Source organism: Polypterus senegalus, chromosome 17, assembly GCF_016835505.1.
Source record: "Polypterus senegalus isolate Bchr_013 chromosome 17, ASM1683550v1, whole genome shotgun sequence".
Lineage (NCBI taxonomy): Eukaryota > Metazoa > Chordata > Cladistia > Polypteriformes > Polypteridae > Polypterus > Polypterus senegalus.
Genome location: NC_053170.1, coordinates 17,368,820 through 17,437,503, shown reverse-complemented (window position 1 = coordinate 17,437,503; position 68,684 = coordinate 17,368,820). Strand labels below are relative to the sequence as shown.

At 40.7% G+C, this 68,684-nt stretch overlaps 3 protein-coding genes across 3 annotated transcripts; all 3 read left to right on the top strand.

Moving 5' to 3' along the window:
* Positions 1-19,700: 19,700 nt before the first annotated feature.
* On the top strand, positions 19,701-31,424 carry LOC120518027 (keratin, type I cytoskeletal 50 kDa-like). The gene is made up of 4 exons (XM_039740579.1): positions 19,701-20,042; positions 25,238-25,320; positions 25,456-25,612; positions 31,352-31,424. The coding sequence occupies exons 1-4, from the start codon at positions 19,701-19,703 to the stop codon at positions 31,415-31,417; spliced, it is 648 nt and encodes a 215-aa protein (XP_039596513.1). The 3' UTR covers positions 31,418-31,424.
* Positions 31,425-36,465: 5,041 nt separating this feature from the next.
* On the top strand, positions 36,466-47,758 carry LOC120518026 (CAP-Gly domain-containing linker protein 1-like). The gene is made up of 6 exons (XM_039740578.1): positions 36,466-36,477; positions 38,483-38,647; positions 38,724-38,855; positions 38,971-39,191; positions 39,277-39,323; positions 46,223-47,758. The coding sequence occupies exons 1-6, from the start codon at positions 36,466-36,468 to the stop codon at positions 47,215-47,217; spliced, it is 1,572 nt and encodes a 523-aa protein (XP_039596512.1). The 3' UTR covers positions 47,218-47,758.
* A 10,807-nt stretch (positions 47,759-58,565) lies between these two features.
* On the top strand, positions 58,566-62,990 carry LOC120517580 (keratin, type I cytoskeletal 19-like). The gene is made up of 8 exons (XM_039739985.1): positions 58,566-59,135; positions 59,472-59,554; positions 60,268-60,424; positions 60,524-60,685; positions 60,771-60,896; positions 61,295-61,515; positions 61,916-62,184; positions 62,742-62,990. The coding sequence occupies exons 1-8, from the start codon at positions 58,635-58,637 to the stop codon at positions 62,840-62,842; spliced, it is 1,620 nt and encodes a 539-aa protein (XP_039595919.1). The 5' UTR covers positions 58,566-58,634; the 3' UTR covers positions 62,843-62,990.
* The last annotated feature ends 5,694 nt before the right edge of the window (positions 62,991-68,684 follow it).

Here is a 68,684-nt window from a genome sequence, read left to right as displayed (position 1 = left end):
TGTGTTCAGGTTACTTTGCCACTAGACTGCAGCATAGAACACCACACTGGCTACTATGAACTGGCAGAACAGCTTGCTGCTCACATCAAAACACCACAGTCTCCTAGCAAGTCCAGTGTGCTCTGGTCCTCATTACACAGTGCCATTCTATCATCAGACCAGGTACTTGTAGTTCTGCACCACCTTCTCCTGAACGGTGACTGGTCCAAGAGGCTCCTTGGCACACCAGGGGCCTACTTGGTGTGACTGATCCAAAGCCTCACTGAGACCTGGGGCCTCATGTATAAACGGTGCGTAAACACAGAAATGTTGCGCAAGAACTTTTCCACGTTCAAATCGCGATGTATAAAACCTACACTTGGCGTAAAGCCACGCACTTTTCCAAGGTACCTCATGCCTTGTCGTACGCAAGTTCTCCGCTCGGTTTTGCAGACTGGCGGCACCCAGCGTCAAAGCAGTGCTACTGTTCCTGTGTGATTACACCTTATTTTCCTGACGCGGCTTTATAAATACACTGAAACTAACCGCATATTGTTTATTAGTGTAACGCATCTGATTGTAATGAACTTGTACCAATATAATGGTCCAGGGAACAGCCAAACTATTCCAAATACCATAACTGCTTTAGCGTCGTTACCCTCACTGCACCTTCTTCTTCTTTCAGCTCCTCCCGTTAGGAGTTGCCACAGCGGATCATCTTTTTCCATATTACTCTCACTGCACCACTCGGAGTATTTACTGTATATGAGTGTGAATCACAGCAGCAGCTGATCGGAAAGAGAATTATCAGTATACAGCTTCAAGGACACGCTGTCTTAGCCACTGCACAACGTTTTAAAGCCTTTCCTGACCTCGCGGTTCAGAAACAGTTTCATCCCAAGAACTATAAACGCACTCAATCAACTGCTCCTTGTAGAACTGTTTGTACTTATAAGTACAATCACCCCACTGTAAACTTGCACTACAGTTATAATATCGCACAACCTGAGCCACTTTATAAAGCGCGTATTTACATATGATGACGATATCATTTTTAAGGTGAAATGCAGCAAAATATGTTTATTATATTATACAGATAAAACTTTAACTTCATTTAAATAATCTATATTCTTCACTGGGAGTGTCGTGAAGGATAGAATAATTAAACATGTACTACGAAGATAATTCAATGTTTCTTAAACGTTTTGAAGAATCGGCGCTAAGCTTACAGATGGCTTAACATCTATTACAGAGCTGATTGTGTGGCGATTGGGTATTTGGGGAAAGAAAAGCAAGGACTGCAGTGGCGGCCACGCCAATATATATTGAATATAAAACAGAAAGAGAAAATAACAACACAGCTAAAAACGCAGCGACAAATTTCGACAAAAGTTAAATGCTTGTGTCATGAGCATGAGGCGGCTATGCAGTGTCTGCAACGGACGTGGCCATCCACCGTGCATAAGCTACCTTACTGACATTGGCGGGCGAAGGAGCCACCGATTCTTCCTCTGCCCAGTGCCACCACAAGTCTAGAGCCACCCCTGAGTACTGCTGCAATAAATTATTTCATCGATGGTCGCACACAATCACTGCGCCGTGAAATTCATGTTTAATAACGTGCTTTAACTCCTATCATCATAAAAATGATATCACGTATACATCTCAGTATTTTAGTTATTCAGAGAGCTGTAATATCACGAATGTAATGGACTCTGTGTCCAGTTGGAGGAAGAGAGCCGGTTTAAGAAGCAAGTAGTGATTCACACACATAGAGCACATAGAAGATCAAATACAAAACAAAGCATTTAACGTGCTACTTTAATTACGATGTGATTTGAGAAACTGGTTAATTAAACGATTTTAAGATGAAGTTTATGATGTTCTACTTTAATGACAAAATAAACTACGTGATTAAAGTGGAAATGTCGAGATTGAAGTTGACATTTCATGCTTTTTCCCCCACTGTGTGCCTTTTTTTCTCTGTACCCTAATAAGCTTTCATATGACACTCAGACAGTGGGCTACAACTCGACTTTTCACGGCGACTTTGATATGTGACTTCTTTTTTATTTCCGGCACTGTGTGATTTTGTGAACGTGAGCTTTCAAGTTTCTCCAACACGCTATGTCACTCGATCAACTTCCTTTTGTTGATTATACCACGGTTTATTTGAACAAATAGTATGTTTTTCCTTTGCCTCCACTTGGTATTCGCTGAAATTCTTATATTTTCCCCTGTGCTTTTCCCATTGTCTTTTCACAGAAGGCTGAGCTTAAGGGCGATTTATATTCATTTGCATATTCAAAGAGGCGTAATTCTGGGAGGAGTTGGGGCGTAACATAAAGCGCGTACACGAACGTTACTTTTCACGCTGATCGGGATTTACATAGCGGAAGAACGTGGAAGTTGGAGTACGCACAGATTCCGGCTTTTGTGCTTACGCCATGTTATAGTGTGAGTTCTACGCACGGCGTTATACATGAGACCCCAGAAGTCCACCAACAACTCTTTTGTCTTGTTAATGCCGAGTTGCAGTTTCTTTTCCCTGCACCACAGGACATTATTAGAAATCATCGAAGAGTCAAATGATGGAAAACTCTGCCATCCATATAATAAAGGATACAAAGAGTTTGCCTGACCAGTGAGGATTTACCAGAATTTACAAGAGGATTCTAGATGCAGCCTGCAATACCTACAACGCCGGCCAGTGAAGCCCACGTCAGTAATGGAACGCTTTTTCAGTCCGATAAACCTCAGACTACCCTGGTCTCAATCGTAGTGAAAGTGGGCAGTCGATGACAATTTAATGACTGACCTCATGACACCCTTCACGTCACTCACAAAGCAGATGTGTTCTGGATAGCGGACCACCATCTGTGTCTGTACAGTTGGTGGAAGCTCCCAAACTTTTTCTGTTATCTTTTTTTTTTTGGCATATGCAAGCAGGACCCTAGGGTGGGCACCAAAGTCACCCCGACTGCATTTGCTTTTGGTTCATTCTTTAAGTGTGAGATGAAGTGGCCCTGGGCTACCAAGATCAACATAGATTTAAACAGCGATTTGGGGATGCCAGGACACCACCCACCCTGCTAAACCATGAAGGTGCCAGAGTGGTTCTTCAGAGTGATGCCACAGGGGAACCATTTCTGGTACCTAAAAGACCCCCATCCGCATTAAGGTTCCAGAAAAACCCTTTGTTTATTTAGGTCCATAACAGGCTCCATATGGTAAATTAGCAGGAAAAGATGGTTGCATATATGAGAAATACCAACAGGTCCTGATTTTAAAAAAACTCTCGGTACATACATGAAGTAACTCAGGCCAAGTTCAAGTTTCCTTAACCTGTTAGAGTTCTTCTGCCAAACATTCAACCTTTTTTCTCTTTCTACATTATTAGAAAGTTTTTACAAAGCACTAAAAGCTAACTTTATATGCAGAGAACCCCAGAATGAAATGGTGCTGGTCAAGCAATGAGGAAGAACACAACCCAGAAAAGAAACAAAGTGCCATTAAAGAACCTGCCACACACAACGCCCACACAAAGTCACATCACAGGATCCAAAATTAAGGGAAACTCCTATTGTCCTCTTAAAACTCATATTTTTGCAATTTTATTCAATGAAAGACCCTGGTCTTGTTATCCTTTTATTTTAACATGTACACCTATACTGTTTGAGAAACGAGGCTGTAGAAATCCGAGGGTCTTCTGCATGACATTTTAAGGGTCTTCGACAGTGGTGTAGCTCGAGTTTGTGCCGCTCGGGGCGGGGCTTCAATTTACCGCCCTCCAACATATCTGAATCCATCCATCATCTAACCCGCTATATCCTAACTACAGGGTTAGGATGGATCCCAGCCAACACAGGGCACAAGGCAGGAAATAAACCCCGGGCAGGGCGCACACACACACACACAATCACCAAGCACATACTAGGGACAATTTAGAATCGCCAATGTACCTAATCTGCATGTCTTTGGACTGTGGGAGGAAACCGGAGTGCACGGAGGAAACCCACGCAGACACGGGGAGAACATGCAAACTCCACACAGGTGAACCCGGGTCTCCTAACTGCATGGCAGCAGCGCTACCCACTGCGCCGCCCCACATATCCGAATATGTTAACCTATTTAAACAGAAAATTAAAATGACGTAAAGAGAAAAATGAAGATAAATTTTGCAAAGATTTATTCATAAATTGAGAAACTGCAATAATTTTTAACATATAATTATTTATGAGCATCAACTAGACAAGAATATAGTATAGACGCACAGATAAGCCGTGTTCTAATTATTAGTTTAATATAATTACGCTACCAGAACCAGTGTGGTGTTCAAGTGATAGAGCAGAGCAAGAACGAATTCGGATTGATAGCGAAACGAAATTATAAATTGTAAATTTGTTGTTTATCTTCTTAGAAATTATTATCGGTGTAATGTTTATGTCATAAATTTCAACTGCTGTGTCTGATGCCGTCACAGAAAGACAGAATGAAAATTATTTTTGAAGCATTTGTGGATAAAAATCAGATAATTTTACTTTTTTTTCAGGAGTGATATTTTTCCGAAGCCCTGCTGCTAAAACACGAATTGTACTGAGCCTTTCAGCCAATAATGCCGCCCCCCAAAAAGTACCAGCGGGGCGCCACTGGTATTTGATGGACTAAAAGACAAAATAGGATTTGTAAAACTCACTTTAGACATCGACCGTATAGAAGAAAAAAAAAATTCAAATTTGGACTGATGTGCATTTTAGTTTTTTTTTTTTTTTAACAAGTTGACAATACATTGGTGTAAGTTATGCATTATTCTGAAAAGCATTTAAATATAATTATGTTCAAAAAATTAACGGCTGTCACGAATTTTACAAGTATTCTGTATGTTATGTTGTGTTATTCATTTTGTACAGTAGATGGCACTGTGCAAAACAAATATATATATATATATATATATATATATATATATATATATATATATATATATATATATATCCCCATCCATTTTCTAACCCGCTATAACTGGGAGAGGGACGGGAGAAAAGTTCCTATAGAGAGGGTGAGATGGAGATTTTGCTTAATAAAGAAGGCATTCGGAAACTACAACTTGGAGATTTCTTTATGTACTGATCGATGCAACACTACAGTATACATTGGTGCTGATTTTATGAATATTTTGCATCCATTTTGTACTGATTTCGGACTTTGCGTTTTGGGAGCTATTTTTGATATTTTAAATAAATAAATAAATAAATAGGGACAGCTCTGAAAAAAGAAATGCTTGTAAACAAATTGTTAGAAAAATTATCATTTTTTCTTAGTTGGTTTTTCGTTTCGGAAATATGGAGTCCCAAGCCTGGATAAATGGGGAGGGTTACGTCAGGTAGGGCATCCGGTGTAAAATTTTGCCAAATCCATATGCGGATAGATGATCCGCTGTGGCAACCCCTAACGGGAGCAGCCGGAGGAAGAAATAGACGAAGAAAGTCTAAATGTCAATCGCATGTCGACAGTCAAGTTAACTTTACCACGTAGTATTTATTTTGTCTTCTTAAAGGCTTCCCCAAGATACATTTGTCGTCATTCGCCATTTAGTTGTATGCGTGTTGCCATTAAAATGTTGATTTTTGAAATCTTGTATGCGAAAATGAACACGACAACGGCCGTACCCGATTCACAGCACATACTGCCATTGCTGCACGATTAAATTTTATAGCAACATCAGCAACTCGGCCCGTGAGACTCCACTGCTCACTCACAAAGACAACCAAATGAAACTTATGACAAAAAGACTTCCAGTCGATCGAGACCCCAATAGAAACATGAAATCGGGCATCGCAAACCACCGCATACTGCGCGTGAAACGACGTCCCATGAAAGTGAAATTCGCGTCGACTGAGAAAACCAGTCGGCGACTATAAATCGCGTCAAACCCGCACAATAAGCGTTTGCACAAAACGAGTCCAGTTCAACAAGTGTAGTTAACGATGAATGATTTGAAATGCCACGTTTGTAAAGAAGTAAACTTTGTCCTACCTTATAACGTAAATGTCTGATGATGCCCTGTAGTGGAAAGTAGTGTGCTCCATGGGACGCGGAGATTTCTCGAACAAACCAGAAGATGAACAAAGCGAACATAAATCCAAGATGAACTGCTACCCTTGTTGAAAACTGTGATCTAGAAATAAATGAAAACATCTGTTTGAGGAGGAGGAATGAGAGAGAGGAAAACGAAAAAAAAAAGCATCCTTCGCTCCAAGCCGGCGTCCATTTTAAAACGCGCGCCATGCCATCCATTAGTTAGTCAGGTGGCGCGGCGAAAACGTGGAATGCTGGGAATTGAAGTCCCTGCCTGGGCTATGTGTGCATAAGAGCTGGCAGTCAGTAAGTGCTCATCGGGATGTACCATCTGGACCTATCTGGCCTGTTGGCACTCAAGGTGGTAATCATGAATCAAGTATCCAGTAAGGTTTGGATACTTGATTCATGTCAACTGCCAGCTTGAATATCATGGCCTCTGTGATGTCACAAGTCATATGGCACATGCATCACATGCCTAGCAACCACTCAGCATCATAGTAACCAAACATTTAAATGTATTCACTTAGCAGCCCTATCCAAAGCGACTTACAAAAGAGGTCAACACCAGTCAGTGGGGAGTGTTTGGGAACAAGTGTGACAGGACAAAGACAAGGTTTGATCATCACAAGAGAAGAGCACTGAACACAATACAAGAACCTAACAGCTCCATTAGGGACAAATTCACCAAACGAGGGTCTTCAAACACTTCTAAAACACATCAGACGTTTAAATGAAGCTACAAGCTACACATAAAAAGAGCCTGGACTGAGAATTGACGCCACGCAGAGGCGACATCACCAGACCCCATTCATCAGCAGACCGAGTGGTCGAGAAGGAGCAGAGGACCTCAACAGTGTCTCCATATACTCAGGTGCTGACCCATTGACTACTCAGTAGGCAAACATCAAAAATCTGAACTTAATTTGTGCTGCTACAGGGGGCCAATGTAGTGATCTGAAAAGAAGGGTTACGTGTGCCCACCTCGGTTGGTTGAAACACAGATGTGCTGCTGTATTTTGAATCATTTGAAGGTAGCCATGCCAGCAGAGAGTCCTGATGTGAGAAGACCAAAGCCTAGACCAGGAATTGTGCTGCATACTCCATAGAGATGTCATCTGATTTTAATTATGTTGTACAGAGTGAATCCTGCAAGATTGAGTGACCACCACAACATGATCAATGAAGGACAGTTGGGCATTGATCACCAACCCAAAGTTGTATACTGACTTGATGGGCGTTAGCAGGGCCATCTTAACAACATTATAGGTCCCTGGGCAAAGCTGTGCACTGGGGCCCCTACCTACACAACCACTTAGCAAGTCGCAACATACATAGATTAGCAACTGCCCAGCGTGCCCATGTGTTAAAATGGCCCTTGGCGTTACTGATAATGAGCCAACCTGAAGAGAGATGGGGTGTTGAATAGTTATAAAAATACAAAAAGGCACAGAGAGAAGCAACTGCAATAACCCATTGAAGACAGCGTGCACTACCATGGATTGGTGTCACTTTCAGAAATTGTTCCTGCTTTGTACCTAAAACTCATGGGAACTTGCAAACAAACAAAAATGAATGTGTATTCTTCCGCACTTTTGTTCTGAATGCATGCACCACAGCACACAGCAGGTGGCAGCAGAGAGCAGAGGAAAAAAAAAAAAGAATCAGAAAGGAGCAACGCTAACCTGAGACAAAAACCCAAAGGGGTGACAGCGGGGAAGCCTGACAGGGGGCTCTCTCGGCCTGACTGTGCTTGGTCACCTTTTGTCTTGTATAAAAATCTAATTGAGTCTGATAGCAGTGCATACCAGCCATTGGGCGCTGTTACTTAGATAGAGTCGATGTTGTATGCCTCATTCTTATCAGATGCTAGAAGGAACCAGAATGTTGGAAGAAAGTGCACTTTCCAAATCCACTCCAACATCCCACAGGCACCATTAATAATAACCATCATGTGGCACGAATCCCCCAAAATCTAAAGTGAGCAGTATTGTGCAAATTCACACCTCACAGGAACTCGTTCAAAGTTCAGTTCGCACAGATTGAAATGAAGAAATTCACGTTCATAGTTCACCATTTCAATTTTGAACTCCTTCATGCTCAGTTCTTTTTGTATTTTTTAAGGAGTGAGAACAAATGACCCATGGGTTTACTTTTTTCAATTTTGCACGCCTTATTACAGTGTTCTTGAATAAAATAGTACAGTAATTATGGAGACTTTTTTTTATCTAGATACACTTTTTTGAGTTATACCCAGCAACAAACACATATAACCATATATGCTAATATCTTCCCAGCCAAAAAGAAATCAAAGAGACGTAAGTCTACATATAAATTACCGCTCTGTTTCCAACCATGTGACACAAATGGTGACTGTGGACCAGCATGTGGGTGAACTAACTTGTTCGCTGCCAGTCACAATTCGCATCACATATTGCATGTCCAACGGGGAAAAATATAAAGTGGCCTCGCGAAGTCCAATGTTTTCCTAAAAGTGAAAGCGGAGCTTCATGGCGTGCTTGTGTCAGCGGGGTGCAGCTTAAGCACAAGCAGGCAGACACAGACGGCGCCATTTGATTCAAGAGTATCCTCCACCTGCGTCCTTGACCCGATACCAACAAGGTTTTTCAAAGAAGTATCAGGCGTGCTAATTGATAATGTTCTGGACATAGTAAATTTGTCATTAGATACGGGGGTCTTCCCAGACTGTCTTAAGACTGCTGTAGTTAAACCCCTTCTTAAAAAACATAATCTTGACCCCTCAGCTCTTGAAAATTTTAGACCCATCTCTAACCTGCCTTTCTTAAGTAAAGTTCTGGAGAAGGCAGTCATTATGCAGTTAAATGACCACCTCAATAAACATGCTATTCTTGATAAATTTCAGTCGGGTTTTAGAACAAATCACAGCACAGAAACTGCACTCGTTAAAGTAGTAAATGACTTGCGGGTAAATGCAGACAGAGGCCATTTATCTGTTCTCATCCTCTTAGATCTGAGTGCTGCATTTGACACCATTGATCATAATATTCTTAGAAATCGCCTTAGTCAATGGGTGGGCCTCTCTGGCAGGGTCTTAAATTGGTTTGAATCCTACCTGGCAGGGAGAAAAATTTTTGTTAGTTGTGGTAATCACATCTCAAAGACACTTGATATCCAATATGGTGGTCCACAAGGCTCTATCCTGGGTCTGCTGCTCTTCTCAATCTACATGCTTCCGTTAGGTCAGATTATCTCAGGTTACAACGTGAGCTACCACAGCTATGCTGATGACACACAGCTGTACTTATCAATAGCACCTGATGACCCGATTCTATTGATTCACTAACACAATGTCTGACTTGTATCTCAGAATGGATGAATAGTAACTTTCTCAAGTTAAATAAAGAGAAAACTGAAATCTTAGTGATTAGCAATAATGGATACAATGAGGCTATTAGAAATAAACTGGATACATTAGGATTAAAAGTCAAGATGGAGGTAAACAGCTTAGGGGTGATTGTTGACTGTAATCTGAATTTTAAATCACATATTAATCAGATCATTAGGACAGCATTTTTTCACCTAAGAAACATAAGTAAAGTTAGACCTCTTATATCACTGAAAGATGCTGAGAAATTAGTTCACGCGTTTGTTTTCAGTCGACTAGATTACTGTAACGCACTCCTCTCAGGACTACCCAAAAAGACATAAATCATTTCAACGAGTGCAGAATGCAGCTGCTAGAATCCTAACTAGGAAAAGAAAATCTGAGCACATCTCTCCAGTTTTGATGTCACTACACTGGTTACCTGTGTCATTCAGGATTGACTTTAAAATTCTGCTTATGGTTTATAAAGCCTTAAATAATCTCGCCCCATCTTATATATCAGAATGTCTGACACCTTATATTCCAAATCGTAACCTCAGATCCTCAAATGAGTGTCTCCTTAGAATTCCAAGAACAAAACTTAAAAGAAGTGGTGAGGCGGCCTTCTGCTGCTATGCACCTAAAATCTGGAATAGCCTGCCAATAGGAATTCGCCAGGCTGATACAGTAGAGCACTTTAAAACACTGCTGAAAACACATTATTTTAACATGGCCTTTATATAACTTCAATTTAACTTAATTTAACTTAATCCTGATACTCTGTATGTTCAATTCATCATAATAACTATTCATGGTGGCTCTAAAATCTGTACTGACCCCTACTCTCTTTTCTGTTTCTTTGTGGTGGTGGCCTGCGCCACCTCCACCTACTCAAAGCTTCATGATGCACCAACAATGATGGATGGATTAAAAGGCAGAACTCTACGTGACCATCTTCATCAAGCCCTTCCATGAGAACCCTAAATCCAAAGAGGACTGTTTCATTTATGTTAGGTAGAATGCCCAGAGGGGTCTGGAATTCCTACAGATTTTATTTTTTCTCCAGCCGTCTGGAGTTTTTTTTTGTTTTTTCTGTCCCCCCTGGCCATTGAACCTTACTCTTATTCGATGTTAATTAATGTTGATTTATTTTGTTTTCTTATTGTGTCTTTTATTTTTCTATTCTTTATTATGTAAAGCACTTTGAGCTACTGTTTGTATGACAATGTGCTATATAAATAAATGTTGTTGTTGTTGTTATTGTCATTTCATCCATATACAGTAGTACAGCATACAGTGAAATGAAACAAAGTTCCTCCAGGACCATGGTGCTACATAGAACACAGGACAACGAAGAATCTATGACACCTAACATAAAGACACATAATATATAACAAGGTGCATATGAGTCAAATGTGCAAACATGTGCAACCACGTGCAACATTGCAGAGCAGAACACATATATCAGATATCAGATCGGTCCATGAGTGTTCAGGAATCTGACTGCTTGGGGGAAAAAACTGTTACACATTCTGGTGGTGAATGCCTGAATGCTTCCGTACCTTTTTCCCAATGGCAGAAGTGTAAACAGTGAGTGTGAAGGGTGTGTTGGGTCATTCACAATGTTGGTGGCTTTGCGGATGCAGCGTGTGGTGTAAATATCCATGATGGAAGGAAGAGAGACACCAATGATCTTCTCGGCTGTCTTCACTGTCTGTTGTAGGGCTTTACGATCCCTGACCGTGCATTTTCCAAACCAGACAGTGATGCGGTTGCTCAGGATGCTCTCTATGGTTCCTCTGTAGAATGTTGTTAGAATAGCTGGAGGAAGATGGGCTTTTCTCAGCCTACACAGGAAGTATAGGCACTGCTGGGCTTTCGTGGCTGAAGAGCTGGTGTTGTAGGACCAGGTGAGGTTCTCTGCCAGGTGGACACCCAGGAATTTGGTGCTATTGACGACGTCCACAGTTAAGCTGTCAATGTTCGTTGGCAGATAGTCACTCTTTGACGTTAATTTTTCTGAATACAAATAAACGGCAAAAAATTCGTTCAAAATAAATATTTGTAAAATTCCACTATTTGTGCTTATCCTAATACCGTATTCAGATTTGGGTCCACCCCTACATTACAGGGTAAGGCAAAATGTTTCATCTGGACCTAAACCAGATTCAGACTGTCACCTAAAACTGAACAAGCTCAAGTTCAAGTACTTCACTTGCAAATCCGTTACGTTAAGTTCACCGTTCTTAGAAAAATAAGCTTGTTCAATGAAGGCAAGGCGCTCTTTTGAACAAGTTCATGCACAACACTGAAAGTGAGACATGTCAGGGAGAGAAAGATAAAGGAATGGACTTTATAATGTTGGGGAGTCTGACCATGGGGCTCATCATGGTAGCTCGCGCCTCACCATAAGGAGCTTTGGAATGTCTTCACTAAGTCAGGGGCATCAGTCCATTCTCTTCTGTGTAGTGTTACAGGAATCCTGGCAGTAAAAGGTGTAGTGGCCCAGTGACTAAGGAGCAGGAGCGTAATTTGGTGTCATCTGCCAGGACTTACATTAAAATTAAAGGAGTTAAAGTGTCACTAAATGTAATAAGAAATGAAACACAAGAGGAGGCAAGCATTTTGAACTCCTGAAGCTGCCATTTTCACTGTTGATGTTTTACTCCTTGCTGTATTCCAATTAAAACTGGATCACAAAAATAGAATGCTTCTGTCATCCTGGACTCATACACATCCTGTCCCTAAAATATTATTATTTCATATGCATGCTGTCACACATGTGCACGTGGCAGGCAGCTAAACGGCTCGAATGAGTGAAAATCTGGGCAAGAGGTTGCGTTAACCTTCTCTCTTCTTCTCCTGCAGACCATTCTAAGGAAATTCCACCTGGCCCTGATGACGCCATTTCTGGTCTCAAACCTGATGACATTACTTTTGGTTCTGGCCCAGAAGACATCACTTCCACTTCTAACCCCCAATGATGTCATTTCCTTTGCCTCTCCACCTGGTATCCCGAAGGTTGCTGGTTCAAATCCCCATCACTGCCAAAAGAGATGCTACTCTGCTGGGCCCTTGAGCAAGGCCATTAACCTTTAATTGCTCCAGGGGCTCTGTACAATGGCTGACCCTGCGCTCTGACCCCAAGGGGTATGCGAAAAACCAAGTAATTTCCTTCGGGATTAATAAAGTATAATAAAATAAAAAAAATAAAAAAATAAAAATTATGAACTCCATGTAACCAGTTGCTTTACTGTGTTGCAACCAATTACAATATACGGGGCAGCTACCCCAAACTTCTTTGTGGGTCCAACATATTCTTGTTGTGACAATACATACATACAGATAGATAGATAGATAGATAGATAGATAGATAGATAGATAGATAGATAGATAGATAGATAGATAGATAGATAGATAGATAGATAGAAATTTCATTGCAGCAACTCCAAATCATTCTCAGTAGTTTGTATGGGCCCCATATGCTTGTATACATGCCTGCCAATCTCTCGCATGCTCTTAATGAGATGACAGATGGTGTCCTGGGGGATCTCCTCTCGGATCTGGACAAGAGCATCACTGAGCTTTTGGACAGTCTGGGTTGCAACCTGGTGGTGTCGGATGGACTGAAACATAATGTCACACCCAGAGGTGTTCTATTGGATTGAGGTCAGGTGAGTAAGCATGGGGGCCAGTCAATGGTATCAATTCCTTCATCCTTCAGGAATTGCCTGCATACTCTCACCACCTGAGGCCAGGCATTGTCATGCACCAGGAGGAACCCAGGACCCACTGCACCAGCATAGGGTCTGACAATGGGTCCAAGGGTTTCACCTAATGACAAAGGTGCCTTTGTCTAGCCTGTAGAGGTCTGTGTGTCCCTCCATGGATATGCCTCCCCAGACCATCACTGACCTACCACCAAACCAGTCATGCTGAATGATGTTACAGGCAGCATAACGTTCTCCACAGCTTCTCGAGACCCTTTTACGTCTGTCACATGTACTCAGGGTGAACCTGCCCTCATCTGTGAAAAGCACTGGGCACCAGTGTTGTACCTGCCAATTCTGGAATTCTATGGCAAATGCCAATCGAGCTCCACGGTGCCAGGCAGGCAGTGAGCACAGGGCCCACTAGAGGACATCAGGTGCTCCGGCCACCCTCATGAAGTCTGCTTCTGATTGTTTGGTCAGAGACATTCACACCAGTGGCCTGCTGGAGGTCATTTTGTAGGCTCTGCCAGTACTCATTCAGTTCCTCCTCGCCCAAAGGAGCAGATACTGGTTGGTCCTGCTGATGGGTTAAGGACTTTCCACTGCCCTGTCCAGCTCTCCTAGAGTAACTGCCTGTCTCCTGGAATCTCCTCCATGCCCTTGAGACTGTATGGGAGACACAGCAAACCTTCTGGCAATGGGAGGCACGTATTGATGTGCCTGCCATCCTGGAGAAGTTGGACTACCTGTACCAGCTCTGTAGGGTCCAGGTATCACCTCATGGTACCAGTAGTGACCGGAGCCAAATGCCAAATGAGTGAAAAAACAGATGAGAAGGGAAAAATGTCAGCGGCCTCCACCTGTTCAACCATTCATTCCTGTTTTGGGGGTCGTCTCATTGTTGCCCCTCTAGTGCACCAAAGCAGCTGAAACTGATTAACAAGCCCCTCTGCTACTTAACTGACCAGATCAATAGCCCAGAGGTTTCATTGACTTGATGCTATACTCGGATTAAAAAGTGGTCCTTTCATTTTTTTGAGCAGTACATATCCTGTATATCTTTCCAAGTACCAAGAAGATCTAACCAACATTGAATTGGCCAGAAAGTTTCCAAGTTGAAGCTGCATGCTCTCATGCTGAGCTGGTAGAAACCCCCTTGACATCTTAGCTGCCCCGGCACTGTATTCATGTATTTGCCACCACGTGCCGTGGCCTCTAGATGAGGGACACTCCCGGCATTGACCATATGCGTGTCTAATGATAAGGCAGCAGTCCCAGTGAGGCGCTATACGGGCGTGTTGCCATTGATATGAAGGATCTCTTCCACCTCTAGTGGTTTAAGCTGCCATCTTTTGAGTCAAGATGAAACAATGGCCCAGTGTTTGGTTTTCTGGTTCATTTGACTTTCGCTTTGATTTCATTTTCTGATTAAAGCCTTGCCCTTTGGTTTCTGGTTATTTCTGTTCCTTATGGTTTTCACTGCTGGATTCCCCTGACCACATCTTTTACCTACATACATCATCATCTGGTCTTTTTCTTTACTCATATTAATACTTCTCAGACACTATACATGTCTTACCACAGATTTTAGAATGAATGAATGAACGAATATGTTTTTGGGGTAGCAGGTTGGCATCCTGGATCACCTTGTCCTGCCCCAGTGCTGTCAGGATAGACTGGTAAAGGCTGGAGTAGACAGTGGATGGATACTTTGCAGTCTAATCCTAGAGAAAGATTGGGACGTGCGCCTGTCCAGAGTCACACACAAGATGGCAGCAAAGAGCCAGTAATGTGGCTGAGCGCGTCTGTGTGGAGACAGAAAACACAAAGCCAATGAAATGTTCACCTGATTTATGGTTGGGTCGACATGCTATTTATGTGCCACAGTTTTCCGCACTGGAGCGGTCATTTCTTTTCAATGTTACGAGACTCATTACAATGGCTGTCCCATTTGCAGCACTCGGTGTATCTGAGCTGCAGTGCCCTGGCTTTTAGATCACCGCAGATGAGGCTGGTCCGGAAACAGCTCCAGCCCCTGACTACAGACAATCTTGATCCTTTGCAGTTTGCCCATCAAGTTCATAATGGTGCGGAGGATGCTGTGATATAAATGCTCCACAGACCCTGCTCCAACCTGGCACCACAGTCAGGATCATGTTGTTTTATTTCTCCTTCTCTTTCACCACCATCCTGCCTCACAGACTGGGGAGCAAGCTGAGGGTTCTGCACCTCAATGTACCCCACAGTCTCCTGGATCATGGATTACCTGGCTAACAGACAGTAGTATGTGAGGCTCAAGGGCCGCGTGACACAGATGGTGGTGTGTAACTGCTAGGGCACCTCAGGGAACCATTCTGATTCCTATTTTGTTTACGCTCCATTCAATGGACTTCCAGTATAAAACCAGCACTTGCCATCTACAGAAGTTCTCAGACACCTCCTCTATCATAAGTCGTATCGATGGCAGAGACAATTTGGAGAACAGGAGGCTGGTGGAGGTCTTTGTCTTGTGGCACAGGAAGAATCATCTGCAGCTAAACATCCATAAGACAAAAGACGTGGTGGTGGAGCTCCAGCATGTCTAGGAGCCCCTGAGACCACTCATCATCCAGTTGGAGGGATGTAAGTATATGGGGGTCCATAAGTACAGCAATCTGAACTGGTGCAGCACAAGAAGGAGTAATCAATTAGCACTAAAACCATCAACATTACACCAAATCAGCTGCACGTTTATACAAATACAAATGGGGGACAGCTAGGTCATTCATCCAAAATCTTTATATACCAAACAGTTAGATCACCCAACCTATATGCCACAAAAATATTTAAATATTTACTGTAGCATTATTAATTTTGAGTACAAAGGCTTCAACATTAGATGAGTGACCTGGCTGTTCCCTAATTTGTATTTGTATGAACTTGCAGCTGGTTTGGCATAACGTTGATAGTTTGTGTGATTAATTAATTTTTTGTCTTTGACTGTCTCAATCACATTACAAATATATATATATATATATATATATATATATATATATATATATATATATATATATATATATATATATATATGTTCTTTTTTAAGTGTGAATCCCAATTTGATAATTAGGTGGATACCTACAAGGTCGACCAGTCAGCAAACATCTGCCACGTCCTCTCAGGATATGGCTGCAATAAAACGGTATGTAACGTGAAAATTTAGAGGGGATTTTGTGATCAGCGTCCATAAGATACAATAAGATATTCAGAAAGCCAAATCTTCAGTGATATTAAGGGGGCAGCCACATGACAGAGGTTACCTGGCAAGTGGCGGACATGTGATGTGACCCTGTGAGGTTACTTTACAAGGTTGGTATTAAAAACCAGACCTATCAGTTAACACATGACTAATTTAAAAACTTGTTAATAAAAACATCTCCGATTTTAATCTCTTCGGAGATTCACACTCCTACATTGTTAAAGTCTATAAGTTGGCCTGTTGAAGGTGACAATAAAGGACCTGGGGCCTCATGTATAACGCCGTGCGTAGAACTCGCACTATAACATGGCGTAAGCACAAAAGCCGAAATGTGTTTACGCACAGAAAAATCCAGATGCAGTTATCTGTGCGTACTCCAACTTCCACGTTCTTCCGCTACATAAATCCCGTTAAGAGTGAAAACTAACGCTCGTGCACGCGCTTTATGTAATGCCCCAAATCCTCCCAGAATTATGCCTCTTTGAATATGCAAATCAATATAAATCGCCCTTAAACTCAGCCTTCTGTGAAAAGACAATGGGAAAAGCACGGGGAAAATATAAGAATTTCAGCGAATACCAAGTGGAGGCAAAGGAAAAACATATTATTTGTTCAAATAAACCGTGGTATAATCAACAAAATGAAGTTGATCGAGTGACACAACGTGTTGGAGAAACTTGAAAGCTCACGTTCACAAACTCGCACAGTGCCGGAAATTAAAAAGAAGTCACATATCAAAGTCGCCGTGAAAGTCGAGTTGTAAGCCCACTGTCTGAGTGTCATATGAAAGCTTATTATGGTACAGAGAAAAAAGGCACACAGTGGGGGAAAGAGCACGAAATGTCTACTTCAATCTCGCCAATGTCAGTAAGGTAGCTTATGCACGGTGGATGGCCACGTTCATTGCAGACACTGCATAGCCGCCTCGTGCTCATTAACTTTTGCCGAAATTTGTCGCTGCGTTTTTAGCTGTGTTGTTATTTTCTCTTTCTGTTTTATATTCAATATATATTGGCGTAGCCGCCACTGCAGTCAGTGCTTTTCTTTACCCAAGTAACCGATCGCCATACAATCAGCTCTGTAATAGACGTTAAGCCATCTGTAAGCTTAGCGCCGATTCTTCAAAATGTTTAAGGAACATTGAAATATCTTCGTAGTACATGTTTAATTATTCTATCCTTCACGGCACTCCCAGTGAAGAATATAGATTATTTAAACGAAGTTAAAGTTTTATCTGTATAATATAATAAACATAATTTGCTGCATTTCACCTTAAAAATTATATCGTCATCATATGTAAATACGCGCTTTATAAAGTGGCTCAGGTTGTGCAATATTATAACTGTAGTGTAAGTTTACAGTGAGATGATTGTACTTATAAGTACAAACAGTTCTACAAGGAGCAGTTGATTGAGTGCGTTTATAGTTCTTGGGATGAAACTGTTTCTGAACCGCGAGGTCAGGAAAGGCTTTAAAAAATTTTGCCATGGCTGAGGCAGCGTGTCCTTGAAGCTGTATACCGATAATTCTCTTTCCGATCAGCTGCTGCTGTGATTCACACTCAGATACAGTGATATAAATACTCTGAGTGGTGCAGTGAGAGTAATATGGAAAAAGATGATCCGCTGTGGCAACTCCTAATGGGAGGAGCTGAAAGAAGAAGAAGAAGAAGAAGAAGGTGCAGTGAGAGTAACAACACTAAAGCAGTTGTGGTATTTGGAATACTATGGCTGTTCCCTCTACCATTATATTGTTACAAGTTCATTACAATCAGATGCGTTACACTAATAAACAATATGCGGTTAGTTTCAGTGTATTTATAAAGCCGCGTCAGGAAAATAAGGAGTAACCACACAGGAACAGTAGCACTGCTTTGACGCTGGGTGCCGTCAGTCTGCAAATCCGAGCGGAGAACTTGCATACGACAAGGTATGAGGTACCGTGGAAAAGTGCGTGGCTTTACGCCAAGTGTAGGTTTTATACATCGCAATTTGAACGTGGAAAAGTTCTTACGCAAGATTTCTGTGCGTACGCACCGTTTATACATGAGGCCCCAGGTCTCAGTGAGGCTTTGGATCAGTCACACCAAGTAGGCTATTTTTCTGATACTCAGTTCCTTATGGTCTTAATAAATATAAAAATAGTCTGAAGTTGAAAATTTGAGGATTTTTTTCATTTTATTTTACTGCTTATTCAATTGTGAATAAAAAATAATACTTACACATATATAGTGATAAGTTCTATATAAGCATTTAATATGGACAGTGGGGAGCCACTTCAACCACCACCAATGTGCAGCATCCATATGTTGTGATGTTGTGACGGCTGCCATTCTTGTACCAGTACACTCACCACACATTAACTACTGCTGGTGAAGGGCTTAGGGTTAGACAGATAGCCAATAAGGGACAGGGGATGATAAGTGGGCCAAAATGACCAGGCCGAGGTGGACAATTTAGGCAGGACCACTCTTTTTGAAGGAGACCCACAGATCTTTTATGACCAGAGAGAATCAGGTCTTTGGCTTTATGTCTCACCTGGAGGATGGCACAGGTTTTAAAGCACAGTGTCCTTGTCACTACACGGGGACATTCAGACTTCAGGGTAAGTGGCCCCTGATGGCCTCACAAACACCTCTTCCTGCAGCAACTCAAGCTGCTGGTACATGAATGGGCAACATGACTCCCATCGAGTCTAATTTTAGTTAAAAATAACATGTCCCAAACTTTTCATTGTGGGTCTTTGAAGCCACACCTAAAGTGAGATACGCTGCAGTGGCTTCAAGTTATGCATTGTGTCCCACAACTCTGAAATAAAAGGGCGCTTGGCACACGTAAATGAGAAGTGACAAACTCACGCCTAAAATCCCCTGCCACGCCCGTGCTGCATCCCAAGTGATTGTTGTTTCTGCTCGGCTTGCTTGCTGTGTGCTTATTAAGAGCGACGGGCAAACACAACAGGCCGTCCGTGGTATTGGGATGCTGCCAATCTAATCCGCTCCACCCATGCAAAGCAGCCATTCTCCTGAGGCCCTGTCCTCTTCGATTAGCCCAACATCTAAATGTTTACACTGATGGGCTGATGTCTATTATCCTCATGCACAATGGCTGCAGGCTGGCGTATTTGACAGGAGAAAAACAAATCAACCCCTGTGGTCATCTCTGAGTTTATATAAAGAGATAAGCGTGTGCGGTCCATTGATTTAGTCAGCTAAACCAAGGCAGGCACACGCAGGCTCGTCCTTTCTGGATACTAAGACAGCATGACCGCCTCATTCTCCAGTTACAGTCTCGTGCTGGGCGGCGTACCTACCGCAGTCTCGATGATAAATGGGAGGACTTCAATGAGTAGGATGATGCCCAGTTGTCAGGTTGGCACAGGGGGCTTTGGTGGGCCGGTCTCCAGAGAGACCCTCACAACGGGCCTGGCTGCTGCCCTTGGTAACGGTGAAGTGAACGCTCAGACCAGTAGTCCTGGCCTTTACAATGATCTTCTTGGCATCAAACCAAGTGACAAAGAAAACATGCAGAACCTAAATGCCCGCCTGGCCACCTACCTGAAGACTGTACACTCACTGGAAGCCGCCAATGCCAGACTGGAAAAGCAAATCCGCGATTTCATGCAGGAAAGATTAGCGAAGCAGGGCAACGACTACAGCACATACGAGAAGACCATTAGCGACCTGCAGACACAGGTAGGCATCGATTCTTTAGGTGCTTTGGAGATCCAGTGTGAGTCTGGTGCCACCTTGTAGGTCAAGTGTTTGGGGGGCATTTCTTAATGGGTGTACCAGGACATTGTGTTTAACTGAATACATGCATTGATGCGTGCAACTACATGGTTTAAATATTTTGAATTTTCCATTAGAGCTGAAGTCCATGATACAAAAATACTGTGAACTGATGTCTTGGACTTTCTCCTAAGAAGATGCAAACATGTTTGATTGGCATGTTGCTCATTGCAAATGGCTGAGTCAGTACTTTGAGTACAGCAAGTCACAACATACATAGAATAGCATGGGGCCCCTATACTCATGGGGTCCCTGGTGCAACTGCCCAGCATGCCCATGCCTTAAGACGGCCCTGCACCCTGGACCTTACCTTCCCTCACTCTATGTGAGCCCTTGCCTCTGCTTCCATACCCTATTCCAAGGTCATCTGGCTAAATGACCAGAGATTTTCTGAAAAGGGTGAACCCAAGAACACCTCCGAAATCATGCCCATCTTTCCGGAACAACGCTGCTCCTAACATTTGCAAGTCATACAGCTGGATCTTTAAAGAGTCAAGTACCCCAACTTGTTACCAGGGCACAGCTGCAGTCTTTTGCTGCCCCCAACTGTTGGGTGGTATAGATGTTGGCCTCCTGAGATCTCTCTGCAGAGCTGGACTCCCTTAACCTCCCATCTGAAAAGTGGCCTCCTCCAACTACCAGACAACTCCTCGGAATTCTGTCTGGGCAGTGGTCCTGGATGGAGGAAACCCACTGCAGTGCCTCGCACACCCTGCTATCCCAGTCTCTTGTAAGTACACACAGATACACACATAATGGAACTGGTTACATGTTTTAGAGGAGTGGGTGGTCCGTTCCTTACAAGTGATATGCACTTTATAATCACCTATATTATCTGTACTATATATGCCACTGATAGAGCTTCGCTGGCTCTTGGTTAGCTCTTACTTTGGTATGTGTTTCTTATTCAGTACCAGCTAAATTAGCTGAAATACCCGGGAGGAAAATAAAGTGGTTTTTTTTTTTTTTAATTGTTTGAGAAAAATATAATTAAAAAAATACAAATTGCTCCAGCCGTTTGGGAAGTGATGCTGGAAAATACACACATTGTATATATATATATATATATATATATATATATATATATATATATATATATATATATATATATATATATATATACAGTAATCCTCGCTATATCGCTTTGACTTTCGCGGTTTCACTCTATCATGATTTTAAATGTAAGCACATCTAAACATATATCACAGATTTTTCACTGGTTCGCCGCTTTCTGCGGACAATGGGTCTTTTAATTTAGGTTACATGCTTCCTCAGTTTGATTGCCCAGTTGATTTCATACAAGGGACGCTATTGGCGGATGGCTTAGAAGCTACCCAATCAGAGCATGTGTTGCATATTAACTAAAACTCCTCAATGATATAAGATATGCTTCCCGCGCTGTGCCTGTTTGCTTCTCTCTATCTTTCTCGCTCTCTCTGCCTGACGGAGGGGGTGTGAGCAGAGGGGCTGTTTGCACAGAGGACACGGAGGCTCCTCTACAAAATGCCGCTTTATCGCGGTGCTTCTGTATACTTAAAAGCATGTATTGATTTTTTGATTGTTTGCTTTTCTTTGCGAGCGCTCTCTGACATTCTCTGCTCCTGACGGCGCTCCTTTATGATGGCGCTCCTTTGAAGATAAGATATGTTTGCTTTCTTTTAATTGTGAGAAAGAACTGTCATCTCTGTCTTGTCATGGAGCACAGTTTAAACGTTTGACTAAAGGGTGTTATTTCATGTCTAGAGGGCTCTAATAATGTTAACAGGGTGGGAGAGTTTATAAGGGCTTAAAATATATAATAATAACAACACAAACATATGGTTTCTACTTCGCGGATTTTCACCTATCGGGGGTCTGGAACGCAACCCCCGCGATCGAGGAGGGATTACTATATATATATATAATAAAAACAGTCAATGTGTGTATGTTCCAGCATCACTTACAAACTTTGTGGATGTCCAGCTGCATATATATATATATATATATATATATATATATATATATATATATATATATATATATATATATATACTATATATATATATATATATATATATATACACTGCTCACAAAAATTAAAGGAACACTTTAAAGAAACACATTAGATACATCAGATCTCAATATGAAGTTGGATATCTATACAAATAACGACAGGGCAATGTCTTAGGAACAAAAGGATGCCAAGTCTTTTAATGGAAATAAAAGTTTTCTGCCTACAGAGGGCTCAATTGTGTAGACACCCTAAAATCAGAGTGAAATGAAGATGTGGCAGGCTAGTCCATTTTTCAAAAACTTAATTTCTGCTACTCAAAATGCTTTTCAGTATCTTGTGTGGCCCCCAAGAGCTTGTATGCATGCTTGACAACGTCGGGCATGCTCCTAATGAGACGACGGATGGTGTCTTGTGGCATTTCCTCCCAGATCTGTATGAGGGCATCCCTGAGCTGTTGTACAGTCTGAGGAGCAACCTGGCGGCCCTAATGGACCGAAACATAATGTCCCACAGATGTTCTATTGGGTTTAAGTCAGGGGATCGTGAAGGCCATTCAATTGTTTCAATTCCTTCATCCTCCAGGTACTGCCTGCATACTCTTGCCACATGAGGCCGGGCATTGTCGTGCATTAGGAGGAAATCAGGACCTACTGCACCAGCGTAAGGTCTGATAATGGGTCCAAAGATTTCATCCTGATACCTAATGGCAGTCAAGATGCCGTTGTCTAGCCTGTAGAGGTCTGTGAGTCGCTCCATGGATATGCCTCCAAGATCATCACTGACCCACCACCAAACCAGTCATGCTAAACGATGTTACAGGCAGCATAATATTCTCCACGGCTTCTCCTGACCCTTTCACGTCTTTCACATATACTCAGGGTGAACCTGCTCTCATCTGTGAAAAGCACAGGATGCCAGTGGTGGACCTGCCAATTCTGGTATTCTATGGCAAATGCCAATTGAGCTCCCCGGTGCTGTGCATTGAGCACAGGGCGCAGTAGACATTTGGGCCCTCAGGCAACCCTCATGAAGTCTGTTTCTGATTGTTTGGTCAGAGACATTCACACCAGTGGCCTGCTGGAGGTCATTTTGTAGGGCTCTGGCAGTGCTCATCCTGTTCCTCCTTGCTGATGGGTTATAGACCTTCTATGGCCCTCTCCAGCTCTCCTAGAGTAACTGCTTGTCTCCTAGAATCTCCTCCATGCCCTTGAGACTGTGCAGGGAGACACAGCAAACCTTCTGACAATGACATGTATTGATGTGCCATCCTGGAGAAGTTGGACTACCTGTGCAACCTCTGTAGGGTCCAGGTATCACCTCGTGCTACCAGTAGTGACACTGACTGTAGCCAAATGCAAAACTAGTGAAGAAACAGTCAGAAAAGATGAGGAGGGAAAAATGTCAGTGGCCTCCACCTGTTAAACCATTCCTGTTTTGGGGGTTATCTCATTGTTGCCCCTCTAGTGCATCTTTCGTTAATTTCATTAATACCACAGCAGCTGAAACTGATTAACAACCCCCTCTGCTACTTAACTGACCAGATTAATATCCCATAAGTTTCATTGACTTTATGCTATACTCTGATTAAAAATTGTTCCTTTAATTCTTTTGAGCAGTATATATATATATAGACTAGCCGCTTAAGCCCGTGCTGTAAAAAACCCGGGGTCCTAAAACTATTCCTCTCCTAGGAGGATTCGATTCGTGCTCGCATCAATTGTGCATTAGCGGAGAGAGGAAAAGTAAAAGGGATAGCGTGTCGGTCTGCCGATGTTAACGGCTAACCTACGTTGTCTTTCTTCTGAGGTGTCGTTTTTTGCTGACGTGTTGGCCTCGCTTGTGTTATTAGTGGCTAAGCGAGTTGTCTGTTTCCTCGGAGGCGGAGCCCTTACCCCGACTCCACCTCTCACTTCCGGGCCGGACAGACACACACAAACACACTTCCACGCGTAGACGTTTATATGTAAGATTTTTTGAGTACAGACAATAAAATATATCCAAATAAAGTTAGCCTGTTGAAGCGTTTGTCATAACTATGCTACTTCGTAATCTTCATGGTTCTGAAAAGCTGCATGGGTCCCACTTTTTAGAAAGAATTTCAGAAGTCATTCAGTATTTCACTCCGCAGAAGTGTTGTCTCCGCTTCAATTTGGATGCACTTCTTCTTAGTGTCCACTAGGTGTCCTCATTTACCGCTTTAATGTTATCCATTTTTTACCTTTAACTTCTCTTCAAAGGGAGACCTTTAATTGGCTAACTAAACAGATTACAATTTGCAACTAAGGTCCCTTCTTCAAGCAAGATGTAAAATTACATCTTCTTCAGTCAGGCAAGGGGCCTGAGTTGCCTCCAAAACTTGCATATTGTAATCTTTTAGCTAGCCAATAAAAGGTGAAATTTTGCTTGAATTGTCACTACATTCATAAAGGCTAACACAGTACAACACCCTGGTATCAAGTAAAGAATGAGGCTTGTGCTGAAGGTCAGGACCACTTGTGATTTAGATGCCAGTGCACCCCCTGCACACACACTTATCTCATAGTTCAGAGTCACCATTTGGCCAGACTTGAATATCTTTGATATATTGGAAGAAACTGAATAATCTGTGGAAGTCCCTGTAACCCCTGAAGAGATTGCACAACTTCTGCTTGCTTTGTATTGAACACAGTTGCTTAGATCATGGAAGAAACAGCATTAAGCCCAACACCACTGTGCCACCCATTTCATTACATTTAGCACAAAGAATTCTGGTGGATCATTTTTATCGGGGACTTTGAGAGGTTTGATGAGCCCCTGTGTTTCATTACCTGATTAAGAATGAAGAGGTCTATCTTCTAGTGCCATTATGTCTCTTGGGTGTCACTAAGACCTAAACTGCTCTTTACATCAAATCCAGTCTCACTAGCGGGTGCTCTCATACAGTGACAAGATGTCCTCAATACCTAAAAGAAGTAAATAAAGTGTGTATTGGTAATTTGATAATAATAGTAAAGGCACATCAATGATTTCTTTAAAAAGGAGATCATTTTCACTCATTTCAAAGACAGCTGTTCTGATCTCACACTCACTCTTGTAGTAACACCTAGGTCTTGTTTATTCTTGCCAGGTGGGCATCGCAAGCAGGGACAGGCAGGACATCCTCCTGGAAATTACCAATGCCCAACTAAATCTGGAGGATAAGAAAAATGCGTGAGTACACCTTCTTAAAGGGACATATGCCTTTTCTTGGCATTTGATGGGTAAATGTGTCAGGAGCTGAATTAGTGAGGCGGGAAACACTTGTATCAAACGCTGAGCCCTGTGTCCGCTTTTAACTGTTGTCAGGTTTCAGAATGAGCAGGACTTGAGGTACCAAGCTGAAAGAGACGTAGCCCTGCTGAAGACGATGCTGCATACGCTGAGCCAAACCAAGACTGATCTGAACGTGCAAGTCAGGAGCATGCAGGATGAGATCGATGACCTGAAGAGCAACCATAGAAGGGTGAGGGTGGCGCTTGGGTAATTGTGGCAGGTCACCTCTTGGTAGGTTAACATGGTCAAGCATAAATGATGAAGATTGGGACAAGACTTTTAATTAGGAAAACATTTTAAAAAGACACAATGTCGTTGGGAGTGTGCACTGACACAACGCGTTGTCGCACCCACCAAATGACAAACCATCTCGGGATCCTAAATTAGGACCCGAGCGCAGCTGTGCAATGGGTGACACCTGAGCACCACACTCATCCGAATGGGATGGAACAGGGTGAAGTTTTGTTTACAGTGGTCCGAGTGTCAATGCTATCACCAACCCCTGGGCTGGATGCAGGTTAATGTCATACCCAGGACGGAGCAATTGCGTGACTTGGCAATTTTTTTACTGGCATCCATCATTTCACTAAAGCATTTGCTGGAGTATTCTCCCATAATTTAGGAACCCACAGCAGATGAGATTCGAGTCTGTCAAGGAATAAATACCCACACATTCACATGAACACTTAGGCCAGGTTTATACTTCACGCGACGCGACAGGTGCTCCCGCGGACTATACTGCTGCGCAAGCGGTGTACTGTTTATACTGACGCGTGTACTTTACGTAAATCTGGAAGATTCCACCATTTGGCAGTGCAAGATATAATCACAGCGAGAAAACGTTCGGCTGTGTTGTAAATTTCCTGAACAATTCATTAAATTCCAAGGACACCTTGCCACAATATCTCTGAAAAGGATTAATGGAGCAGCAATCATCAGGCGCGAGACAGAAACAATCCCTGGATTGAGGTATGGGAGCTCGTCGCAAGGTGAATAAATGCACCCTTATACATTAGCGTCAGTTTAGCGTCACCAATCTCCAAACCTTCATGTCATTGGAAGGAAACGTGCAAACTCCAGGAAGGAAACACCAGGGACGTGACTCCCTAATGCGAGGCAGCAGCGCTACCGCTCCGCCACCGTGCCGCCCCAATATGTGTGTTTGTATTATTACCAGTATTCACTATTTAAATGAAGTTAACGATGTATCTCTAAAATGTAACATACATACTTTAATGCATTTCATCATGAAAGTGATATCAAGTATAAATCTAAGGATTCTAAATATGCAGAGAGCTGGAATATCATAAGTTTAATGTGTTCTGTGTTGCGATTGCTGCTGTCAGTTCTGGACACTTCAGTTCTTAGGTTTGAAGATGACATTTACGACGATCTGCTTTAATGATAAAGTAAACTACGAGGTTAAAGTGGACATTAATCACCAATTTGACCTTTACACCATGTCCTTATTTTTTTCTCTGTGACTCAAATACGCTTCCATACATTCTGATGTTGTGACGGCACAGAAGATGGTATGTGAGACTTTTAAAATGTATCGTGTCATTACGTTGGGGAATATGCGACGCTTGAATATAAAAGCACCACGAATGCATTTGTATGTCGGCATTTTGCCACATCGAACCATACATCAGACATCGAAGCGCGCACAGTAATCCCGTAGGATTCTCAAAGCGGCTTTCTGTCACACGTAGATAGTAAACAGAGACTCTGACGTCACATTCCGACTTTTATCACACTGCGCCCCCCTGACTTTTTTGCTGGTACTGCAACTTGGACACGTGTCGCGTTAATTTCTGAGTACCTGCTCAGAGAACGCGTCAAATGTACGCGTTCTGAGTGTGAAGTATAAACAGTAATTATGAATTTCCCCTTGGGGATTAATAAAGTATCTATCTATCTATCTATCTATCTATCTATCTATCTATCTATCTATCTATCTATCTATCTAGCTCAAAGTCTCACATACCATCTTCTGTGCCGTCTTTTTTTTGCAACTTCACAACAGCAACATAATGTACAGCACTACGGAAGCGTATTAGGGCCACGATGAAAAAAAAAAATACGGACACAGCGAAGAAAAAAAAAGTCTAAATGTCGAGATTAAAGTCGACATGCTGACTTTATTCTCGACGTGCTGACTTTATTCTCGACATTTACGTCGAGATTGAAGTCGACATGTTGACTTTATTCTCGACATTTCCACTTTATTCTCGCCATTTATGTCGAGAATAAAGTCGACATTTACACTTTATTCTATTGTTTATTTTGTCAGTAGAATGTCGCAAACTAAACTTCATCTTTAAATGAATGTTCAATTTACTAGATTTTCTCAAACCCCTTCATTAATTAATCTAGCACATTAAATGCTTTATATTAAGTGTTCCCCGACCCAGTTTTTAATCTCTATGCGCTTCTTCAACTGACTTCCTCTTGCACTGTGAGGCGCAGACAGCGATCGCCGCACATTGACTTCATGATGTTCCTGCTCTAAGAACATTCAGAATACTAAGAGAAATACTTGATATCTTCTTCACGATGAAATGCAATAAAGCATGTATTAAACATGGGTGGCGGGGGGCACGGTGGCGTGGCTATAGAGCTGCTCCCTTGCATTAAGGGGTTCCCAGTTGTATGTTCTGTGTAGTGAACTTTATGGCAAGTGTGACGAGGCTCCAAAAAAACTGGATATATAAATGGGTATCGCACAGGTTTAACTGGAATATCGTGTAAATGTTGGGTTCGTGATGTGGTGGTAGGAGACACGAACGCAGAATTCAATGGATGTTCTTCTGAGCGGGCTTTCTTTATTACATGCGCTGTCTCTATCTAGCGTACTAAACTTCCAGTTCCAATCCTTGTTTTTCTTTCTGCACATAACCAATCACCACACGATAAACGTCCTTTGTGAAATTAAAACAAGTTATAAACCTAGACCCCAGAGTTTTAAAACTTAAAATGTACAGAACTTAAAATGTATTAAAGCATATGGGGGCACGGTGGCGTGGGAGTTCACTGCTGCTTCAGCAGCAAGGGGTCCCGGTGTTCCCTGCCTTGAGTTTACATGTTTTTCTGGTGGGTCTACTCGGCGTGTTTCAGTTTCCTTTCAAAGACATGTAGGATGTGGGGTTTTGTTATGTATTATTGACCCTGCTACTTTATATGTTGCACGTATTCACCCTGCGATGTGTTGGCGTCTCATTCAGGATTTACTCCTGCCTCGCACAGGATGCTTGCTGGGATGGGCAACCCTGAATGGATGGCATAATTAAGCATGTATAATGAAGATTTTTTTAATTTCTGAAAACTCCATCCCAGCAAGCACCGTGCCCCACATGCTTTAATAATTTAAAGTTCTGAAAACTCCGAGGTCTAAGTTTATAACTTGTTTTAATTTCACAAAGACGTTTATCTTGTGGTGATCGGTTATGTGCAGAAAGAAAAAGCAAGGATAGAAACTGGAGGTTTAGTACGTCAGATAGAGACAGCACGCATGCAATAAAGAAAGCCCCCTCAGAAGAACATCCATTTAATCCTGTGTTCGTGTCTCCGACCCACCAAGCCCAATATTTACACAATATTTAAGTTAAACCTGTGCGATACCCATTCATATATCCAGTTTTTGGGACTTTGTACTACACTGAACATACAACTGGGGACCCCTTAATGCAAGGGAGCAGCTCTATAGCCACGCCACCGTGCCCCGCCACCCATGTTTAATACATGCTTTATTGCATTTCATCGTGAAGAAGATATCAAGTATTTCTCTTAGTATTCTGAATGTTCTTAGAGCAGGAACATCATGAAGTCAATGTGCGGCGATCGCTGTCTGCGCCTCACAGTGCAAGAGGAAGTCAGTTGAAGAAGCGCATAGAGATTAAAAACTGGGTCGGGGAACACTTAATATAAAGCATTTAATGTGCTAGATTAATTAATGAAGGGGTTTGAGAAAATCTAGTAAATTGAACATTCATTTAAAGATGAAGTTTAGTTTGCGACATTCTACTGACAAAATAAACAATAGAATAAAGTGTAAATGTCGACTTTAATCTCGACGTAAATTGCGAGAATAAAGTGGAAATGTCGAGAATAAAGTCAACATGTCGACTTTAATCTCGACGTAAATGTCGAGAATAAAGTCAGCATGTCGACTTTAATCTCGACATTTAGTCTTTTTTTTTTTCCGCTGTGTCCGTATTTTTTTTTTTTCACCGTGGCCCTAATACGCTTCCGTACAGCACTGCATTTGAGCCACACAGAAAAAAGATTAAGGATGTGATTAAAGTGGAAATTTCAGCTGTAATCTCGAAATGTCCACTTTAACCTCGTAGTTTACTTTATCATTAAAGTAGACCGTCATAAACGTCATCTTAAAACCGACCCAGTTGTTAATCACTACAATCTTCTGGGGCTGCCTCCTGCCCTGACAGCAGCTGCAAGCAGCAATAGATCACCACACAGAACACATTCAATTTCTGATATTCCAACTCTCTGCACATTTAGAATCCTTAGATTTATACTTGATATCACTTTTATGAGTGTTCTCCCTGTGTGGAGTTTTCATGTTCTCCCCGTGTCTGTGTGGGTTTCCTCCCACAGTCCAAAGACATGCAGGTTAGGTGCATTGGCAATCCTAAATTGTCCCTAGTGTGTGCTTGGTGTGTGTGTGTGCCCTGCGGTGGGATGGCACCCTGCCCGGAATTTGTTCCTGCCTTGCGCCCTGTATTGGCTGGAACTGACTCCAGCAGACACCCGTGACCCTGTGTTAGGATTTAGCGGGTTGGATAATGGACAGATGGATGGATCACTTTCATGATAGGGAGCATTAAAGTATGCATGTTACATTTTACAGATAAATTGTTAATTTCGTTTAAATAATGAATACTGTTAATTATTACACACATGGGGGTGACACAGTGGCGGAGCGGTAGCGCTGCTGTCTCGCTGGGTTTCCCTCCAAAAATATGCAGATTTGGTGACACTAGAATGACGCTAGTGTATGTGAGTGCTTGTATTCACCTTGCAATGAGCTGATGCCCCGTCCAGGGATTATTCCAGCTTCTTGCCCAGTGCTAGCTGGAATTGGCACTTAGCTGGATTGATGGATTCAATCATTAAGCATCCTTTTCAGAGATACTGCGGCAAGGTGTCATTGGAATTTATTGGGTGTTTTAGGCAATTCACAACACAGCAAAGCCAAACCTGTTCTGTTATCGTTTCTCATACTGCCACCTGGTGGAATCTTCCAGATTTATGTATAATACATGCGCAAGTATAAAACAGTACAATGCTTGTGTAGTAGTAGCATCCGCTGGAGCATACGTCGAGTCTTGTGAAGTATAAACCTGGCCTTACTCATACTGGGTCAATCGAGAGTTGCCAGTCAACCCAACATGCAGAGCAGCAGCACAGAAACAAACTCCATTCAACGGGAAATGAACTCAGGTCAGCTCAGAGGCAGTGAAATGATTGATAGTTCATAACAGTTCTTATAAAGTTAAACATAAGCAATAACAAGCAGAGCCGTTTTAACGCATGGGCACGCTGGGCAGTTGCCCAGGGGCCCCATGAGCATAGGGGGCCCCATGCTAATCTATGTATGTTGTGACTTGCTGAGTGCTTGTGTAGGTAGGGGCTCCAGTGCACTGCTTTGCCCGGGGGCCTATAATTCTGTTAAGATGGCCCTGATAACAAGTCAAAGATACAAAAGGGAAAATTAAAATTGCAGTGTATGCCCGGTTATAGATGTCAATGCTGTGAGCATGCCTTGAGCTGACAGGCAATTAGATCACATGCATTTTCGGTCATTTTAGAATAGATAAAATACTTCTGTGAACAATATGAAAATGCTAGCATTTACATATAAAACCAGTGTTAAATGTTTCTTCTTTTTTTCTTAATTGTCTGCCAGGCAATAACAAGATGCAAAGAAAATCAACAGATAATCTGGCCTGGACAGCCACTACTTTCATGCTAATTTCTTATTTAGAAGCCAATGCTTTCTCATTATTTAATTTTGTGGCTTTTTAGCATCACACCTGACACATCAGGGGCCTCATGTATAATTGCATGCGTAGAATTTACTCTATGGACAAAAGTGGAAATGTGCGTACGCAACATTTTTGTACTTATGCACCGTTTATATATGAGGCCCCAGCTTTTTCAAAAGCTGCTCTTTATTGAGAGTACTACTAAAATGTTTTGTGGACCAGAGCAGGTCAATATTTTTCACACTTTTACTTTTTCTTTCAAAAAAGACGCAACACTTCTAAATTCTAAAAGGGGTGTAAATAAAAAGTAAAGAACATAAAGCAAACTCCATGGGGAGCAGTAAGTGGTTACTGATTAAGAAAGCGGCCACTACAGCCCTCCATGATCTGAACTTGACACCACTGCCCCTTGAGTTTAAACAGGGATATGGTCAGTTGGTGTGCTAAGACAGAAAGAACATAATAAAAGGGTGTCCCAAAATTCACGCAAGAAGTAATTTTGATAGAGAACACATGTTTTTAATTAAAAATTGTACATTTTTATTGATTCATAAAGTCTACAGTATAGGGTTATGTATGGAATAGCATAGCGGGTAAATGGCCTCCACGGCTTTGCTGGCACATACGCACTCTTTTGTCGAAATTTTCCATGACCGTTTTGCATAAATGTGGCTGAATTTCATTGATACAGCGCTCAATTTCCTCCTTCAAGGCGTGGGTGGTCGTGGGCTTGATGGCATAAACCTTAGACTTCAAAAAACCCCAAAGAAAAAAGTCCAACGGTGTTAAATCGCATGATCTGGGTGGCCAATTCTGATCACCAAAACGGGAAATTACACGACCAGGAAATGACTCATGCAGTAATTGAATTGTTTCTCGGGCTGTATGGCATGTGGCACCGTCTTGTAGAAACCACATGTCGTCCACATCCATATCTTGCAATTTAGGCACAAAAAGCTGGATTATCATGTTGCGATAGCGAGCACCATCTATATATATAATTCACTAAGGCAAGACACCCATGGAAAGCACGCTGAAAGGGGCGTGGATTCACTAAGCCGCCGACAAGTAAGACGCCTATGGTGCACACCGGAAGGAGCCACGCCCACCAACTCCAAGACCATTGGATACAACAACAACTTGCAGAGCCACGGCCACCAACTCGGATGCGACGACACAGAAAAAACAGCATCATTTATATTCTTCTGTTGTAGAGGCCACATGCACCTCCGAGCCACCTTGACTGTTCATAGAGGCGTGTTTCTCGTGGAGGTGAATCGCCATATGCAGCGTGTAAAACGGTTTGCGAGGGGTATCCCATGGGATCCTTAAAATGATCCTTTACAACTGAGGTTAAAACACAATGAAGTAAGCAGTCTTTAAAAAATGAGTTTTTGGTTTCAACGCATGACCTCGTGCACCATAGCAAACTGTTTTACACGCTACATACAGCAATTCGCATCCGCGACAAACATGCGTCTTCTTAGATGCTCCTGCAGGAACAGAAAAGACGTTTTCCTGCCCACCAACACTCCTTTTTCACTGGCCTGCGTCTACCCTCGCTCTCTAGGCATTCACACTGCCTGCCCATGTGCCCGGACACAAAAACTCACCGACCACCCAGTTACTCCCTTTCGTCTGTGCTAGGAGTCCACATGCACGTCTGAGCCACGTTGACTTTTCATTATTCTTTTCGGTTTCGACACCCCACCGCGTCCACCATGAAAAACCATGTGAAAGGAACAACAAGGCCCCACCTCGCTACTACCGTGGTCGGGTGTCTTGGTGGATTATATATAGCCACAACCGCACAGAGCAATGAAAAGTCTACGTGAGACACAGGTGCATCTGGCCTGTGTAAAGACTTAAGTCGACGACTCAAGTGCTGAGTTGGAGGTGGGCACATAAGCAGGCAGTGCATACTGAACGAGAAATTCAGTCACGGACGATTGTGTGTTGGTTCATTCCGTGCATTGTTACAATGTTGCTTTTATTGCTGATTTATTACATTACCGATTTTTCAAATGTTAATTTTGTCCCTGTGCTTAAAAATCATTATAAAACCGGCCTGATTATGCAGAGTATGGTACGCCGCGGGTTGGCTAGTTAACTATTATTGCCTGACCAGCCGCATTTTCGAAGAAGAATGGTCCGATGATGCCTCCAGCCCAAAATCCGCACCAAACAGTGACACGTTGTGGATGTATTTGTTTCTCAACAATCACTCGTGGATTTTCTGAACCTCAAATGCGACAATTTTGATGATTAACAAAGCCATCAAGATGAAAATGATCCTCATCACTGAAAATGATTTTGTTCGAAAAAGTTGATGAAGTTAAATCACTATTCTGACCATATTTTGTACGAAAATTGCAAACTGTAGCTGCCAAGCCTTCATTATTTTTAAAATATTGCTCAACAATGAAAACGCGTTGTTCTTTCATGTAGCGCTCCATTTTTAATAACCCTGAACTGTGAGGTGTCACGCTGTCTTTTTTTTTCGTTGGCAACACTTTACCGCACAAATGGTGCCAAATTCAAATCTTGCGTGAATTTTGGGACACACATTACAAGATGAGGAAAAGGATCAGGAGCAGAGACATAGTCAGTCAGTAACTGAGAGTTCAAAATATGAGCATCAAAAATTTTAGGTGAGAATTAAAAATCCAAGATGAAAGGAGAGCCAAAAATTTGTTAACAAAGTACAAAGAAAACTTATGAAAATAAACTGCAAGAACCAATGGTGCTACCTGGCTAATGACGTGGCCTCACTGATGACCTCTTATCCCATTGCCTCAAAGACATCAAAGGCTGTGCACATCCGGGTCATAACCAAGGAAACAAAAGAAGGCGAACATAGGTAAACAAATTGGTGGCAAAGTGATACAATTTTCTTCTTTCAGCTGCTCCCGTTAGGGGTTACCACAGCGGATCATCTTCTTCCATATCTGCCTGTCCTCGTCATTTTGCTCTGTCACCCCCATCACCTGCATGCCCTCTCTCACCACATCCATAAACCTTCTCTTAGGTCTTCCCCTTTTTCTCTTGCCTGGCAGCTCTATCCTTAACATCCTTCTTCCAATATACTCAGCATCTCTTCTCTGCACATGTCCAAACCAACACAATCTCACATCTCTGACTTTGTCTCTCAACCGTCCAACTTGAGCTGACCCTCTAATGTCCTCATTTCTAATCCTATCCATCCTCGTCACACCCAATGCAAATCTTAGCATCTTTAACTCTGCCATCTCCAGCTCTGTCTCCTGCCTTCTGGTCTGTGCCACCGTCTCCAACCCATATAACATAGCTGGTCTCATTACCGTCCTGTAGACCTTCCCCTTCACTCGCTGATACCCGTCTGTCACAAATCACTTCTGACACTCTTCTCCACCCATTCCACCCTGCCTGCACTCTCTTCTTCACCTCTCTTCCACAATCCCTATTACTCTATACTGTTGATCCCAAGTATTTAAACTCATCCACCTTCGCCAACTCTACTCCTTGCATCCTCACCATTGCACTGACCTCCCTCTCATTTACGCACATGTATTCTGTCTTGTTCCTACTGGCCTTTATTCTTTCCTCTCTAGAGCAGATCTCCACCTCTCCAGTGTCTCCTCAACAGATCACAATGTCATCAGCAAACATCATAGTCCACGGGAACTTCTGTCTAATCTCGTCTGTCAACCTGTCCAACACCATTGCAAATAAGAAAGGGCTCAGAGATGATCCCTGATGTAATCCTACCTCCAACTTGAATGCATCCGTCACTCCTACCACAGATCTCACCACTGTCACACTTCCCTCGTACATATCCTGTACAACTCTTACGTACTTCACTGCCACTCCCAATTTCCTCATACAATACCACAGCTCCTCTTGAGGCACCCTGTCACAAAGATGCACTGCAACTCCTTCTGGCCTTCTCCTTATTTCTCCATCAATATCCTCAGAGCAAACATTGCATCTGTGGTGCTCTTTCTTGGCATTCAGTCATATTGCTGCTCACTAATCATCACCTCACTTCTCAACCGAGCTTCCACTACTCTTTCCCATAACTTCATGCTGTGGCTCATCAATTTTATCCCCCTGTAGTTACTGCAGGCCTGCACATCCCCCTTATTCTTACATATCAGCACCAGTACACTTCTTCTCCACTCCTCAGGCATCCTCTCACTTTCCAAGATTCCATTAAACAATCTGGTTAAAAACACCACTGCCATCTCTCCTAAACACCTCCATGCTTCAATAGGTATGTCATCTGGACAAACAGCTTTTTCATTTTTCATCCTCTTCATAGCTGTCCTTACTTCCTCCTTGCTAATCCGTTGCACTTCCTGATTCACTATCTCCACATCATCCAATCTTCTCTCTTGTTCTCTTCATTCATCAGCCTCTCAAAGTACTCTTTCCATCTGCTCAACACACTCTCCTCGCTTGTGAGTACGTTTCCATCTTTATCCTTTATCACCCTAACCGGCTGCACATCTTTCGCTGCTCGGTCTCTCTGTCTAGCCCACTGGTCTTTTTCTCCCTCCTTAGTGTCCGACCACTCATACAACTCATCATCTGCCTTTTCTTTAGCCTTCACCACCTCTCTCTTTACCTTACACCTGATCTCTTTGTACTCCTATCTACTTTCTGCATCTCTCTAACTATCCCACTTCTTCTTTGCCAACCTCTTCCTCTGTATACTTTTCTGTACTTTCCCATTGGTGGCAACGTGATTAAAGAAAAATATTACAGCAGTGTCATAACAGGAAAATAATACAAATAAGTTAATTTATTATATTTAAAAATCCAGAGAGGGAGAGAAAAACCCAGGAAGAAACTGCACGAAAAGCATAAATACATTAAATATGAAACACCAATATAACACAGTAAAGAAAACTTTTTAAAACAATAAGTGGCAGCAGAGAATGTCCACATGTTTTTGCTCCCTTAAGGAAAAGAGTGAACTCAAGGTTGTTTTAGAAACGACTACAGGGCAAAGGGGTATTATTGGTCATCCACAGCCCCAGAAATGTATCCTGGAATGGCTCTGGACGTAAGTCAGAGTGAGCGAAGGCTGAGTGGTGAGTGGAGGTAGGCATTCAGCAGGCTGGTACCGTAGATCATACAGCCAGAATTACCAAGGCGGGATAGAGGCCAAGTTTGGAAACTGTGTAAAAATCCGGGTTGGTCTGCTTTTGAAGGTGGGAAAATGAGAAAGAACATACTGTACATAGTTAAGAAATCTGACAAGTGAGATGGGACCATTCGGTCCATCAAGCTTGATTCTTTATCTAATAGCTAAGCTGTCACAATAACTCATCCAGAAACGTCTTAAATGTTACCAAGGTTTCTGCTTCAGCTCCATGTCTTGATATTTGTTCAAGATTCGCATAACTCTTTGAGTTAAGAAGTGCTTCCTGGCTTCAGTCCTAAAGACACCTCCCCTTAATTTCCATCTGTGTCCTTGAGTACTGGATTCACCATTAAAGTGAAAGAATTCTGTTGGATCTACCTTATCGATGCCTTTAATGATTTTCAAGACCCTGATTTGATCCCCACACAGTCCCCTCTGCTCAAGACTGATCAGCTTGAATTCTCTGAGCCTGTCACAGAAGGACATGTCCTTCAGTCCTGGTTGCTCTTCTCTGCACAGCTTCAAGTGCTGCTATGTCTTTCTTGTAGAATGGTGATAACCAGAACTGCACATTACACTCTAGATATGGTCACACAAATGTCTCTCAATTTAAATTCAATAGTTTTTACAATGTAACCTAACATTTTGTTTGCCGTTTTATTAGCTTTGGCACATTAGATGATGAAAACTTAAATCCTAAATTGTTTTCAGAGGTTACTTCTTTCAGGATGGCATCTACCATCTAGCATTGTTTTGGCTGGCTCCTCTGTGTCTTCAAATCTGACAATGTTGGTGTCACAAGTTTACTAACTATAGTGGAGTCTATGACATTTAAATAAATTAGAAAAAGTAATGGTCTAAGGACAGATCCAGTGGGACTTCACTGATGGCCTTACCCCATGCAGAGCATTCACCTCTTATCTGTACTCTTTTTCTCATGTCGGGTAACAAACTTGAGATCAAGTTCTATAGGTTACTCTGATGCCAACGGTTTCTTCTTTGACAATGAATCTGAGTCAAAAGCTTTTTGAAAGTCCAGTTAAATTATGCCATATGCTTAGGGACAGGCACTCTAGCATAGGTGTCTGGAGTGGGCTATGATGCCCATAGAGGCAGCATGATTTACTTTGCACTGTCTTCTTCTTTGTTACCTTTACAGTGCCTGCACTCAACCTTTCTGCTTTATCTGGATAATTAATCTGCTCCGTGTTGATTCTAGTGGCTTTATCATACACTGGTAAATATTGCTGACTCACTAATTCAGTCCCATGAGTTCAAATCTTATTCCTGGTCAATGTCAGTGTGGAGTTTGCATGTTGTCCCCGAGTCCCCTTAGGTTTTCCTCTAGATACTCCATTATTTATCCTGCATTCCAAAAGACACTTTGATTAGGTAAACTGGTGATAGGCCTTTAGCAATTGTGGATATGTGTGTAAGTGGTCCATATGATTGATTGATGCCCTGATTGTTCCCTTGAAATGCCAAATTGGATTAGGAATGGTCTTTTATTTAATGCTTTTGCTATATGTGCAATTGCTGCTGGACTTTTGTATGCATTAGAGTTTCCACTAGGTGGTGCTCTGTTACAATGGAAAATCAATTGTTTTAGCAAACACTTCACCTTGGTAGACTATCACCAGGTCCCATCATTTCCGCATACCACAGAAAATCACCAGAATCATTTTCTCCTAATGGTCGTTCTGATGGAACAAGATGCAGTTAATTTGATTCTTGTATTATTTTTTTAACTCCATACCTAATACCCAATGTCTTAGTGATATCTCCTTGATATTCGTAGTGCAATCCAACACTTGGTATTTTATGCAGAGATCACTGACATTCTATTCTACTGTCTTATTGGTCTGAGATATCTGGAATCAGATGGCTTTCTAACTCACAAATATCTCCTCGCTGCCTCTCTCAGGAAATTGAAGCCATTAGCCATCTGAGAGAAGAGGAATCCATTACTGTGCAGGTAGAAGAAGTTGCCAGCACTGACCTGACCAATGCCTTGGCTGATATCCGGAGTGAATATGAAAACTTCATTAGTAAACAGAGGAGACAGACTGAGGCCTGGAGTAATAGTAAGGTAATCAAGGGCACCTTGGTGGGCTTAACAGTGTTATACCTCTGGCTGCCTCATCCTCACTATTTTTTTTATCCAGATGCAGGCCACCACCTTCAGTCAGGCAATGACTAAAAGTGGCACAGATGCTCAGAGCAGCAATAGCCAAGTCACTAACCTAACTGTTCAAGTGCAGGCCTTGGAGATTGAACTGCAACTCTGTCACCGCATGGTAAGCTGCCTGTATTTTATAATTTAGAAAGGCATTTTCGAGGTGCTGCCAGTGTTACTGTCAGTAGTGTTAAAAGAGTGTCTAATCGGTCTCTTCCATAACCGTCCTCCAACAGAACAAGTCTTTGGAGGACATACTGCAGAGCACAGAGTCAAGTTATTCAGACAAACTGAGGGAGCACCAGCAGAGGGCAGCCCACTTGGAAGATGAACTGCATGCACTGCGAGATGATATCCAGCGCCAGGCCCAGGACTACCAGGTACTACTGGACATTAAAAACCACCTTGAGACAGAGATCACAGACTACAGACACTTGCTGGATGGGCAGGAGACCAGGTGAGAACCCATCTTGAGACACACCCACTAGAAATCAGGAGCTCTGCAGTTAAGTTTCTTGATGAATGTCTGTTTTGAATTTTAGCCAAAAAGACCTGGAAATGACAGCGATTTCCAACAACTGCCTCCCAGGTGAGCACAGTGGAAATTTTTGATTGTACATGCATCTGCTGGCTTTGTTTTGAAATCTGTGATCTGTAATGAGGTTTTGGGCAAAAGTACGGTAAAGTGTAGTATGCAAGCAAAGGCCCCCTTGAGCGACTGGTACTGAAGAGCACAAGGAAAGACACATTTGACAGATAGATAAGAATATAAAAGGCACTATATAATGGTGTCTAGAGTCACTATTATCGGGTGTACAGAGTAGTGAAATTCTTACATGTGCAACATGCTGCCACTCTCCTTAAATCTCCATACGTATCGCAGGTTAAACCCAAGAAGACATCAAAAACATCTCAATAAAATGCGGTTTATATTGAAAAAAAGAGGATTTCCATGATTAGACATGTTTGTTTCTGCTGTTGGAGCATGTCAGAGAAATGGAACATTAAACATGTCTCTTAAGAGCATAATACTCTGTAGTTTCCCAGGAGCAAGACTTAACAAAGAAGACGAGTGAAAGAAGCAGGTAATGATTATCTCTTGATGTTTGCAATATGTGCTCTTGCAACAAAACTTACAAAAGGAATCCATTACACACATTTCACATATAAGTCTGTAAATCTGATCCCTGACATGAAATTCACCCCACTCCAGAAACAATATACAACATAAACGTCAGGGTGCAAAACAGTAACAAAATAAATTAATAATATGTAAAAATCAGAACTAACCACACAATATACCAGTGTACTTGTAATGTATAGAAGTGTTTCTCAATCACTGGATTGCAGGTTGCCGCCTGTGGGTTGCTGATTGCTATTATTGGGTGAGCTGGTGGGTTGCAGTGGATTGAGGCATGTGCAGTGAGTGGGTTGTGGTGGGTTGCCTAAGCGATCAACAATGCTGCACCACATTTATACTCATTTGAATCTGTGTATGTTTCATGATGGGACCACCACGCACTTCCATTTGAGCTTGTTTCATCTAGGGGGACAGCTTGTGTGTCAGCAGTACATGTAAATTGGTAAAATTGGGTTGAGAAATACTGATGTATACTAACTTTAAAAGAACACTGCTCCAGTGCCAATGTGCCACGTTTGAAGATGGAGGAAATATAGAGTCTGTTGGATGTGTACAATACCAAGCCCTGTCAGGGCTTCGTAGCACACACTGTGGTGAAATGAACCACTGTTTAAAGATGCCCTAAAACAAGGTGTAGTAGAGAGCATAGGCAGATTTAGTAAATGATGTTCTATAATTTGTCCAAGAATTCTGCCACTGTTCCTAGAATGTCCTGTAATGTAGTTGCACATTCGTGTCAGTTTAGTTACAGTAGTTGTGTGAAGTTACTCCCCAAGAAGATGGCATTGTAGAAAAGCACACTCGCCACTACTGACTAGTAGATCCTCCTCGGCACTGTGTCACATACTGTACGTCAAAAGACCTGAGCCTTTTCAAAATTAAGAACCTGCTCTGCCCCTTTAATTGTAGCAGACCTGTGTTGTCCACCCAGTTCAGTCTGCTCTTCAGTTAGACCCTCCCCAGGTTTTTATGGCACTGCACTACCTCCAGCTCCTTCCCATGATGGTGATTGACCTCAGGGGCCCATCCATGCATTTCATGCAAATAAGAAAAAAATTAGCTGCTTGGTGGTTTGAAAAACGTTTCTGCGTTTTTATGTTCGGTTGCTTCATACTATTGGTGCACACATCATCCACTTCACATCGTCCATTGTGTACCCACTTTTATTCCATCACTGAGTGAGAAGCTTTCAGTTGTGCCAGTAAAGAGAAGTGAGAGTTTTGTAGGTCATTGGTAGATTCAATAAGAGAAGTCAGACACTGTGAAGGATGTGGAGAGTCAGTATGAGCAGCAGTCATAAACAGGACCCTGGAAGTAGATGAAAATTAAATCAAGAATTAGGAAAATGACAAGGAGTACAAATCAACAAAACTGTAGGCATTATGAATGAGGCAAAAAAAAATTGTTCAGCAGTTCATAAACTATAGTCCAATACTCAAAAAAGCCATTTTTGGGAGATAAGAGCAATAAGTCTGTTTAAACAGTGTGGAAGTCACAGGGACGTACAGCTCCCCAAACCTGGACACAGACAGGCACAGAGACACAAGTCCAAGCTCACACTTTTATTTTCCTTTTCTGTTTTCCACAAGCACAACACAACACTCTATAGCAATGCTGCTCAGTCCCTTCTCTCTCTCTCTGTATTTCTATCTTCTTCCTCTCTTTTTTCTATGCCTCCTCCTCTCCTCTCCCAGTAAAGTTTGTCATCCACCTCCTGACTCCAGCTTCCCAACCAGAGTGAGGCAGCCTCATTCATAGTGCACCCGGGGGTGGCAGAAATGCTGCATAGGCACCCAGAAGTGCTGAAAGTGCACCCGGATCCTCTTCTGGCAGCACTTCTGAGTGTGGCAGAAGTGCTGAAGTCCAGGGATCCAGAACTGTCCAGGTGCCCCCTGGTGGTGGCTACAGGCCCCAGCAGGGATGAGCTTCTAAGCTCCAAACCCATGGCCCTGGTGTAAACTGGGGAGGGGTTAGGGGGTGGGGGGTTGCCCTCTCATGTTCTGGGGAAGGTATTGCTCCGAATATGCCCTCTCCCCTGCTCCTTCCATCACAAGGACATCTTGGCAAGGCAAAGGCCTCAGCCATCCACCACAGCAGTAAACCAAAATAAGATGTTTAAAATCAAACTAATCCTGAGTAGATGCTATTGCCAGAGATCAGCTAATGAATGGGATGTGACACATTGACTTATATTACTGCCTGATATAATCTGGATTGGATTGGTTTAGAATGTTTGTCGTGTTTCCTGAATTTTCCAAGACCATTTGCATTAAACTTTGTCTCTTTATGCTTAAGAACCCATTTCTATCATTATTTTTTAGTCCAGGTTTTGTTTTCAGATTGTCAAAATCATTTCCCTTCCTTCCGTGATGTTACCTTTTTTTACATGGACGAGTTACTTTATATGCGGTTGCTAATGCGTTACTCTACAGCAACGACAAAGGAGTGCACTTCTGGTTTTTCAAGATTGTGGATTTGATTAAACTTTCTAGAGTACTTACAGTACTTTGTTCTGTAGTGTGTTTTAGTGCTTGATCCTTTGCTTTTTAAAAACTGATTTTGATATCATTTAGTGTTCTTCAGTGTTCAAACTTCGGCCCATTATTAACTGCATTTCATCTCCTGGTCCCTTATTTCTATACACTATCAACTTTCCATTTCCTATCAGAACAGTGCCTCATCCTTTGAAAGGTTACAGCTAGATTCACTTTTCAGCAGGCACTTTAAGTCTTCTTTCAACTGCTGCCACTTGCTATCTACTCACAAAGTCACTCAGAGATTTAGAAAAATGTTTTGGATTTTTCACTCATCGGCATTCATATTGATGCGTCATGTTTTGGATGAGTACCTGTATGACTTTTTCATTTCCCAAACTTATCAGATCTTTCTGTGACTGCTAGTCGTATCCAATCTCGTAACATTTCTGGGAGTCACTCTAAGAAAATGTTAAAGATTTTTCACTCCTTCATGTTCATATCACTTCTGTAGTGCTTTCAGGAATCCCTCTGAGGTGTACACAATTATTGAGCATGTTTTGACTGTTTTTCTAATTAGGACATATACAGCCATGACCAGTGTTTTAGGCTGGAAATCTTGTACCTCCTTTTTAGCTTTGCCAAGCTCCTGAGCCACCTAAGGTGCACATATTAGGATCTCACTTTGAAAATGAAAATGAAGACTTTCTGCTTTGGGAATTATGACATACAGAGCTTCAAATGGGTAAAATGTGACACACGCATAAAATACACATTTGCTTTCAGCAAAAAGTTGAAACAAACCAAGAAGTGTCTTAAACTGGGAAAAACTAAATGTGGCTAACAAGATGAATCACATCATTTGATATTCTTTTTTATATTTCACCTTTTATTATACCCAGGGATGAACAATTAATGTCTAATTTTTAATCAATTAGTTTTTTTAAGTACCTGTGCTTTTGTAAATAGGATAAAATTGTTTTAGTAGGAAATATTTGTGTGGATTTATATAATTTTCCAGCATTTACAGTTACCTGGCTGAAGTTGTTATGATTTTTTTCCTTTAGAATTTCTCTGGGGCTCTGCCCCCTGCTCACTTCGCTCGCCAAACCCTGGGCGAACGTTACTCGCTAGGCACTTCGCGGATCTGCTGCTCACGTATGGGGAAGCAGGTGTACAATTTAAACAGATTGTTATTTTCATGGGAATTGTTACATATGCATAATAGAACTAACTATTTTACATTACAGTGAGTAATAAACCATAGTACAAAAATAGTAAAACGTAATAAATTGAAAGAAAATTATGTTTCACGTTGCGTTAAGAGGTATTCGTTGTGTTATACATTTTCATTCTGTTTGGCTTTGAAATTAAAAAGGAAATACTTTTTAAACTTACACTTTTACTGTAAAACTTCAGTAAAAACAATATTTGGAATTAACTTTTTGTCAATATCGCATTGAATTTTGATTCTGTGTTTGGACTTCCATTGTGACAACGCAACATATAACTCCCCCTGAGTGAATATTGCTTCTTTTTCTCTAATAAATAAACCGACTTTTTTGAATGTTTTTCCCTCTGATTTGTTAATTGTCAAAGCAAAATCTATTCTAACAGGAAACTGTAAACATTTTAATACAAAGGGCATATCAAGATCTCCTTTAGTGTCTAATGTCATCCCCTGAAGTTTTACTAAATTATCTTTCTTGTTGCCTGTTAAAATTGTACATATCAGAATTGTTTGACCAATTTTGAATACAACTAATCTTGTCCTATTGCATAGCCCATCACTCAGACATAAATTATGTAACAACATTACAATACATCCTTCTTTCAACAGTAATTTGGCCGGTGGAAGTCCGGACGATGTTAATGGTTGTTGATATTCTACGGGATACTGTAAGTTGATGCTTCATGATCTTCATGATCACCACCAACTGCTTCAGCATAATCTATTGATACGCATTTAACCAATTTTCTGTGTAACCAATTGACAATTTTTGCATTAATTTTTTTTTACATCATCATTTTTCAGTGCTAGCATTGCCCGTGTACTCATTTCTTCTGTTGATAACCATTCCAGATGAAATTTGGACATAATAAGTCTTCTTATATTGGGAACTTAAAGTGAGAAAAACATAAAAATTTATGAGCTGAGAGTGCAGGAACTGTGTCTGACAAAAGCATTCACATGAATGAGAGGTCCGTGGGCCTTTAACTGTAAATGGTTAAAAGGAGGGCGAGGCTTAAAAAAATCTCTTGGCAATAGTCTTGTCTCAAGATTTTCTTTTATAATAGAGATATTTTAAATCACTGCTTATTTTTTTCCTGAGTATTTTCTTCATCATATAGGGCTTCGATTTACAGTATGTAGAATTCAAATTTGACAGTCATTTTGGTATAAACATATATTTGATGAGAGTTAAAATATTTTCATGTCTCGCTTTGATGTCATGTTGTTTTCATGTTGGTGTCAGCATTTTGTCTTAGTAGCTGCAATGTTGCTGTGCTTGGTTGGCCAGGGAAGAATGGTGCATACCCTCATTAACACAAGTGAAAACAAGCCATCCGAAATTGTGGATAGAAATTAAAATATTTGCCTGCAGGTTTTAAGTATTGGCTCTCCAGTAAAATAAACTAGGCTATGAGTTATTTTGGTTTTGTTTTGGGTTTTGTAAAAAGACTCATCTGAACTCTTGTTAACACACTTTGTCATAGATTTTGTTACCACCGATCATCTTCTCATCCTCCCTTATTAAAATACTGTCTCTCTGTCTGTGTTGGTTCAGTAGAACTACTTAGAAATTTACACAATGGCAAGAGACTTCTCGGGGCAAAACATTGTGATTCACACCTGTTCCTTCCGTCTTTTAAATAATTTTTTGATAGAAACAAGAAAACAAGCTCCAATCTTATGATACAACCTTGTAATGCTTTTAAAACTGGAAAACACTCTGGAATCTGCACCCATCTCAGCACAGTTCTTGCCTTGTGGCCAATATGCTGCTGGCATAGAATGTGACTCTTCCCATAACACTAAAACTAGATCCAGCTGGTTTAGAATACTGATGGAGAAGCATTGGATCCATATGACTCTAAACTGGATAAGCAGGTTAGGTGGATGAATGAAGAAAATGACTGGATGAACAGTAAATACTATGTAACAGCCTAAACATACATTCTCTTAAAAAGGTAAACTTAAACTGTTAAGTTAATCAGGATGTAGAAACAACAACCAAAGAAAAAGAGTTTGTTAAGAGATATAAATGAATTAGGATGGAGATCACCAAACTCCACACGCCCATCCCCATCCACCACAACTTCTTGAACCTAAACTTGCTCATCCCTAATTTAAGCAATTTTTTTCAGTCATAGTTCAACATGGCTTACTAAGATACAGGGTTACTGCTAAATTTCTCATCATATCAAACTGAGTCAGTGGGGGCATTTGAATCCAGCGACTTTAGAAATTCTGGTTCAGCACATTATTCCGTGGTCACCTAACGTGCTGCATTTGGATTTCTTTATGGTGATGCACAGAAGACATGTTTTAGCTAATGCCCCAGAGTGCCTGCAGCTGCTCTGCCCAGGCCTCTAGCCTTTGTTTCAGGGAGTGTGTCTCTCCTCCCAAGATGCCAGTCATCAAGGCATGGCACTACAACATGTACCAGGCAATTAGATGACAAAGATATCAACGCCTCATGCTGACAGATTTTATTTATTGGCTTCTTGCCCACTAGGCTGTGGGAAAGAATCTTAAATTCCAGTTGTTGCTGGCTAACACTTTACCAGAGTACATGCTCAAAAACCTGTCACTTGATTGTAAATCCATCTTATAGGTGACATTTTTGTTTTTTATTACTCCTGAAACAGGCTTAAACTCAGTGCAACAAAGCAAGATGGAGAGAGACAAAGCAGCAGAGAAGGAGCCCAAGATGGATGGTCTGGGAGAGTCTGTGGTAAACCTGGAGTTGGAACCATGCCCAGAATTTGACATTCACCAGGAACTGGTATTAGGATTAGAGGTGTCAACAAACAGCGAACAAGACCTACAAAAAGGGCCTGTGATAAGTCAGGAACTGGAACCCAAACCAGTATATGCACTGGCTACAGAGCTGGAACCAAACTCAAAATTAAAAGCTAGATCCAGATCCCACAGTGCTCCAAGAATGTTTTATAGACAAAAAGAAAGAATCAGACACAGCAGTTGCAAAAATGTTGAGCTGCCACTGGAAGTAGAATCTGCAACAGATGTAAAGGTAAAACTAGAACCTATGGTTTTCTTAAATGCAGAGCTGGAATGCACCGCAGAGTCTTCAGTAAGTCTAGACCAAAATCCAGATCAAAAGTACGAAATAGATATAGTGAAATCACAAGAATCAGCATCTTCAATAGATTTGGATCAGGAACAACAATCTGAACTTCTGCCCAACCAGGAGTTCATTTTAGAAGTAAAGTCTTCTATAAGCATGGGATCAGACCCAGAACAACAGTCTGTAATAATAAGACAGGGGTTGAAACCTGAACCAGCCTCTACATTAACTGCAGAGCTGGAACAAGAAGCAGAATCCACAATAGGTCTGGATTTGGTCTCTGTTGCAGGCCAGGAGCGGGAACTAAAACTAGACCCATCAATAAATATGGAACCAGACCTTCAACCAGAAAATATAATAAGTCAGGAACAATTACCAGCATTCGTATTAAAGGCCCAGCTAGAGCCAGAATCAAAGCCTGACATAAATCTTGAGCTAAAATCAGCACAAGAGCCAGTAGTAAATATCGAGTTTGAACTAGAACCTGAATCTGTAAGACTTCAAGGGCTGACACCAGAATCACAGAGTGCAATTAATGTGGAGCATCTTGAGTAATCATGGTCCTCAAATCTGAACTAGAAGAGAAGTCATGGCCAACCACAGAATTTGTGCCAGAATCGGTTAAAAAATTAAATTGAAAGCAGAGAAAGGAACAAATTTCGTAGTAAATATGAACTCCTCCAAGTGACAGAATTTAAGTGGGAAATGACCTTGGAGTCGGAATTTTTAATAAGCGTAGGAATAAGAGTCTGAACAAATTCAGGAGCATTGCATATAAGCCAAGGTCTACACCAGATAGGTTTAAGCATTACTGCAAATGTAATAAGGACACCATGTTTGAAAGGAGCTAGGCTGAGAAATAAACCAAACTTTCTACTGATTGTGAATTTCATGAATTTAATTCTTGTTTCATTATCTTATTGTGTCTTTACTTTGTATTTCTAAGGACAAGTAGCAAGGATTGCAGTATCTTTCTATACTCTATGTATACTATGTATTTAACCATTTTCCCAATAATTGTAGTAAAGTATGGCAACCAGTGTGTTGTGGTGGGTGGTTTAGGATTCTATCAATTGATAAAGATTAAACAATGTAACAGTAGTGTGATGTAAGTTAAAATATAGACTTTCATTAAACAATAATCTCCAATTATTGTGATTCAGATGAGTTCTTATAAATAAATATCAACTATTAGTTTCATAAAAGAAAACTGGCCACATGTCAGTCAGTATCAGTCACTGGTTATGTGCCACCTCTTGTATTGCCAGCTTGACTGGTGGGGCTCTGCATCTAAAGTGAGGGCTTCAATAACTTTAAGAAGACTACAGAATAGCATTTTCTAATACTTCGTAGGATCCCGCTTTGCCAAGCAATGATGGAAAAAAAAAATCATTTAATTGTAACAGGTCTTACTCGGGATCTCAGAGGTGTTAAGATAAGTGATAGATGGACACAGACGAGATCACGTAACGTGCAGGGAAAATACAAATATTTTATTTCTACAAATAATTGGACTATTGTTTACAATCTAGTAGAAGGTTTAATTTCCACATAACTAGAAGACATTCACTAGAAGTCTACCTTTTGAAAATGTGTGACAATTATGAGTTTTCATTTTAAAATCCACCTTCTGTAAGTAACAGTACTACTCAAGTTTAGTCCTTGAGGCACCCTATGGATCCAGGCTTCTGTTTTTTAACAAATTTGAGTTAGTCACTTTCCCTTCAATTGATCTCATTATCAAATTTCTCTTATTTTTGTTTAAGAAATGTAGAATAGTGTGTGAATTATACTTGCAAGAAATTTTAAAATATATGGCTATAGCTTTAAATGCTTAACAGTCTTTTGTCATTGCCCTACTGATTCACCTGTTTCTCTGTAGAGTTTGTTCCCTTAAGTGTATCCTAATAAAGACAATGAACCCTGAAAAGTTGTCCCCACTAGTGTGCTCATGGGCGAGTTAAAACATTCTAAAGATAATGAGGATGAAAATCTTAGCAACCTTGATAAGAACACTTGACCAGGTCAGATCTAATACAGGGGTGTTCTGGATGGCAGGACACCTTTTCCCCAATAACCCACTCCTGCTGGATGAAATGATTGAGTTAGAATGGAGCCACAATCATGATGAGTTGCCTAAGCCTCGCACAGAAATGGAAAGTAAGAAATACAGCGCTGCATTAAAGAACCCGGTATTCGCTTGCTCCGTGCTTAAAAGTATGATCTGCTCTCACTTAAGGAGCTAAGTCACCCATGGGTCTGTGAAGGGCCTTGACACACATGAAACATTTATCAATAGATGCTAAATTAATGTAAAAAAAAAACTAGCAAACCCAGTTTTGTAATTTTTGGATTGACAGTGAAACACAGAAGCTGGGAAGTTATATCTTACCTAATTGGGTCAGGAGTCTAATTAAAAACTGAAGTTAGGACAAAAACCTGCAGACTGCAGCAAGAGACCAGCCACTAGACTGAACCGGAGAACTACTGCAATCACATTTTCTATTGAACTAATAGATCTTAAACATGTTGACCGTCTTTACAAAATTATTCATGTTATTTTCTTTATCTTTTCCACTATTTGCGATGTCAAAATTACTCTCTAATTCACAGCAATTTGAACCTGAGTGCTGTCTACCATACTTGTTTTGAAGTCACATTTTTGTTTGCTATAAATTCTACAAGATATCAGATTAGGAGGCTTGGATACCAGATTAGGAGATTTCTGTAAATCTCTTAAGGGGTGGAGTTTTTTGTGGAGACAATGTTGTTGTGTGCTCCAATAATTGAAGTCAAGACAAGAGGACAAAAAACTGTGAAATTTGATATTATGCGTGAGGTTTCCCCCATTTTCAATATCAGTAAAATTTAAGGCAGAAGGAGACAAAAAGGGGAGAAGACTGTTCTGAGTTCTGTGCTACACAACACAAACTAGCATGATGGTTTCAGTGCAAAGAAATATATCAAACTGAAAAGGAGCTGGATACATCACACATCCCAATAAATGTAATGTTTGGATTGTTTTGGAACTAGAGACACAAGCATAGTGAATCAGTGGTATATGGTCTCCAAAAGGCTTCACTAAAACATTTTACTGGACAGGCCGGGCTTCCTTTGCCTGCCTGGAAAGTTCTTGCCCCAACTGGGCTTAATCCCAAATATGAGACATGTTCAAAAAGTTTTTTTTAACTCTATTTATTAAGAATTTCAAAAACAAATGACATCACTTTTCTACATAGTCACCTTTGTTTGCGATGCAATTTTCCCAGCATCGTAGCAACTTTTTAATGCCCAATTACTACTCCTCCAGCCTTCACCGTTTGCAACAAAAATATAAAAATGTTTTTTGAACATCCCTCGTATAAAGATCTGCTACAGGCCTTGCAGGCCCAATCAAGATCAAAGCCTTTCAAAGAAACTTAACAGTTCTAAAAAAATATCAGAAAGCCCCTTAAGTTGGAGGGGCACTGTAAACCTTGGCTTGTGATCAGAAGGGCTCTAAAATGATCTTTGTAAAAAAAGTATTTATTTATAAAATTGGAAAAAAATGAAAAGCAAGGCTCCGCAGAGTCCTAAAACGTAATCCAGAAACAGAATCCTTAGACAAAGCAGAATAATAAACCAGAAAATTCAATAACAAAACGCAAAACTCATAATCCTACAGAATAAAATGCTTGGCTGATGAATCTTGCTTATGGCTTGAATATAAAGCCAAAGGGAGGACCCAGCAGCTATAATATCAGGGTGGTTCTGCCCCTTGGGGAATCACCTACAAAGCACAAGAAGCACATGTAGACTTCAAGAGACATTCATTATTGACTAATAATAAACAAAATCAACAGAAATAACATGGCAAAAGAAAAAATAATGATTCAAAATGAAAATAAAATACAAAAATAAAAACAGAAAAATATACATAAGTATAAAACATGAATAAATTGATTAAACACAGCCTGTTTTAAAATGTTCTTATATTATTTAACCTTATTTTCCAGTCTTTGTAATGAAGGTAGAAACCAGAAAAAAATATACACTGACAATGGATGGGAACTCCATGAACAGACTTGGCCAAATCTGCAACTACTCTAGGGCTGTGAGGCAGCAGTCCCAACCAGTGCAAAACCCTCTATGTACTGTCACAGTTGGCTGGGGGTGGAACTCAGCCAGGGCGCCCGAGGAGACCGGAGGAGGGCTAGTGCCTCCTCCTGACCACGAGGGGATGACCGCCCTGGTTTTATTGGTGGCCTCGGGTAGGGGGCTTGGAAGCCCAACCCTGTAGGGGCCCGTGGCCACCGCCAGGCGGCAACCGGTGCCTGAAGAACCCTGGAGCAGAAGAATGGGGACACCTGAAAGGCGGGAAACAGCTGGAGCCCATCTGGGGTGGTATAAAAGGGGCCACCTCCCTGCATTCAAGAGTGGAAGTCGTGTGGAAGAGGACAGAGCTGGGGCCTCTTGTATAACGCCGTGCGTAGAACTCGCACTATAACATGGCGTAAGCACAAAAGCCGAAATGTGTTTACGCACAGAAAAATCCAGATGCAGGAATCTGTGCGTACTCCAACTTCCACGTTCTTCCGCTACATAAATCCCGATCAGCGTGAAAACTAACGCTCGTGCACGCGCATTATGTAACGCCCCAAATCCTCCCAGAATTACGCCTCTTTGAATATGCAAATCAATATAAATCGCCCTTAAGCGCAGCCATCTGTGAAAAGACAATGGGAAAAGCACGGGGAGAAATATAAGAATTTCAGCAAATACCAAGTGGAGGCAAAGGAAAAACATACTATTTGTTCAAATAAACCGTGGTATAATCAACAAAATGAAGTTGATTGAGTGACATAGCGTGTTGGAGAAACTTGAAAGCTCACATTCACAAAATCGCACAGTGCCGGAAATAAAAAGAAGTCACATATCAAAGTTGCCGTGAAAAGAAGAGTTGTAAGCCCACTGTCTGAGTGTCATATGAAAGTTTATTAGGGTACAGAGAAAAAAGGCACACTGTGGGGAAAAAGTACGAAATGTCAACTTCAATCTCGACATTTCCACTTTAATCACGTAGTTTATTTTGTCATTTAGTAGAACATTATAAACTTCATCTTAAAATTAATCACATAGTTTATTTTGTCATTTAGTAGAACATTATAAACTTCATCTTACAATCGTTTAATTAACCAGTTTCTCAAATCACATCATAATTAAAGTAGCACGTTAAATGCTTTGTTTTGTATTTGATCTTCTACTCGTATGTGCTCTATGTGTGTGAATCACTACTTGCTTCTTAAACTGGCTCTCTTCCTCCAACTGGACACAGAGTCCATTACATTCGTGATATTACAGCTCTCTGAATAACTAAATTACTGAGATGTATACGTGATGTCATTTTCATGATGATAGGAGTTAAAGCACATTATTAAACATGTGTTTCACTTTGATGAAATAATTTATTGCAGCAGTACTCAGGGGCGGCTCTAGGCTTGTGGTGGCACTGGGCAGAGGAAGAATCGGTGGCTCCTTCGCGCCAATGTCAATAAGGTAGCTTATCACGGTGGATGGCCACGTCCGTTGCGGACACTGCACAGCAGCCTCGTGCTCATGACAAGCATTTATCTTTTGTCGAAATTTGTCGCTGCGTTTTTAGCTGTGTTGTTATTTTCTCTTTCTGTTTTATATTCAATATATATTGGTACGCCCAAGAGTCCTTGCTTTTCTTTCCCCAAGTAACCGATCGCCATACAATCAGCTCTGTAATAGACGTTAAGCCATCTGTAAGCTTAGCGCCGATTCTTCAAAACTTTTAAAGAACATTGAAATATCTTCGTAGTACATGTTTAATTATTCTATCCTTCACAACACTCCCAGTGAAGAATATAGATTATTTAAATGAAGTTAAAGTTTTATGTGTATAATTTAACAAACATATTTTGCTGCATTTCACCTTAAAAATGATATCGTCATCATATGTAAATACGCGCTTTATAAAGTGGCCCAGGTTGTGAGATATTATAACTGTAGTGCAAGTTTACAGTGAGGTGATTGTACTTATAAGTACAAACCGTTCTACAAGGAGCAATTGATTGAGTGCATTTAAAGTTCTTGGGATTAAACTGTTTCTGAACCGCGAGGTCTGTACAGGAAAGGCTTTAAAACGTTTTGCAGTGGCTGAGACAGCGTGTCCTTGAAGCTGTATACCGATAATTCTCTTTCCGATCAGCTGCTGCTGGGATTCACACTCAGATACAGTGATATAAATACTCCGAGTCGTGCAGTGAGAGTAATATGGAAAAAGATGATCCGCTGTGGCAACTCCTAACGGGAGGAGCTGAAAGAAGAAGAAGAAGAAGAAGAAGAAGAAGAAGTGAGAGTAACAACGCTAAAGCATTTAAAATATTTTGGAATACAATGGCTGTTCCCTGGACCATTATATTGTTACCAGTTAATTACAATCAGATGCATTACACTAATAAACAATATGCGGTTAGTTTCTGTGTATTTATAAAGCCGCGTCATGAAAATAATGAGTAATCACACAAGAACAGTACCATTGCTTTGACGCTGGGTGCCGCCAGTTTGCAAAACCGAGCGGAGAACTTGCATACGACAAGGCATGAGGTACCGTGGAAAAGTGCGTGGCTTTACACCAAGTGTAGGTTTTATACATCGCGATTTGAACGTGGAAAAGTTCTTACGCAACATTTCTGTGCGTACGCACCGTTTATACATGAGGCCCCTGGAGAGAGGACTGGAGGTGGCCTGAAGGAAGGCATAAAGGACTGTGTGAGAGGCCCGGACTCCAGCACCGGGTTTGTGCACTAGACTTGTAAATATTGTATACTAGCAGAATACCCGCGCTTCGCAGCGGAGAAGTAGCGTGTTAAAGAAGTTATGAAAAAGAAAAGCAAACATTTTAAAAATAACGTAAGATGATTGTTAATGTAATTGTTTTGTCATTGATATGAGTGTTGCTGGCATATATATATATATACACACACACAGACACATATATAAACATATATATACATATAAACATATATATAAATATATATATATACACATATACACACATACATATATATACATATACATATATATACACATACTGTATATATACACACACATATATACATACTGTATATACACATATACATATCTACATATATACTGTATATACACATATATATACAAATCTACATATATATATCTACATATATATATATATTAGGTGGGACTCGATTAAAAAATTAATCCAATTAATTAGAGGCTGTGTAAGAATTAATCTTGATTAATCGTATGTAATCGCACACGTAAATTTGCCCCAAATCGCAAATGTTTTTTTTTTTATTTAAAACGGTTTTAGTGGGCTTACAGAATCAAATAATAGACATGGACATGAATATTGTAAACTGAAGCTGTTTTAATTTCTGAAAAAAAGCCTTTAAACTGCATTTGAATTCAAAACAGAAACAAAAATATCATCCCTGGTTAAAATTGGGCAGACTTAAAAATAAAGTGGTAGTTTAAGTACTTTAAGTACATTTTCAGAATAGTATTGTCTTTAAATAATAATAACCAAAATTTCACCATAAAGTGCAGTTTTCTTCTTAAAAAATAAGTCAGAAACATAAAAGGTAATTTGACCAGCTTACTCTTTAAACTCTGAGTAACATTAGCCAAAATTATTTTGTACATTAGGCTAAAACAGTGTGATCATTGAACATTTTGTAATTAGATGTATTTAGAATTACTAACGGTCACGGAAGTCCAATGATCCCCAGTAAGAGCCACAAAGTCCGCTTTCTGTAATGCATCTAATTTTGCTTGCTTTTCAGTGTGCACAAAACCATGCTTTTATCAAGGCTTCGCGGGAAGTCGAAATGATCAGTCGTAGGAACGCGCTTTATTCCGACTCTAACATTTTTGTAGCTGTGATGTGTGCATCAGTGTAATGGATGTACCAGGAAATCATGCATTGACAAAAGTTCCGTTTGCTTGGAATTGAAAGTGTGATTAAATGCGTTATTTTTAACGCTTATGGAGTACATGCATCGAAGCTTCTCAGCTGTGCTTGTGCTAAGAAAGGGAAAATTTTAAAAATAACGTAACATGATTCTGTTAACCTAATATTTTTCATACGTCCCAAACCAAGGAGATGCGAAGGTAAAATGAATCGGTAGCGCTGCGACATAGTCAGTACATCCCTCTCGAATCGAACCTCAATGTCGGCGTTAGAGGCTTAAGACTCTACACTTGCGCCACAGCTTGTGGCTTGTCTATGCTAAAGTATGTATTGTAGATCGTATATACCCGTGTATCGCAGTGGAGAAGTAGAAGTTATGAAAAAGAAAAGGGAACATTTTAAAAATAACGTAACATGATTGTCAATATACAGTAATTGTTTTGTGAGTGTTATTGAATGTTGCTGTCATCAAGGATTTGATTATCATTATTTCTTTCAATCAGGCTCGTATTTGTAGGATGTGTTCAAGTTACATTCCGTGTTTGTCAATCGTTGTAAAGATAAGAGGTTTCATTCATCGATTAGTTCCTTACTGCATCAATAAACAGCTCGTCTTCCTTTTTATCTGTGATGTGACAAACTGCATGCACGTTTTTTTTTACACTGTCTTCCTTTAGCAGGACATTCACTTTTTCCACCGTGTGCTTTGTTTCCGCAGTAGCTGCACTTATGAATATGATTCTATGTATAAGGCGCTTCATATTTTTTGCTGCCTTCTCAATTGTGTAATTCGGTTTTTGTTCAGCACTCTTTGGAACTGTTGCTTTTTGTCTGTGCACTGCGTCAGTTCACGTGAGCCGCTTGGTGTTCTTGCATTGAAGGTTCCCAGCTGTACTGGTGCCATCTCGTGTAATGTCAGCTAAGACCCGGCACTTAAAACTTTCTCTCGCAGTTTCAATGAGTTTGTGCCAAACACCACCCTGACCATCTCATCTTCCTCTGCATAAGCACAGTCCTTCACACGTGAATATTTACCGGCAGTGTTTGTATTGGATTGCCGCTGATGGACGGCCTTATATGGGCAGGCACTAAATTACAAACGCTAGTGGCAGCCTATGAACTTAATTTAATATAAACTTACGGTTCACGCCGTGCTTTGTTTCCGCAGTAGCTGTACTTATGAATATGCTTGTATGCATCATTTGCTTCATAATGTTTTTCTGCCTTCTCAATTGTGAAATGGCGTTTTGTGCTGATCGCTGTTTGGAGTTCTTCCTTGTGCTCTACGTACTTACGTAGGAGGCGTGATGATGTCACAAGAAACTCCGCCCCCCGCGGCCATCTCCAACTCAAGACTCCATTACATTATATGGGGAAAAATAGCTTCCAGTTATGACCCTTATGCGTAGAATTTCGAAATGAAACCTGCCCAACTTTTGTAAGTAAGCTGTAAGGAATAAGCCTGCCAAATTTCAGCCTTCTACCTACACGGGAAGTTGGAGAATTAGTGATGAGTCAGTGAGTGAGTGAGGGCTTTGCCTTTTATTAGTATAGATAGTTGTGGTGAATAGATGGGTGTGTTGGGTGAACAAACGTTGTCCGCCTGTCTGTGCTGGGTTCCGTTCCACAGTACATTATAAATAATGTTAAAAGTTTGGAATTGCTGTTTACGTATCCACATAAGCTGCACAATGGTAAAGCAGTAACTGCTCATGTTCACATCATCCTAGATTCTAGGCTTGTGCCCAGTCAATGTTCATGTTCTCCTTGTGCCTACATGGGTTTTCTTCCAACAGCTCCAAAGAACTGAAGATTAGGTTCAGCAGTGTGAGTGTGATGGCAGATTTGTTCATTTGTGGGATTCATGAAATCTAAAATCAAGACAAAAATCTTTGTATAACATTTTACAAAATGAACATAATAACTTTACTAAGGGCTTAGAAACAATACAGGACATAATGAAATAGTTGTCTGTTGAACTAGATGAAAAAAGCAGTGTCATACTGGAAAATGTATCTAAAAGGTAACAATGAAATGAATGGAGAAAGAACAAAGTGTCGCAGAGCAAAGTTATATCAAGATAGCCGTCAACATCTGGACCTAACCTTCAAAGAGAGTTTACAGGATCACATGTGAGGAAAGTAAAAAAGAAATGGGCATTCCCTCAAACATTAATAAGTGTTCAGCGATTAGAGCGAACCCAGGTTTAGAGCTGGTGAGCGTCAAATATATAGCGGTAATACATATTGGACATGGACTGTACAAGATTAACCAGCAGGCACACATTTGACTGAAGTGGTGCAAATGGCATAATGTGAAAGTCTCAAAGTGGGAAGTCGTGAACATTATACAGACATATTGCACCTTAGAATGGAGAGTAGCAAGTGTCAGGAAGAAACATATTGATAAACCATATAATGCATAAACTGCACATGTACCTATTGGACAAAAGCAAGAGTTATGTGGATAGTAGCAGTTTTCCTGAAGAACTACAGTACAATGGAATTAAAGTACATTTAAACAGAAGGAGGGAGGGGTTATGCAGGCACAACTTAGAAAGGACAGAAACAAATGTCAAACAGAGGTTCTATGGTGAACTGTAGATAGTGTCTCATAGACAAAGCAGCGTGCTAAGAGAGGTAGAGTAGGTGACAGAGAGAAGCATTGGTTTAACAGTTTGATGGGAAATGGATCAGCCACCAGACTGGTTATACAAGGAACACACATGCCTGTACTTTAAGATCTACTGTTGTATAACCCTTCTTTAGAATTTATGCATATTTAAGCTTTTACTTTTGTGAATGTTTAGCCTGCATGATCTCATTCTGAGATCAAGGACAACGTTAGACTGCCCCTTTCTTCCACAAAAGAATATGTTGGGCAGTAGCTGATTCTCTATCTCCAGAGCAGGGTGTTTCAGAATGGGATTTGTGCAGACACACACATTGGTGTGAACAACAGTAAAAAGAACACTTGCTGTAGTTGACTACCAACAGTAAATAGCAAATAGTAGTCATTATTAAATGTCCTGCATTGACTTATTTCTGCTGAAACTGCATCAGTGTGAAAAGAGGAAGGAAAAACTACTGATAAAAGGAAGGACATCAAGTTATATGAACACTTTTTCCAAATGAAAAACGCAAGCTGCTCAAATTCAAAAACACCTTCAAATGAGAAGGAACAGATGTCCCACATACAATGAGGGCGAGGCAGAACTTGGCCTCATGCCGCTAAAACAGAGTTCTGTCAAGAGTAGGTGCCCTGCAGGCACATTGAAGCTGAAAGCAGTGAGTGGCTGGCAGAAATGTCCTGACAAGGACAGAAGCAGGTGATTTGTATTTTACAGTTAAACTGAAGTGAACAGCAAGGTGTGTCCCACAGATATGCACTGCAATGGACAGCAGTTATTATTCTACAAAAATACAGAGGCAGATAGGACAATGGCATAATGACACAATGTCCTACAATCACATATTGCAGTGGTCAAAAAGGAGTCAACAGATAGTGTCCTGCAGACACAGTTTGAAGCATATAGCAATGAGATGGCAATATGGGATGTCCAGCAAATGAACACAGGAAAATTCAAATAAAGAATGCACACAGGAACAAATCTTAATTAGCCATCGGATACATTGCATTAAACCAGCAGAACAGAGCCCTGTACCAGCCTGCCTGCTCATTCCTTACCTCTGTGAAAAGAGAGATAAGCATGTAATGCACACCCAAGTGTAAGTTTACTTTGCCTAGTGAGCTGTAAATTGGAATTCTTCTGAGGATGACCTAACAAGACAAGTAGATGAGCTTGCTGACACGGCTTCATCCCCGCCCCAGAACTACACAACTGACCCTGCAGGCATGGCAGCTCTTTGATGGGAAAGCACACGCCTCCACCTGTGATGCTGTACCGCCTCACACAAGGGTCTATAAATCCTCTTGCTTTCCCTGAGAGCAGCAGCAGCTTCTCACTGTCCAGCATCCAGCTGCAATTTGGAAGTCGCCTGTCTCTGCAACAAGAATGTTTCGAAAGGCACACAGCCACTATGGTGGCAGTATGGGACCCCGAATTTCTAGTTCAGTATCTACTCGACTCTCCAGCGGCCTTATATCTGGTGGCGGCAGCGGATATGCAAGCAGTAACGTAGGAGGTGGATATGGTAGTGGTGGTGGTGGTGGATTTGGTGGTGGTGGTTTGGCCCTTGGATTTGGAAGTGGCTTTGGAGCTGGAGGTAGCTTTGGAGCTGCAGGTGGCTTTGGAGGTGGAGGTGGGTTTGGATATGGAGGTGGCTTTGGAGCTGGAGGTGGAGATGCAGCAGTCACTGGCGATGGAAAAGCCACAATGCAAAACCTCAATGATCGTTTGGCTACCTACTTGGACAAAGTGCGCTCCCTAGAAGCTGCTAATCATGAGCTGGAACAGAAGATCAGAGAATGGCACAGCTCCTCCACTACTGCTGGTGGGATTCAGGGCAAGGATTATTCTCCATATTTCAATACCATCGCTGAGCTGCGAGACAAGGTAACTGAACTGGCCAGCACATTTGTGAAAATGTGCTTTTTGTAGAGAAAAGTCTGCTCCATTGTTCTAAATTGTATTCTTCAGTGTGTACTTTGCTAGCTGAGTGAATAGCAAACTGGACTGTCTCATTTTTGCATAATCATTTGGTTCAGAAAAACTGAGAGGAAAAAGTAATCATGTTAATGTCAAATTCTATAACTTTAATTACCTAATTCACAGACACTCACATGTTTGTTAAAATAGGGTCATTTGACGACTGATACATTCCTTTCTCTGAATTCAGTGAATCCTTCCTTTTGCACCAACCTTTTCTTCTCTTTCCCTTCTTGATTGCAGATCTTTGCTGCTAGTTTGGACAACTCCAGGATCATCTTGCAAATTGACAATGCTAAGCTTGCAGCTGATGACTTCCGAGTCAAGTAAGTTCAGTAAAAGACAAGCATTTTATTTTGATATCTGTAAGGTCTTGTGGTTGGGGCAGCCTAGGTGTGGCAATGATTTTGAGGTGGGTTGCTGATCCTTACTTAATCACAAACTTAGGGTACTGTGTGTCAGACTATATCGTCTCACTCAGTCACTGTGTGCATTTTTGAATGTATTTGTAAGTATAAGTTCCATCAGCTTCTACAAAAAGTCAACTCCATGATGATTCCCATGTATGGCCAGTCTTTGTATGGTTACCTCCAACTCTCAGTTGACTTCTTTATATCTCTTGAGTCTACCTGTACGTAGTATTTATCTAATGCTGTTTTCCATATGTAAAGTCAGTCTCCTTATGCCTAATACAAACTGCAAGCTGTTTCCAAATAGGGCATTGTCTCTTTGTGGGCAATGTTACCCAAAACTGATATCTACACGTCCACTCAGTTTTCCTCATATTAAATGCCAATTTCTGGCCCAGTTCTGTACGTAGACAGTCTCCTTGGTCATTATTGCCTGGTTTCTACATTTCAATTCAGTCTTCATACACCTAATGCCAGATCCTGACTGAGTTGGATGTGTAGTCAGTAAACCTGTATTCCCAGTTCACACTGATTTCCATATGTCTAGTCAGTTGTTTTTCTTCCTAATGCAAATGCCAATGTGAGTCATATCTACTACATGGTTGATGCATATATTTATTCTCTTTCAGGTATGAGAATGAGCTGGCTATGAGGCAATCTGTAGAGGCAGACATCGCTGGCCTCCGCAGACTTCTTGATGAAATGACCATGGCCAGAGCTGACCTGGAGATGCAGATTGAAGGTCTGAAGGAGGAGCTCATTTACCTCAAGAAAAATCATGAGGAGGTGGGTGGTAAAGAAAAACTCAACAGAGATTCATGCCTTTTTTTGTCCCGATAGTTACTGATATTGCCTCTTTCTGTTTCTTTGAACCTTGGTATGCAGGAAATGCAGTCTCTGCGCAACTCAGTGTCTGGCTCTGTCAACGTGGAGGTGGATGCTGCTCCACAGGAAGACATGGCCAGGGTGCTAGAGGAGATGCGGGCACAGTATGAAGCCATCGTCGCGAAGAACCAACGTGACATGGAGAACTGGTACAAGAACAAGGTAAGTTGTAAAGGCAATGTGGATGCAGTTCTTTTTCTGAGCAAGAACACTGCATTATACATTGTCTCCCTTATTTTTGTTTTAGTTTGATGAATTGGACAAGCAGGTATCCACCAATACTGAAGCCCTTCAGTCATCAAAGACAGAGATCAGTGACCTGAAGAAGACTGTCCAGGGTCTAGAGCTTGAACTGCAAGCACTTCTTACCACGGTAGGAGGATTTGCCTTCTAATGGAGGGCACAAATAAAACTGTTTGCAGCCTTACCTAGACATAACTGGTGTCACTAAGTCAAAGACTCAGTTCATGTATGAGAATACAATTAAACTTTGGTCCTATCATTTTTTGGTACAATAACAAGCCAACCACTTATCATTTTTGCTTTGTTGATGCTTCACAGAATGCAGCACTTGAAAACACTCTTGCTGAAACTGAGAACCGATACGGGGCACAAACTAGTTGTTTGCAGCTATACTGCAACATATTCAGTGTCACCGAGTGTCTGGCACATCGCATTCTGGGAATGCAAATCTTAAACTTCAGTGCTTTCACTTTTTGGTACATGACCGCGCTGAGTACTTATTATTTATTTTTTGTTGGTGTTTCAAAGAAAGCAGCTCTTGAAAATTCTTTGGCTGAGACTGAAGCCAGGTATAGCACACAGCTCCTCCAACTACAAGATGTAATCAACAGACTGGAAGGTGAACTGATGGATGTCAGGCAGAGCATGGAGCGCCAGAGCAATGACTACCAGATGCTACTGGATGTGAAGACCAGACTGGAGATGGAGATTGCAGAGTACCGGCGACTGCTGGAAGGAGAGGACGTGGGGTGAGACTATAGGGTTTTACTAGACACTTAGTCATAAAAAAGTGGGCTAATGGCAAAACCCCCAGGGTTTCAAAAATGGCATCTCCAAGGTCCATTCTAAGAAGTGTAACACTGCTGCCCTTTGAATATTAGTGCACATGAAATAATTAATACTCCACCAATTCAAACATGAATAATCCCTGGAAATGTCTGTAATGAAGGGAATCAGGTGGGAGATTTAGTTTCACCAACTAAACCCCAACTGCTGATACTGTTCTGAAGGTGATATTTCTCACCTGCTTTGTAGGGACATTAAAGACAGAGACTCTCTTGTCAGAAAAAAGACCCCTGACTAGATGATATGTGACAGGTGACACTGAGCACTAGCACCTAAACAAACTATTTTACTCTGTTTCCTCAGAAGAGGCTCAAAGGGAGGATTGGGAGGAGCAGGAAGTGGTTTTGGAGCAGGAGGTGGTTTTGGAGCAGGAGGTGGCATTGGAGCAGGAAGTGGCATTGGAGCAGGAAGTGGCTTTGGAACAAAGGGTGGCATTGGAGCAGGAAGTGGCTTTGGAGCAGGAGGAGCAGGAGCAGGTGGCTCTGCATCAGCGAGCTCGTCAGTCAGCAAATCTTCAACTACCACGGTGACTAAAGTAGAGACCACCAAACAAGAACCACAAAAGCCCAAAGGTAAGCTTGTGATGGCCAATTTGAGCCTCCCATCAGTTAGTCGGCTCTTTTCACATATGTACTAATTCTGAAGGAGTAATATTGTTCAGAGTTATTGTCTGTTTTTACATGCATTTTTATTACTCTTTAATTTAATATTGTTTTCTGCTGCTGGATTATGTGAATTTCCACTTGAATTAATAAAGTATCTATCTATCTATCTATCTATCTATCTATCTATCTATCTATCTATCTATCTAAATATGAACAATGGAAATATTTGAAATAACAGAGCAATAGTGAAAATGTGTGAGTAACCATATGAAAAATCTAAAGACCAGTAGTAACCTTAAGAATTAGTCACCACATCTTTTCCTGTCATGCATTTACAAACAAGTAGCTACAACACTTGTCACCCAAGTCTGAAAGAGGTATAGCTTCATATTTACTAATTCATTCAATTCTCAACTTTTATACATGCCATAAGACACTAAAAATAATGAATTAAATTCCTAGAATAATGACTTGCTCACTTTCTCATAAATATTGAATGTTCTAATATTTCTTCCTTCCTACAGAACCTGTCCGCACCAGGAAAGTGAAGAGAATGGTGGAAGACATTGTGGATGGGAAGGTGGTCAGTGTCCATGAGGAAGAGTTTGAAGAGCCAGTGCGCTAAATGGGCTTCCTGACGGATCAGTTCTAATGCTAGAGAATGGGGCAGAGATAAAAAAAAAACCAAACATTTGTACTCTTGTGTCATTGCAAACAATGTATTTTAAGTGAATTTGATAGAGCTGATCCATTAAATAAAGAAACTCCTCAAATTTTGTGTGTGCTAGCATTTTTATTCTGTCATACACTGATCTCTGACTATTGTAAATACAAGGCTACTAGTTTCTAATTTGTGACTTTAATCCTCTGGCCTCAGCACTCATCCACACGGGCATTAGGAACACTGTGTGGGCTCTTTTTGAAGGGACGTTCAGTTTCTTGGTTGCTAGAAATAAGGTCATCTGTTCTAATATATTAATCACAGTTTATTTTTTTCACACTTTTGAAAGGATAATTTGTTCAGGTTTATGCATGACACTGTACTTTTTAATCGTTGATTGATTCACAGTATATAAGTTTGACTTTCCTACTTGACTTAGTTAAGATTAAAATTATGCCCTAGACTTACTTTCAGCATTTTCAATCAAATCTTCTTTTGGACCACAGCATATGTACACTAGTGCACCTAACATCACATTAGATTTGTTTTAGGTCTCACTGTTATTTGCCCATAAGTATTTTTTTGAAATTGGAAAGTTTGGCATACATTTGAAAATGCCATGTTCCTATCATGTCAGAAAAGAAAAAAACTCATGCTAAAAAAGGAGGTACAGAACGATAAATTCACTATTGTACACTAAAAGAAATGGTAATGTGTGCTAAAAAGTGGAACAATGGACTCTGATGAGTATATCTCATGCTTAAAAATGGCAAACAGCAGCCACTGGCCAATGCAGAAGACAACCTGATATCAAACTGAGGACAGCTGAATGTCTTAATATGCCCTCAAAGATTGAAATAATGAGCAAAAAGGTCTGTTTTTTATTAAAGTATCACACTTGGTCAATAATAAAGGATCTGAAATATGAGCATGTTACAGGGGTTTCAAAAATCAGTCCTGGATGTCTACATTTCCTCTAAATTGGCATGATTTCTCAGTTCAGTTGCCAAAAATGTTCTCTGTTGATATTTGGTGATCATTATGGGTTTCTGCTTATTATTTTAATTAAGAAAATGAGTGTATGATTGTAATGTTATGAATATTAAATGTAGATTTATACCTATCATACTATAGTTGGAAAATACAGTTATGACTATTATTTTTAATTGCACTGGTAAACACCAGAGCTTCTCAAAGTTATAAACAATGAGAATGTAAATGAAGCTTTGCTGTGGTTACTGATTTTCACTCAAAACAGTTCACTAGTCAGGATCACATTCCTGTCTGACTAGGTTTGTTAACAAAATATGAGACTACATAACAACATTCTCATACTTACTTTATCTAATTCAGGATAATGGCAGGAGAAAGATCATCTCCACTGCCTGGCATAAACCAACCCTAGACAGAATGCTAGTCCAGTTCAGGGCCTACTTATTTACACAACAACATGTGGCTAATATAGGTGCATTTTAAATCTATCACTCACTTCTATGAGGTTTGTGGGAGTAAAACCCATTCCAGAACCAAAGATAATGTGAAAAATACATTCATCCAGTACATATCATGACAGGACACCTAATCCATGAGGCTGCACCACCAATTGTGCCACCATGATGTCCTGGTTTACTAACATGTTGCTGTTTACTTGTTTTTGCTTTTAATGTGTCAGTCCACTAACATTATTTAATTTACTTTTCATATCTATTTAGCAAAGCTCTGTAGGGTTTATTAACACATTACCACATTACAACTTGTTTTGTTCAACTCCAAAAAATTAAAAATAAGATGGTTTCTAAATATGGAAGATGTTGAGAAGCTAATAAATGTATTTCTAGTAGAGTAGTCTGCTGTAATGCAATATTCACGAGCTGTTCATGATGTTCTTTTGAAATGCTGTTGAAAGAATTATTACTAGCCCCAGATCCAGGAGCTGTAAGGGGGAAGAACTAACCACTATAACTATCATGTCCTCAACAGAGGCTTCAAATTTCCTTCCATTCTCTCCTTAATGATAATTGTCATGTGTTTTTTTCAATAACTGGCATCATGAAAGAAATAACATAAACAAATCTCCACAGGTGAGTTCATTAAAAACCCATCTGTTCCTATGAAAGCTAAACTCATCCATCCATTATCCAACCCGCTATATCCTAACTACAGGGTCAAGGGGGTCTGCTGGAGCCAATCCCAGCCAACACAGGGCACAAGCAGGAACAAGTCCTGGGCAGTGCGCCAGCCCACCGGAGAGCTAAATTCATGTAAAAATTAAATTAAATTTGAATATGCCAGTATAAATAATCAGCACGGCTAGAATGGTAATAAATTCAGAACACAACATAATAGCATTCTTCTGCATGATCCAAAAATCCTAAAAATCAGAACATAAGGTCAAAAGAACAAGCAAAAAATACTTACTCTGGTGGTGTGACAACAGAAGTAAAAGGGAGCCATTGTCAACAACAAAACGAGAGTGGCCTTCACAAAATGGCGGGGCTTGTTCTGGAAAACAATAAAGAATATGGTGCCATTAATAGCAATTATGAATATTTTAAATATAGTTATACATGAAAGATATATGCAGAAGTTGATATGATGTACTCACAAATACATCATAACACCAGCTTGAGTTAGCGTCTGTCTGTTAGGTCTATCAGTTCTTCCATAGGATTCCAGAAATGCTACTGCACAGACCTAGCAATAGAATCAGGGAGATAATTTGTGGCCACTAATTCGACCGTTTATTCAACCATGTTTTTAGTGGGTCTCAGCCACTTCATGGCCCACCTCCAGATTTCAAAATTCTGAACATGGACGGGTTTTGATGAGCTCAATTTCCATGCTCTTTATTTTTGTGCATGCATGATTAAAACATTAAAACATGTCCGTCGTGTACTCTAATACTTCACTAATACATGTACTGTGATTGAATTATATTATCAGTTATTTTTTGAAAATGACTCATTATTGCAGCAATATTTTAAAAACAAACACGTGGTATGTCTCTTTGATAAAGTAAATTAGCAAAAATATAACAATCCTGCTAAGTCCAGAAGGCATTTGAATGTTACGCCACACAAGAGTTTTTGAACATGTTACTGTCAGAATCATTCCCCGCAATTGATTACATTTTGATATTTTTTCTGTTGTTAAATGCACAGATATAGTGCAGGGACACCTTTAAAGGGTGTTTTCCTCTCCCACTTTCAGCCCAGAAGACAATGTACTGAATGAGGAGCACAAGACATCAGCCCAGATCCCACCTCTTCCTACAGGGTAGTATTGTTATTTGTAAGTCCAAGGGTGCTGCCCTGTACTATGTTTGCCTGTTTCAAAAACTAGCCTCCTACAACAGCTTGCATGCACAACAATGAAGAGAATGGAAACAGGATTCATTAAAACCAGTCCAGGCACAGACTTTTGATATCTGCAAATGGGTCATAAATTAGCTGAGACCCATAGAAAGCATGGTGGCTGTGGCTTATCTCCTTGACTGTCTTACCGGGTCCATCCAACACAGTTTCTGGAAATCTATGACAGAACTGATAAACTTAACTGAAAGACACAGCCACACGCTGGTGCTGTGATTATTGGATTTGGGAGTATGCAAAATCAATTAATGTATGTATCTTTTATGTATAACTGTATTTAAAATGTGTTTTTCTCAACATGCTATTAATAGCACCATTTTCTTTACTATTTTCCAGCATTACTACCACCACTTTGTGAAGGCATGGTTGTTTTGTTGTTGGCAGTGTCTGCCCTTTGCTACCGTTGACGTGAAGCTAGTATGAACGTTTGTGACACACGATGAACAGTATCCAAGTTTGTGGATGCAAATCTGATTAAAACCATTGTGACCCGTAGTTAACTTTAAGCAAATTTACAGAGTCAGAATTTTTTGCATGTTTTTTAACATTGTGTTATGATTTTGGGACGATGCAGAACAAAGCTATTACATTGTTTTTTGATTTTATACCCATTTTGGACATGAATATTTTGACTGGTATATTTTTATATTTACCATGCCACTATTTCATATGCTATAATTGTTAATGATTGCTGCTGCTTTGTGTTCTTATTTTCATAGTAATGATGTGTGATATCACTGTGTCACCATTATAACAGACGGCAGGCACAGCAGTTGTCACTCAAGGTTCTGGATAAAAAACAAAAAAATTTCACTGTGCTTTAGTTAATGTTTGACAGTTAGGAATGCTTAGATCATAGCAAGGTTTCTGACTTTAATTTCTTAGTTTGTGCATTTTACTTGGGTTATTTAGTTTCTTTTTACTTTTGACCACAGCCTGTTAAATATTGTTCTCTCTCTGATCTTCAAGTTCTTTGTTGCAAATAAAATTTTCTTTGTCTTATCTTGTGGCAGAACATAAAATTAGATAAGGTGTAGGACAAAATACAGCAAAGCCACAAAATCATTACATGGCTTAATGTACCCCACAAGTGACCATCTAGCTTATTGGAATGTTGCAACTGAAACTTTCACAAGAAAGTACCTGCAAAAACTGTTCTACCACAAGATTAGGCAGAGGGAATTTTATTTGCAAAAGAGGATGTCATATGTCACTCTTGTGACATCACATTCCATGCCCAGATGACAGACAATGGGAATCATTATTATGAACAAAAGGACACATAATGGCAGCTACTATCAGCAAAAATAATATCTTATTCTTCTTTTGGCTGCTCTCGTTAGGGGTCTCCACAGCGGATCATCTTCTTCCATATCTTTCTGTCCTTGTCATCTTGTTCTGTTACACCCATCACCTGCATGTCCTCTCTCACCACATCCATAAACCTTATCTTAGGCCTTCATGTTTTTCTCTTGCCTGGCAGCTCTATCCTTAGCATCTTTCTCCCAATATACTCAGCATCTCTCCTCTGCACATGTCCAAACCAACGCAATCTCGCCTCTCTGACTTTGTCTCCCAACCGTCCAACTTGAGCTGACCCTCTAATGTACTCATTTCTAATCCTGTCCATCCTCATCACACCCAATGCAAATCAGCAAAAATATTATAAATACAAAAATATACCTACCATATTCAACATGTCCAAAATTGGAATATAATCAAGAGGCAATGCAGTAGTCTTGTTCTGCATGCTTCAAAACCACAAAATCATACTATGCTAATTTAGATTAATGTTTTGAGCTTTTGTACTTTAACTTATAACTTTTCTGGTTTTGTCCCCTGTTTTTTAAGTCTTTCATCTTCTGGTCCTTTCTGTGCCTTTTTTTGGCTCGCCAGTATTATTTTTACCTTGGCAGCAAGGCTGAAGCTAAGTTTAGGTGAACCATCTGATCAAAGAAAAATGAGATTTGTAAAAATGAAACCATCTACCAACCTCAAGAGTCACTGAGGTGTATTCTTGTGTGACGATATCATGCAACCAGTAGTTGCTTACCCTTATTTACATAAGCCTCTGGCATTTGGCTAGGGGTTTAGAAGTAATAAGTTGCCTCAAAAGCAAGGCCAAAGATATCAAAAGAAGAGGGAAACCTTCAAAAAACTCTTTCCCAAATAAGAAGACAGCAAATTCATTGTTTGATTTTAATTTACTAAATGAAATCAAAGATCAAAAATAAGCAAAAAATGTACAAAATCAAAATTACAATATAATGTGGAACAAAAGAAAAAAATGTAAAAGTTTAAAGGTATTCAAATTCAAATTCAAAAATAAGTTGAAAATTAAAGCAGAAAAGTAAATTGGTAAACTAAATTTATGCAAAGTTTGAAATCTAAATCAAAACCTAAAACAAGCCAGAAGTCAAAAGCCAAAAAAATCT

What these genes read in the sequence shown, in the direction of transcription:
- LOC120518027 (XM_039740579.1), top strand. Translation starts at nt 19,701, where the DNA reads ATGATGCCCAGTTGTCAGGTTGGCACAGGGGGCTTTGGTGGGCCGGTC. An exon ending in TTAGCGACCTGCAGACACAG is followed by an intron (nt 20,043 to 25,237) that starts GTAGGCATCGAT and finishes TATTCTTGCCAG; the next exon opens with GTGGGCATCGCAAGCAGGGA. An exon ending in CTGGAGGATAAGAAAAATGC is followed by an intron (nt 25,321 to 25,455) that starts GTGAGTACACCT and finishes AACTGTTGTCAG; the next exon opens with GTTTCAGAATGAGCAGGACT.
- LOC120518026 (XM_039740578.1), top strand. An exon ending in TGCAACTCTGTCACCGCATG is followed by an intron (nt 38,856 to 38,970) that starts GTAAGCTGCCTG and finishes GTCCTCCAACAG; the next exon opens with AACAAGTCTTTGGAGGACAT. An exon ending in TTCCAACAACTGCCTCCCAG is followed by an intron (nt 39,324 to 46,222) that starts GTGAGCACAGTG and finishes CTCCTGAAACAG; the next exon opens with GCTTAAACTCAGTGCAACAA.
- LOC120517580 (XM_039739985.1), top strand. Translation starts at nt 58,635, where the DNA reads ATGTTTCGAAAGGCACACAGCCACTATGGTGGCAGTATGGGACCCCGA. An exon ending in AGAACTGGTACAAGAACAAG is followed by an intron (nt 60,686 to 60,770) that starts GTAAGTTGTAAA and finishes TTTTTGTTTTAG; the next exon opens with TTTGATGAATTGGACAAGCA. An exon ending in AGAACCACAAAAGCCCAAAG is followed by an intron (nt 62,185 to 62,741) that starts GTAAGCTTGTGA and finishes TCCTTCCTACAG; the next exon opens with AACCTGTCCGCACCAGGAAA.